The sequence below is a fragment of the Perna viridis genome, chromosome 11 (genome assembly GCF_037379345.1).
Source record: "Perna viridis isolate PV_CMFRI_1.1 ecotype Kerala chromosome 11, ASM3737934v1, whole genome shotgun sequence".
NCBI classification, from domain to species: Eukaryota; Metazoa; Mollusca; class Bivalvia; order Mytilida; family Mytilidae; genus Perna; species Perna viridis.
In genome coordinates, this window is record NC_142455.1 from 38695694 (window position 1) to 38767782 (window position 72089).

General features: G+C 32.8%; 3 long non-coding RNA genes across 8 annotated transcripts in view; 2 read left to right on the plus strand and 1 right to left on the minus strand.

The window, feature by feature from the left end:
* Positions 1–2962: 2962 nt before the first annotated feature.
* Positions 2963–11278, plus strand: LOC148604002 (uncharacterized). Of its 2 annotated transcripts, XR_015916438.1 has the most exons (3): positions 3306–5876; positions 6512–6641; positions 7342–11278. It is a non-coding gene; the product is annotated as an uncharacterized LOC148604002 (long non-coding RNA). The 2 variants fall into 2 exon arrangements; XR_015916437.1 differs by having other exon boundaries at positions 2963–5876; positions 6512–11278.
* A 2245-nt stretch (positions 11279–13523) lies between these two features.
* Positions 13524–22241, minus strand: LOC148604003 (uncharacterized). The gene is made up of 4 exons (XR_015916439.1): positions 22044–22241; positions 21057–21186; positions 17426–18753; positions 13524–15390 (listed from the first exon to the last, which is right to left on the minus strand). It is a non-coding gene; the product is annotated as an uncharacterized LOC148604003 (long non-coding RNA).
* A 31802-nt stretch (positions 22242–54043) lies between these two features.
* The window catches only part of LOC148604004 (uncharacterized), a 20077-nt gene continuing 2031 nt past the window's right edge, over positions 54044–72089 (plus strand). The window contains exons 1-4 of one of the 5 annotated variants that reach the window (XR_015916925.1): positions 54044–54755; positions 63126–63321; positions 64275–67172; positions 67814–69875. This is a non-coding gene — a long non-coding RNA (uncharacterized LOC148604004). The other 4 variants (XR_015916926.1, XR_015916927.1, XR_015916928.1 and 1 more) reach the window with 4 other exon arrangements.

A 72089-nucleotide genomic window follows, 5' to 3' on the forward strand; every position in this document is an offset into this window, starting at 1 on the left:
GTTGACCATTGATGACGCATTTATTTTTGCTCGAACGAAATATAACATGTAGTGGCTTGAAGTTCATTTATCAGTATAAATGATTTATCATGTACATTAATTGTCTATACAAGTTTAATTACAAGTTTGTAGGCAAGTCGATGTGGCGGAAATATTTTTCTTAAATTATTTGAAGATTCATTGAACTAGGACCTATTTGAAACATTTGAAGTGCTAACAAATCAGGAACATTTTTTGTTGAAGTATTGTGAGAAGGGTTCGGGAGGGACCAAGGACTCATTTAAACATTTAAATACTTTGAACAATTTTTAATTGATTATGACAAATTGTAACAAGTCCTCGAAAGAAATGAATCCAAAAGTTAAAATTGGGAAAAAAAAAAAAAAAAAAAAATAATAATAATAATAATAATAATAATAAATACAAATAAGCCATACTGTTAGTCACGCATAGTATTTTCAGAGGCTATGCCATTTAACAAAGAAGGGTGGTGCATGGTTAGCTAAACAAATGACTACATACATGCAAAGGGAAATGACATTAAATGTTGAAAAATGAAATGAAAGTTAAAACGAGATCTTAGACAATTTTCAATTATGTACGACTAAACTGTTAAATACAAAAATGAATGTTGTAAAAGGAAATGAATGTTGAAATAAGATCTTTTACCCCTCACTTGTCATTCCCAACTCTATCCGACCGTATTAGGCGAATAAGAATATGAATGTTGAAAAAAGAAATGAATAATATATTTGACCCCTCTCGAGTCCATTGCGATCATTTCAACTCTGTCCCACATAATATGGCGAAGAAAGGAAATGAATGTTAACATGATATCTCCTACTCCTCAGAAGTCGATTGCGACCATTTCCAACTATGTCGACCAAGAAGGGCAAACAAGAAAAAAAGGAAATGAATGTTGAAAAAAGAAATTAATGTTAAAATTAGAGTCTGCCCCTCCCGAATCGATTGCGATCATTTCCAAATCTGTGCGACCTAAAATGGCGAAAAAGGAAATGAATGTTGAAATATGATCTCTGACCCCTCTCAAGTCGAGTGCGACCATATCCAACTTCATTGGCGAATAATGAAATTAATGTTGAAATGAGTTATTGGTCCTTCCCGAACCCCCCTCACAATCCTTCCTCGAAAGATTCTTAATGATTTGTTAGAACTTTAAAATACTTCATTTGTAAAAAAAAACACCATTAGGATGTTTCTATGATAATTTCCAATTCTGTATTCGAATGTTGAAAAAAAGGAAAATGAGAAAACTTGAACTCTGGCTTTGTTATAGAGTTATTTCTGTTTTGCTAACAACCACAATATTGCCTGATGGGCTGTGTTTCATACATTAAGAATAACTGGTTTATTTCATTGTCCAGAAAAAAAATACAAATATAAAGATATCAGTGACATGATAACATGGCAAACATCAAAATTATAGTTTGAAATACATCTTAGTCGTTGGGCTGGAATAATGTAATTAAATGATAAAATCAGAAAAAAAAATCACTCTGCACTTTCTATATTTACCCCCCTCCCCACAAAATCGTATCAATGAAGTTAAAAATCATATATGCACAAATCAAAAACAAAAATACATGTGTTTCTTTTCACTCAAAGTCTATGGGCATTTAGTTTACGGGTTTTATTTCTGTATGTGTTTAATGGATTTTCCCATAAAGGCAAAAGTAAGGAAATGCTTATATTACAGCAAAATATATTTTTACTTCACTTCGTGTTGAGGTTTTCTCAATGTTTGGATTAGCAAAGTTCCAGAAAAATTTCTCTATGTTTATGCACTATCTGCACAAAAAAATATTTATTTAACGTAAACTGTATTTCCCTATAAAAGCAAGTTTAGGAGGGCTGCCTCCGCCAGACAGAAGAGGAACAGTTTACAAACAATTTATAGTGAAATAAATTATTTTTCTTTGTTTGTGTACTGATTCTAATTCTACATTCTAAAGCCTCATATCTTGACCTACACTTAGAAATTGATGGTAAAGGAAAACTATTGACCAAACTTTACGACAAACGTGATGACTTTTCATTCAGAATTGTCAACTTTCCTTGCATCTGTGGCAACTTCCTTTCAGCTCCTGCGTATGGAGTGTTCATATCACAACTCATACGTTATGCCAGAGCTTGTCGAAACTACGCAGACGTTTTGTATCGCACTATAACTTTAATAAATAGTCTTCTTGAACATTGTTATGTTGCTACAAGATTGTAAACATCTTCCTCTGTATATTTGGAAGACGATTTTGAATTATTTCTTACAAAGTATGAGGAATCTCTACCAAGAACTATATATTTGTATCTAGGTGTACCATATTTTTTTGAAAAACAAGGATATATAATGTTTTAAAGTCGGGATTTTAACTGAGTATGGGGAATAGAAGTATACAGTGTTGAAAAATCATAGGTTTTAATGTTATTTTATTCAGATAATAGTCTTGAACTGATTGTCTCTAAAAGATCTTTTGAATTTTGAAGGATCCACATTGAATTAATACCACTACGGGAGTAACAAGTGTTGTGGTAGGACTGTAAACCCTCTTTGACAGTTGTGAGTATAGAAGTTAAAAGTTTTGAAAGAGGTTTGGTGGTACATTTTGCAGATCCAGCTATGAAACGTTGTGTGTATGGATTCTTGTGAAGTTTAGGAATCCAGTACATAGACGGTAAATCACAATCATCGTCCTTGGTAGAGAGGCCAAACGAGGATTGCACATATTGATGGTTTTCCACAATCTCTTCTTTGAAGAGAGTGGTAGCAGTGTAGGTCTTATCACTGCTATTATGTTCTACGTCTACCTCTGATAATAAACATTGGCTATAAAACGTTTTTATAACGTATCTCTTTATCATTATTTCTGAGTCTATCTGATGGTGGGTGCATTTAAAATAACTATTAATTTTTTTCGTCCTGTGTTTTTTTTTGTTTTTATTTTTTTTTATAATTATTATTAAAGAATGCAGTATATTTGATAGTTAATTTAGAAATGTAAATGTGAATGCTGAAGTATAGACTTCCAAATATTTTGTTTTACATGTTTCATATTGAAAACATATGAAGCAAATCGTGTGAACACTGTTCAATTAGGTGCCTTTTAAAAGAAAAATATATAAATGATCGGTTATCTATCGACGTAGTTAATGTACTTAATCAATACCGATGTGGAGTGAAATATTTTTGGATTGTTTGCAATGTAAATTTAATAACAAGAAAAAAAAACGTATTTACACTATGAATAACTTTTATTTGTAGATTGGTTGGTTGAGGAACAGGAAATTTGGAACTTATTAAAGCTAAGTTATTGCTTATTAAACAGTTTTATTACAGTTGTTATTGCACTCATACACAATCGTCATATATAGTACCAAGACCGATCTATGCAACTAAGTTTACGATCATTTATTAATAAGTTAATAGTTTCAGATCATTTGTTCAACTGTCAAACAGTTTCTGTAAATAAATAGCGGCGGCATTCTGCAAACGAAATCTGGCACTAGTTTTTGATCTATCACAGATCAGTCAATATCATCCATTAACAAGAGAAATCGTTTCGCTGATAAGTTCAGAGTCATATATAAACATATTATTAATAATTATAAGCTTATTCGGCTGTTAAAGGTAAACCGTGATTGACAAATATACAGTAGCGATCCCTTCTATCTACTCTTGAAATCCGTCAGAATCTGTCAGACAAAAAAAAGAGGTCCATGACAGAAAATAGAACAAAATTCCTTACAGAGTCTGACTGATCCTGACAGAAACTGTCCTGGGTCACGACAAAGAAAAACGAAAAGCTGTTCTAAACTGTCATACCACTGGACAGGTATTGATACTAGTTCAGTCTATGTTAGAACAGGAAGTCTGGTTAAAAAATAGTGGACACAGTACTAAATGGTTGAATTTTTCTGTCTGATGTAATTTGGACTATTTTAATACTTAAAAGCAATAAATCATTAAAATTGATATTGAATTAATTCGACCTGTTGTCTGATGGTTTGATATAGCTATCATGTGGGTGACTATGACATATATATTCTAGTCAAAATACTTTAGATATGACATTTTCTTGTAAAATGTATGGGTGTGAGCACTTTTCAATTTCCAAAAGGTTATTATCTCATTGTAAAAGTGTTCAATGTAAGTATCATGCTGGTAATTGGGACATATTTGTGACAGTCAAAATTCTAAAAATACATATGTTTGCAAAATGTATGTGTATGAGCACTTTTAATTTTCATAAGGGTCTACAATTATTTAATAAAGTGTTACTTTGTTTTAAGTTTAACTAATATGTGGGTGACTACAACACACATATTTCAGTCACAACTCTATAAGAATGATATTTCTTGTAAAATGCATGAATGCAAGCACTTATAATTTCCATTACGTCTAAAAGAATTGAATATAATGGTTTATTTTTTTTTTTTATTTCACTATCATGTGGGTGCTCATGACTGCGACACATACATTTCAGTCATAATTCTTTACAAATTACAGTTTGTTTCTTGCAAATTGTACGAGTATGAACACTTTTATTCCCGATAAAGCTCTTACATATATAAAATATATGAGGCTAACCACTTTAAATTTTAATAAGAGTATACAATTATTGTATGAAATGTCAATCTAATTTTCATTTGGTTGCGTGTGACACATATACTTCAGTCCAAATTGCTATACATTCGACATTTTCATGCAAAGCATTTGTAATTTCGATAAGTCGAAGCTCATTGGATATGTGTTTGCAGAATCTTTGAGTGCGAGCACTTATGATTTCAATAAGGATCTTAAATTGTTGTATACAATGTATTTGTTTTAAATCTTACTATCATTTGGATGACTGTGACAAATATATTTCAGTCAGAATTATTTTAATTTGACATGTTTTTGCAAATATATGAGTGCGAACACTTTCAAGTGACGTAGCGCCTGGTACGGTAGATATGGCAAGGGTCGTACCAATATTGTCTGTTGGTACTGGATGTTGTACATTAATTGAAAAATAGGGTATCAGCTTGATAGAATAAGTTAAAATATAACAAAGCTTCCTTCTCACCATACCCTTTGAAAATATGTCAGAAACTATTCTAATCAACACAATTTAGAAGTTGAATATTTCTGGCTAGGTGATGTTATACAGATTGACAGATTGATGTCAAACATAACAGTTTCTAATAAGAGAGTTTCAAGACCCATGATAGATTACGACATAGTTTATTTAAACCCCCGACAGATTCTGGCAAGGTGTGTCGCAATTTAGAACAGTTTCTGACTGTTTAGAACTCTTCAATGAGAGCAAACTCTAACAGAATCGAAGAGTGGTGAGAAATGTGCCAACTGTATATAGTATGTACGAAATTAGTCTATGTTATGGAGTTCTTTGCTCTTATTCGATTTCGAATATGTCATAAATTTATCTTTATTGCAGATTTGTCATTTATTAGGGAAAACAAAGATGACAAGAAGACACGCGACCAAAAATAACGACAGCGCTGTTAATAGTAAAAGTGTAGATTAAAACAAAATCCACAAAAATGAAAAAAAAAATGTTATTGTGTTCAAATCGGGTTTAGTAATTCCTTCTACATCGTGATCGGCCTAAATGAATACGCATTCATGAAATTCCTTACGGAGGTGAAGCCAGAAATCGCAATAATGAATGTCTGGACAAGAAATTTAATTTAGTAATTCATCAATTGAGAAAGATTTAATGTGCGTGCCTCGAAGCTGTCCAGCAGAAACTATCGTATATCGCATTTTTGTTTTGCATGTGTCAAGTGTTGTTACTCGATCAATATCACAATGAAGATGATAGAGAAATATAAATGTTTACCATCTTAACAATGCTAAGGTAAGCCTTACAAAAAATAATCATATTTGTTCTTTATTTTTGTACTAACATCATGCGGCTATTATTGCATCATATATTTCTGAATATTTATTTAATTCTTGGCAACAATTTAAGACAAGGTTGGAGACAAATTTCTATTTAAACTAAGAGCTTACAGTTAAAAGTTCGCAATTTCATAAGCCTTTTCTTTAACTTATCCTTTGTCGATATCAACTTGTTTTGTTTCGGGAGATATTTATTTGATTTGATGTAATATTAAGCAATTTGCTTTATATTGTATTGTAAGATTGTAAAAAAAACACATAAAACCCTATCACTATCTAATTTACGTTTAAAACTTTGTATGGCGTAAAATTTAGGACCTGGATGTAATTACATGGTAACTTTCTGTATAACAACTCGGTTTAAGTTTGACCTTTTACCTTTTCAACTTTTTGCGGATATATCAACCACATGGGCTTTGTCTAATTTGCACTTTTTTTAAGAATTTCATATCTTAAAATATAATTTTAGATCTGGATGACACCATGATCATCATTTTGTAAATATGTTGACATTTAATAAGTGTATCCATCTACACCACGAACAATGAATTATTCAACTTACAGTTTTCCTTCTTCTTTTGTCTACTGTAGACTTGACTTTTTATGAGCAATTCGGTGGGTGTTACTAAAAAGCAGAGGACGCTTACAATACCGGTGGACCTGGTGCATGCTTCCAGTTTTTATGTATGAAGTCCGAGTTGCCATTTATTTTTGTTACTTTGTATGTATTATTTTCGTTATATAATGTTTTCGTTGTGTCTGTCTGTTTTCCATGTCTGGTCTTTGTCCCTAGATTACATTCATTTTATTTACGCCAGACTCTTGATTAATATCTCATGGACATTTTTACATTTAAGAAGAGACTTAATTCTTTTTAAATAATAAGATAATTATATTTTATCATTCGTAGTATTTTAAGACCAAGACAACACGAACATCATGTTTGATGTCTTTGTTTAGATGGTATACATACATTACATCGCCATATTTCCTTTGAATTTTTTTGTTTGTTCATTGTCGTTGTTCGTTATTTGTAAACGTTGCGTTATTCTTTCCAGTAAATCGCCTAAATATTTCTTTAAGATATAATAAACGTTGAAACGAAATTTTGTTGTATATTTTTTATCGAGTTTATATGTATCATACCAAAAAAAAAAAATCTAAATATTCCCACAACCGTCTTGAAAGTTGTCTCAAATATATTACGATATGAGTACATTGCGTAGAAGATACAAGTGTTAAGAAGTTGGTATTGTAACTTTGATTATTTTCCACCTTATTTGTTTAAATAAAAGTACTGATAATACAAGCAATTTTTAAATGCATGCATATTTTTACTAATTGCAATTACCTGTATATGTTTGAACCAATTATTAAATGGATTTCATATCTTAAGTGTTTTTTTTTTTTTTTATTTGCAGATATAAAGACGACATTTCTAGATGTTTAGCAGTCATCGGAATAATGCATCTTTTTATGAATAAAGTCAAACAATGTTTTTTTTTTTCTAAGCAGAAATCGGGGAAACCACGATTACTAACTTCATTGTTCCATGGTTTTACTATTGGTTCTTCCCCTCAGTTAGGCTTATTTTAGTTAATACTTATATTTTTCTGGATATTTATTTTTCCAGTTGCAAAGAGCTAAATGTAATTGTAGAATATCACGTTAAAGTCATTAATGCGTGAAATGGAGAGGATTGTGATCATGCTAAAGTACTTTAAGCCCGCCGCATTTATTGACCCTGCCCCAAGTCAGGAATTTCAGGGCCACTGTACATATTGCTTCGTTTTCACTGTCAGTTTACTTTTTATGTTGCTGGAGTCGATAGGGGCAACCGTTTGCTCTACCCATGTATATTGTTGTTTTGGGCTAGCTGCAATATAACCCATGGTTTGAAAGTTTGCTCCTCATTCACTAAAGACGAATAGGTGGCTTTGAACTGATATGTATCCCTCCCCATGGAGTTGTTCTCTCTGTTATGCATTCACTGCATCCTGCGTTTTCAGACTAAAAACTGAGAATAATATACACAGAATATCTTAAGTTAAACAAACTCAACAAAACCATTACAGAACAAAAAATAAACCTTAAACTAACAAATCAAAAACCACAGAAATAACAAACAAATTATCAATAACAAAAAATAAAACCGGCAAAACCAAACAACATAAAACAACCTAGACCGTATAAAAAAGTGGGGACAATCCTCAGATTTGGTCAGTTATACGGAGGTATGGAACAGTCTTTAAAACCGACACAATAGTTCCATAATAATTTTATATAAAGAGTTTGATCACAATGAAAAATGATTTTATAAGTTTTGTGTGTCCTTCAATGTATTTATTGTATCAAGTTTCACAAACAAATACTGAAATTGAAGGAGTATCGCCATAGGTTATTGTGTATATGTAGAAAGACGGTTGATACAATCGATTTGCCATTCTCTAATGATTACATCCAGTTTTTCCTTTTGCCAGGAATTTTCATCTGTCTGATGGTACACGAATGTGATGGGCTACACTAAACATCTAAAAATCAGGCTTACCGAATCTCGTGAATATCACTTCTTTACAACATTTATAGCCGACCCAATAATTTTACGACATTTGAAGTGTGGCTTTTTCCACTACAGGAACAAATTAAAGTAATGTGTCAAGGTCGCCCTGAACATGAACTACTCTTTAAAAACGCTCCCATTGTGTTCCAATATTATTGTAAACGGGACAGAAAATCCTCATTCAATTTAGAGTGATGTCTGCACGTTGCAGTATATTACTTCCTATATTTATTTCTCATTATTTGTCTCTTGACTTTTAAATCATTTGTTCTGCTTTGGACTGTTAAGATAGACCTTTATGCTTACCAATCGTTTACCTACATTTATGGCGATAAACTGACGATTTAAAAATCTTTGAGGCTCTGATCTAAAGCGTTTAGTGCGAGAGTTATTGTACATGTAATGTACCGTTTTTGTGTTGGTTAAAATGTCATATAGATGAACGTCCGGGTGTATCAATGTGATTAGTACTTAAATGACTTACATTACACATAGAAAAAAAAAGATGAATAAATGAACATTCAATCAATGTTAAGGGCATTATGAAACATTAACAAATACGTCAAAGACCGAACGTTTTCATATATAAGTTGAACTGAAACAATTGAATTGAATTGAAAAGACGTGGATAATCTATAAAGTGTTATTTGCACTTTGACCAACGAAATATTATCTTTTCAATAAATTTAAATATTTGCATTGATGAAGAATTATTCCTTCTGAATTGTTATTATATTAAGATAAAAAAAAAACACTGTCTCCTTAAACACGCTTGGTTAGAGACTCACATATTTCCAAATCTTCAGTTGAAATACAATGAAGAATATCCGAAATGTAAGCAATGAAATGCTACGGATAAAGGATCAAATGTAACTTTAATCAAAACGGGATCAATTTTAAAGTCAAGATACTAAGATGAAATAAAAAACATGGCGAAATACATAACTAACAACAAACTGGAAAGTAAAATGAATGAGTAACCTCTATTCCATTAATGAATATGCATTTGGGCCTAAAGCTTTGTAGGATATAAACCTTATTTATCTTTAGGAGTTAATAATGTCAAAGAAGGCCATGACAAATCACATGCATTTGTTCATATGTCATTGTTTGTAAAGAATTTGTAAAGTATTGATATTCTCGCAATTAAGTTAAATGCAGCACAAACATTAGTGTGATATTAACACAATGGAAACTCCATGCTCGGGATCAGATTGAAAATAACTATCGGTGAATGGGGAATCAATGCTTTTGATAGCATTTTCTTTCACGGAAAACCACAACCAATGTTTTTATTTGTGGTTGTCTACTAGACATATTGGTCAAACTCGGTATCAAAGAATAATATAGGGAACCAAGGTTATAGCGGTAATCCGGTAATCAAAAGAATGCAACCCAGGGACAAAGACCAGACATGGGAAACAGACATACACAAAGTAACTAAAATCATATATACAAAGTAACAAAAGCAAATGAGCAACTCGGACTCAAACCTGAGAGCATTGATCAGGTGCAACGGTGTGGGTAAGCGTCTTCTGATTTTCTAGAAACACCTACCCAGTTGCTCATAAAAAGTCAAGTCCTGGGTAGTCGAAAGAGAAAAGGGAAACCATGAAACGTTGAACAAATCAGTTTTCAAGGCGCAGATGAATACACCTAACGGTCAACGAGTTCACGATGACGACCATAAAACGTCCGTTGTAATGAGTTCAATCTTGTAGCAATAAAGCCCTGTCATGAAGCTTATGTATTAGAATTTTAACGCGATTAAAAAAATCTGCATGGTTACGGCAAGCTCTGAGATAACCTAAAAGTTTTGATATGCTCCATACGCAGGTGCTGACGGGATGTTGCCACATATGAAAGAAAAGTTGACAATTCTGAAATGAAAGTCACGATTGTCGTAAAGTGTACGTCAAGATATAAGGCTGTAGTATCTTATATATCAAGCTCTTTGGGGTAGATGCAATATATCAAATCCCCGAATTTAGGATTGTTTAACGATAATACTTCACCTATATAACGCAAACTCATGTTCAAGGATCTAGTTAAACTATATTGTTTCTTCAAATCAGATCAGCTATAAAGTCAGCTCCATGAGACTGAAGGAATATGTCAAATCATCATAGAAGTTACGTGTATTTTTCGTATCGATTTTGATAAAGGGTCTCTTACTCTATAACGGTCTGCAAATGAATAAACAAAAAACAGACAAGATATATGTCAATCACCTGTCAGATATAAAGTTGATGGTTTGAACGAATTAAAAAGAATGTGATAAGAGTAAATCGCATTCAGAAAAATATTTTAACGCACGAAGAACAAGTACAAAGGTGTTTGCAGGCCGAACCAAAACGTTATGTATACGAACCGCTAACGATCTAGCCGTATTGACAACTGATAGGAAACAAATTGAACGATTTCATAGCGAATACACAACGAATCTTACTAAATAATATATGAATTTATTACTTTTTTATGAATAAGTGAACAAATTAAAGAAAATTGCAGGTCTTACTGTTTTACTGTTGTTCAATGTTGATATTTCTTCTTTAATTAGAGCTAATCCGAAAACAAAAAAATGTACTACAAGAAGATAGTTTAACGGGACTGTATTATTGATATTACTTAATTAACAACCTATATTGCTACATGTGTGGTTAATTCTTCAATACTTAGTGTAATGAATTAATTACGGGAGTTTTCTAAATGATATTTGGGGTAAAAATGTTTCAAACTTTTCAAAAAAAAAAAAAAAAAAACTCTTAAAAATATCTACATCAATGTTAAAAACAAATCAGTATATATCATATCTACAGTTGATAAGATCATAGTGTGTCAGCAAAACCCACCCGTGCACTGAATACGTAGAAAAAATATATCAAAACTACCCAACTGAGATGAAAAATGTCAGTTCAAGGCCACTTATGGGTCTTCAATGAACGAAGAGGTCTATTTACCAAAAAAACAAAAAAAAAAAAAAAAAAAGAAAAAAACGTAATTGTTAAATAATTGACTATTGAATATCAATTATGTATAAAATATAAGTTTTCGTACATGTAATGTACTGTTTTATGATTAAAAAGTCATATTGCTGAACACCCGGTAATATCAATGTGATTAGTACTTGAATGATGCTCTTCAATGATGTACTTTTTTTTTAATTGTTATACAATCACAATAAATAACCAGATAACGATATATTAGTATGAACATATTTGCTATAAATTTAATATTATTAAACCGAAAATGTCCTGCTGTTTTTCAACTATTAGTTAAATCTTACCAAAATATTATACTCCAGTGCATATTGACCTTTTTCACAATAGTTAGGTTTCGTCCAATCACCAAAACTATCGATACCATTCGTTACAACTATAAAAATAACTAGTTGCCCTATAAAGAATGCATATCGGGTTTATTCATAGAATCGAATGTATGTTAAATTTGTCTATATCAGAAAATTTCATTTAAAGATAAAATATAAAGAAAAGAATGTTAAACCTATATTTTTCGATTCTGAACTCGTCATCTCAAACATACATGATCTATGCCAATCTAGAACTTATAAGCGTGTGTCAAAACACTTCCATTGATCAGCCGGTTTAGGAAAGAGTAAACAAGGGAACCAAGGTTACAGCGGTAATCAAAAGAATGTAATACAGGGACAAAGACCCGACATGGAAAACAGACATACACAACAAAGAACATAAAGTAAGTAATTAAAATCATACATACAATGTAACAAAAGTAAATAAGCAACTCGGATTCCACTAAAACTGGAAGCATGGACCAGGTGCACCAGTAGGGTAAGCGTCCTACCGTAAAAAATCCAATAAATACTGTTTTAAGTCCCCAGAGTGTGAGAAAAACTGTTTCTGAATGTGTTTTCTCATTTTTTGTCCATTTATACATCATTTTTTCATTATATGAATGTATGGAGCTGAACACAAGGCAGAATTATCCCCAATCTGGGGAAGTAGACCAATTATTAGATCGGCTACAGAATCCATATAGGAAAAAGATGAATCGGCTATGAGACAAGTCGGCCAAACATTGCTAACCCATAGATAGCAGAATATAATTATCCATCACAGTTGATATTGAGCATTACAATCTGTTAACACATAGAAAACGGCCCGTGGACCCATAGATAACAGTGTTATCACATAGATAGAGACGATTGATTTGTATATCAAAGTGCTTATTTTCAGCAGTGTGAAGTTGGTTACTTATTCGACATTCGTTTGATATTCAATTTGCATTCGTTTGATATTCATTTGATTTTTATTTCACATTCGATTGACATTAATTTCATTTTCATCAATTTCCAATTTAAATATAATTTGTATTTTTATATTCAAAATAAAAAAAAAATCTAAAAGATTACAGATCAATACTCGGATATCGATCCACAGAGCTCCAAAATTATCGGTTTTCACATCAGACCTGTATATTTAGCGACTTTTTCCCCCGTTAACCGGAAGGTTTCAAGCAGCCACTATATAATATACAACATTAAATGTTGATAATGTAAACAAAAAATACCACTACGTGCAAAAGTATAAAGAAGGTCTTTCAACATAAAATTGGGGTCTTAGTTCATATTGGTTACGCCACGCTAGACAGTAGTAGAATTTTTACCTCTGAAAATACAAGTGAGGGCCACAGGTGTTTCTGTCTACCTTGGAGCAGGTGGCGCACAGTGGTCTAATGACAACAACTGGAACAATTAAAACAAAAAAGATCAATTTGAAGACAGAAGCTTTCGGTTAACATGTAACTGCCCAACTTGTTAGAATTTTATATCCCTTTTTAGGTATGTCCTGTAATCTGTAAACATTACTGTATCGAAGTTGAGGGCCTCCTAACGGTGATTGCTTAAGAAATCTTTGCATTTGCACGGAAGTCTATATTTTCCTTAATAATTACTTCCGACAATAAAGAAAAATGTTGAGTACGAGTAAATAAATCTGTAAATTTGAGAAATGCTTTGGACTAATCATTACAAGTTAAGAACAATGAAAACAAAATGTGTCTTAACCGTTATAAAGACATTCCAAAAAACATCCCTTATACAATAATACAAATACAATCATTTAAATATATATAAATTGTCCATATTGCGTATGATTTCAAACAGACGGACGAACAACAACAACAACAACAAAAACTCTGAGTGGCAAACGAGAAATCACTTCATTACAAACCTACTGACATAACCCCTAATTAGTAATTAGTAAATATCATTATGGCCGAAGTTTTACAGTCGCCATGAGATTTTGATAACCGATTTAAAGTTTCTGAATAGGACATTCCAGATAGACATTGTGTGATGTTAGTATATGTAATAAACAAATATTTTCTTTCACAATGGGGCAGATTTTAGTGGTTAAGTGTGGTTACCATTCTTTTGCCAAGAAAGAAAAATCAAAGAAAAAGAAATAAAAGAACTAGGTTTCAAAAATTTCTCAAGTCCTACTGGCATTTTGCTTCATCATTTGTTTTTTTTTTTCGTATCCATCTGCGCCATGAAACTGATTTACTCAACGTGTCATAGTTTTCCTCTCCTCTTTCGAGCAACTCCGCGGGTGTTTCTAGAAAAGTAGAGGACGCTTACCCTTTTGGTGGACCTGGTCCATGCTGCTAATTTTTATTGGCGTCTGAGTTGCTCATTTGCTTTTGTTACTTTGTATGTATAATTTTAGTCACTTCATGTTCTTTGTTGTGTATGTCTGTTTTCCATGTCTCTGGATTACATTCTTTTGATTACCGCTATAACATTGGTTTCCTTGAGTATTCTTTCAAAGTAAGAACTTTTTTAATTCATTGTACACACAAGTATATTACAGAAACATGATCAATCAAAAAAAAAAAAAAAAAAAAAAAAAAAAAAAAAAAAATGCTATGAAATCGATCGGTAATAGGTTGTGTACAGAACACAGTTTTTGTGATCACCACAAATTCAGATGAGATTTGTTAAGATTCGTAAAACCAACATCTTAGCCTGTTGACACCTGGATATGGGAAAATTCGTTCCTGGTTCAACTTTAAAAAGTGAGATTCTGTATCATTATTCTATCTTTATTTATCTATGGGATGTCGTAAAAGGAGTCAACAGGAATAAGGTAAACGGTTACTCCCTTCACTCATCATTATTCAAAAAAAAATACTCTAACAGAAAAACTCACTTAATTAAATGTTTCTTTATATATGGATAGACAGCCAGTTAATCACTCCAAATATTTTCTGCTGACAAAATGTTTTGTCAGACATCATTCTAATTCGTATTTTTTTTTGTAAGAAACATTTTTTGTGATTGTAAAGAAAACCTGAAATAGGGAAGATGCACTTCCTTTGCTCCTGGTCCATACTTATATGTTTTGAATTTGAGCCGGGTCGATCCTTTACTTGTAGTGTGCTTGCGTCACGTTTCAGTTTATTCTTTGATCTTACTGTCTCAATTTTTGGCTCAATATTTTCCCTTTACTTTCAAACCTTAATTTTGTCTTGGCTTGAATTTGATCTTACATCCATTCCATTCTAACGCCTATGAGATTTTTTTTTGGAGCATTGGCAAAATCTGTGCAGTTCTGGCATCAAATAACTGTACAATCATTTGATAGGTATTTTGATTTTTTCTTCATTAAGAATGTTCTATCCGTCGGTATGCCAACCAATCTCAATACTTCGCTCACGTCTAACCAGTCGCCTAAGACACCACTCGCTTACTTTAATATATTTGTTTTTTTTATCTTTTAGCAGGACAGGATGATACATATGTTGTTGCAAAGGGTTTCATTTAGTCCTCTCCATTGAATAAATTTTTATTCATGCCTATTTTCTATGCAGAATATAAATTATTGAACATTCAATCACTAGTCCTATTAAAACCATGTATTAATCCAAACTGAAAAAAAAAGGTATATCACAAGTTACACGTGTTTACTAGAAGAGTAGTCAGGGGAACCAAGATTCTAGAGGAAATCAAAAGAATAAAATATAGGGGCAAAGACCGGACATGGAAAACATTGAGAACCGTTCGGAGTCCACTAAAAATATTAATTTTGCTTTTATCAATGCTTATTACTATATCATGCTATTCAGAATATTGCCCTAAGTATAGTTACGATCTCATTTGCTTGTTTAAGACAGTTCATTAAAGGCCCCCCACAAATGAATGTACGTTTACTAACAATATACTTATTACAAAGATATCGGTATTATACAAAATTATACCGTACGAAATGATTTCATAACGTAAAACGATAAAGTGTAAAGGCATACACATATTTTCAATTCATGTGTAATCTTTCTAACATTTGTAGAATATGTATATTTGTGTCTAAAAAGATGAAGTAATCGTCCTCTTATATTATGATAGCCTATATGAAAGGCTTTTATGTCAATCACATGTTTTTTTTCGTGTTTTTGACTCAATTGCTCGACGGTCTAAGTTTTTCTGGTACAGCATATGTGAAGAACCATAATTAACATAAATAACATTATGCAACTCGATGTCTCATCTTTACAATTGTATCCAGAAAGATGCAGTAACCCTTACGATTTGAAAAAAAAAGAATGCTTTATTTATTTTTTGGCAACAAAAAGGTTCGTAAATGGGTGACATAAGGACAGCAAAAAATCATATTTTAGTCGATGAGTGAGGGTTGGGGATAGCTCGAGGTCGCAAGGTGGGTTATTAAAGCCAACGTACTACATGAAAGACTGAACCGCCTAAATTAGACTGAACAAAGCTTAAATGGTCACGCACAGCAGGTATCTTACATGTAGATACAGAACGACTGAATTAATATAAAACATAAAACATATTTTGCGCAGACCGAAATGGCCTTTTAAGACTTTAACCAAAGTACTTGTGGAGGTAATGCCTAAATGTCCTTCGGAACACCAAAATAATGCTTGAAACTGGCACTTGTTTTGCACCTAAAATAATTGTTTTGGGTAAATGAGAATGTTTTATTTTATTCATCTTTATGTCAACCATTTCAAGGATTTTGAAGTCTCTAATGCACTTCACTCTGAGAAATTAATTTAACAGATATATTTGCACGAATTTAGTGTGTGGCCAGTACTACTTTTTTGTATGTTGTCTGACACAAATCAAAGTTCATTATATTCAATAGACTATTTTCTCTAGCTCACCTTAAGTACATGCATACTTCATGATACGTATTCGCATTATTTTCTTTATTTTCCTAAAAATGCTGAAGTAACGTCATTTGTAAGGCTAATCCTTATACTTGTCGTTCGAGGTCTATTTAATCAAATGTTTCAAAGTATTTCGAGATCGATGTGCTTAAAATGCTATACTACTTTTCCCAGACAGACAGGAATAAACAAAAGAAAGCAAAATAAATAAATATAATTGAACTAACGGGTGAAATTGTTTGATAGCATAAGGATTTCATAATTACTGCCTTAAGACTCTGATGAACCAAAACTATAATAATTGAAGTTCATCAAGGTGTTTGAAAAAAAAAATGTTCAAAACGGTTTTAGTAGGATTATCATAGGATTTCAATATTTTTCTTTCATTATTTGAAGATGGTATAATATGATGACTATTTACATAGTCAAATAACACAGATAATTACAGAGACTATAGGAAATGTCTTCTGTCACCAAGAGTATTTTAATTCTTTGTATTAATAATTTGGAACTCAGGTAATTGAAGATCCTTAAACATCTTAAAAAAGCTGTAATAAGTTTCAGATTGCTTTGATAACCTCCGGGAGAGAGACATAATTTGATTGCTTGGTTAAACAAATCAAAAGATAAAAAAGACAATACTGATCCGTAAAAGTGAACATTGATTAAAAGATATACCAAGTTTATATCATGTGGAAAACGATATAATCTCTAAAAGCTCCTGTCACAGAGTGTATCCGTTGTTTGATTATAAAATACCCCTATAACGTTACCTCAGGAGATATCTGTAGTTCTGAACACTGACACTGAATTTTATCTGATATGTTCCACCCTTTAAAATATGATAGTTCTTCTTTGTTGTTGTCATCGTGTGTTTCTTTTATTCGTTTGTCCAAAGTCTGATTATATCATGTTCCTTTAACTTTATTACGATCTGTTAAATATCTGGTTTAGAATTGTGGATTTTATTTGAAGTATTCTTTATAAGTTGATGGGGTGAATTGAAATGTATCCAATGCACTTAAGTACCACCTCGTTTGTCATGTTGGTGGCAAATACATATAAATATTATATGAAACATATTTAAAAGAACAAATTTACATCCAATTTTCTGTATACAATATACGTCACTAATGAATCCATTGTTATTTTATTTCTTAATGGCTGAATTTACAACAATAGTGTTTATATATCTTTCTACAGTCAATGAAAATATTGATATAACCGCAAGTATGTATTTCCTTGTTACCATAAACGGGTAGTTTTCGATGGGTTCTTAATTTGGCGCTTTTTAGCAGACTGTTTAAACTATATTTACTCAGAGCCTAAACACTTAGAACACCACTTTACATCTGCAAAATTAAATATCCGCAAAATTTGTTGCATACTTTTTTCGGTTTAATATCGTTGAAATTTACACCACGCCAAAATATGATATATTTTTTACAATAAGAACTTAGCCCCAAATATAAAGAAATAAATTTTAATAATTAATTTAATAATCGCTCTTATAATCTTAAGTCACCATTTGGTATTCGAAACGTTTCCGATTGAGTTATGCACTGATATTAGCCTAGTGGTATGAATTTTAGGAACAAAGTTATCGATTCACATTATTGTATTACCGTATACCTTATTCTTTATTTGTCAATAAGATATGAATAATTTGTACATCAAAGTGTTTGTCTTCAAGAGAATGGGGACAAAAAAAAAAAAAAAAAAAAAAATTTTAACCTTTTAAGTGAGTGGATACAGGCCTTGAGAGCTTTAGTTTTGAAATGTAGGTCAATGACTGTCAATGTCAGTTTTCAATGTGCTCGATGTAGAAAAAAACTTTGTCCACTAAACAGGACAAACATATTATCGTACCAGCATACAAAGTCCAATACAACATTGTCTTTGTTTGGAAAACGTATTTCATCCAATGTTTATTATTAGAGATAGACGTGGAAATCAATAGCGGCTATAAGACATATACTGCTGCTACCACATTCTCCGTATTCCTTAACTCCACAGGAATCCACACAAACAACGCTACATGGCTGGATCTGCAAAATGTACCACCAAACCTCTTTCAAAAGTTCTAACTTTATATTCACATCTGTAAAAGAAGGTATACATTCCTATCACGCCACGTGTTGCTCCCGTAGTGGTATTAATTCAATGTGGGAACCCCCAATACAAGATTGTTATCGGTATGCAGTACACCTAGGTACATGTTCTTGTCAGAGATTCCTCATAGTTTGTAGAAAAAAAATCAAATCATCTTCCGTATAAACCGAAGATGTTTTCATAATGGTGGAATTTCAATGGGATAATATTACGCTCCTCCACAGTTGCGATCAGTTCTAACTTCCCTGCGATCCTGTCAGGATTCGCTGCCATAAAACAGTTCTAAACTGCCTGAAACTGTTCTGAACCGCGACACACCTTCTCTATCAGGGCTTTGGACAAGCTTGTCATAATCTTAATGAGTCCTAACACCCTCCTCTCAGGAACTGGTCTAGGTTGAACAGATACACTACTAAGTTATATAAGTTTGAACAGGGTACATTTTTGTTCTAAATTGTTCTAACTCCATCTTAATTTTTCTAAATATGTCTGAAAAATACTTGGATTTTCTCGACTGAATCTCACCATATCCAATCAAATCTCAAAAAGTCTTGACTGTGTCTCGACTTGTTTTGACTCAGTCTCGACTTGTCTTATCTTGTCTTGACCAGTCTCGACCAAGTTTTCACAAATCTCAACCTGTCTAGAAGAGTCTTGAACAGTCTTACAAGACTTGAATAGTCTGAAAGAAATCTTGAACTGTCTTAAATGAATCTCAAACTGTGTCGATAACATACATTTAACAATTTAGGACTGAAAACAGTCCTAATATAAAAATTCAAAGATAAAACTACTGTATCTCTTTTATGCAAAATTTATGCAGATTATAATTGGAAAACCCGTTCGTGGTAACCTCTGAAGCACGTCTTTTTTTTAAATACTCCTGTTCAGCTCCGAAGTTATTTTTAAAAAGAATATGAATCACTTTTGGGTGTATATTAACACCGCTCAGGTGTCCTGGGTACACACAGCACCAGATAGAAATTCTAAATACCTGTATGTGACGTTCATCATTATACTAGAGAAAATTGTATACTAGTATTTATGCTATTCAGCAAATATACAATATACCATGCAACCGGTCCTGGCGAGTGGCATTTATTACGATCCTCGAAATCACAATACACATATTACTTTCATAAATTTTGAATAAAATGTGCAGATTATAGCTTGAAAACATGTTCGTAGTGACCTCTGAAGCCAACCTATTTTAAACACTCCTGTTCAGCCCGAAGATATTTTTAAAAAGAATCTCAATCACTATTCGGTGCATCTTAACATGGCTCAGGAGTCCTTGGTACACACAGGACCAGATGAAAACACTAGATACATATATGGGACGTTCATCATTATACCAGAGAAAATTGTATACGAGTATTTACGCTATTCAGATAATATACAATATACCGTACAATCGGCCGGCACGTGGCATTCATTACGATCCTCGAAATCACAATACCTACATGAACTACTTGAATTACATAAACGATAAACATGGTACCGTATAAAATGATAATCTTGTATCATTATTTTACGGACTTATGTTGTTATATAATATTCGTGTGATAGATTAATTAAAAAAAATAGAAAAAAAAATAGAAAAAAAAAATAATAAAACTTTTCTTTTCTTTTCTTTTTTTTTTTTTTTTTTTTGGTTTTTTGTATGTTGTGTGTGCGGTTTTTTTTATGAAATAAAAATTATAGTTTATAAAAAGAGTTTATGTATATAGAGAAGAAAATGAGTTTAAATCATGCCAGTCAATAATAGTATTATCTTTTTAGATTAATTTGCAATCTATATCTTAAGTATATCTATATATAGTCGGAAGAGAAACACAGATATGTTTTTAGCATTTTAAAAATAATTGAATATATGAGAGATGCGAGATGCATCCCGTATATAGCATAAGAAATGAAGTTTGTGTGGACTGACGGAAGTAAGGACACCCTACACCTTTACATATCCTCATTTTGCAAGTTTAGGTATAACGATATCCAGATGCCTGACCATTTAATTATATGGTTTTTCGTCTTTTTGCAGAAAGAACGGGAACGACTTTACCAGTCGTATAGACCCTCCTTTAAACTAGTCGTACTGCCAAATAAAAGAAATTCCACTCTCTTTTTCACCGAAAACAATGTGTCTGGCTATCTGTTGTTAAGATGTAACTTGTATAAGTATTGAGAGATATGTATTCAAAGTCTGTAGCGGATGTTCTGCGTTAATGTTGTAGATGAATGATTTTGCATGATAACGCAAAATTCTTTCCTATACATACCACATATACATACCACATGCACACGTTTATTAGTCTAAATTCCCAGCTGCCTATATCACATGTTTGTTCGTAAATAATACAAGATAAAATATTTGTTTTCACACCTCTATATTTCTTGATGCTAAGGGTCTGCATACAAGTAACTAAATAAAAAAAAATGCGCGTAATTTTAGCACGCTAATTTCCGTTAGAATACTAGTATTTAAGTCTAAAATAAAATTATGAATATATATATCCATGCAGATTAAAGTTTCGAAACATATAACGCACAACCGCTGGTAAAATATTCAATATAACATTCTCGTATACATGTATTTATAGACGTGCCAAGAAACTGATTACATGATGAAAACAATAATGCAGCACCGAAAACAAATAACAGATCCAATGACCCAGCATTGAGGTATAAACCCTTAGTTATACATGCGATTATGCTGTTCATTATATTATAGGATATTATACCGATATGACCTTGGTTCACTTGATTACTCTTTCAATTGAAGAGGCACTTAATTGTACACTAGTGTGCTATGTCAGTAATAATACAAAACCCACCTATTTAGGCATGATGTAACAAGTACGAATCAAGTTGTGGATAATGATCAAACAACTACTGGATATATAGTGCATGCTAATTAATATAGAGCGTTTCTTCATTTTACAAGAATCCCCCGCTCGATTCCCTCGTCTTTGGCTCATCGCGCAGTTAGCATTGTCACCTTATGAAAAACAAAACAAATCCCCAAAGCTGATAGGTCGTCCCTTTGCATAGTAAGGGTAAAATAATGCTTAATGTGCTGGTATATTAAAAGATGTTTCAGGTGAAATTATGTGTTTTTTTAAATGATGGGAGCAGCATTTATGACATATACTTTATTTAGACGTGATTCTTATTATAATAACTTATGCTCGACAAACTAATATGTTTATTCCTTTAAGCATTTGCCATGTGTCGCGGAACTGCATTATTGTTGCTTGATTAGTACCGGATTATACTCACTAGCAAATCATTCTGGATGCCCCTTTTTATAGTGCTTCAGTTTGTCGGTTTTTATATGTCATCTTTTTATTCGGTTGCTACATCGTGAATGTAGATCTTCTCTGTTTTAGGTGTTCACGTTCAGGCTATGTTTTTGAATTTTTACGTAATTGAATCATCACACTGTTGACATTTTTTTTGTCTATATTTTTTTATGCTAATATTTTTCAATGATGCGTTATATTACCTGGAGGGTTATACCTTAAATATTGAAATTAGGTTACCAAATAAAATATCCATATCCACACATAAATACTAAGTTTAAAACGAATGCAGTACAAAATAAAAACAAAATATTGCACATGATGATTTTAATACGCTCCAGAAGGGAGCGTAAATGACTGTATTATCAACTGGGTCATGTATACTTATGGGCAGAAAATGCATCAATATCCGGTTTGTGCATGTAAATTCAGGAACTTAAAAACTGTATAATGAATAGCAGCTTAATCTTCGTACACTTCGAAAAATGTGACTGAGAACAGAACCAGTCTCAGTAGCGTTTTTGATTAAGTTCAAAACATATCATATTATTTCAAAGATATGGATTGTCAAAACAGTCAACAGAAGGCGCTCCAACGTTTACGGAAATACCATTACCCATAATTTCGTACTATTGCCAAAACGACATTAAGACATTTCGAACCAATAACCGTGACTTACGCAATAAAGTATATCCGTTTTTGAGTTCGTTTAATGACATGGTGTTTGTGCTTAAGGAATAACTGCGAGGTTACCTACAAAAATAATACAAACAAATAAAATCATTAAAGAAATAAAATTAAAACACCTGCTTATGGTTTTAACATCGGGGAATGTGTACGAGCTCTACAAAAGCCAATGCGCATTCTCAATTGTTTAAGTCGTCTGCCCTCGCTAAAACTGTTTGAAATATGTGGCTGTATATTTTGGTAAGAGCAATTTGTTAAGTTTGAAATTAGCTTTTGTGTGTCATCAGAAGTTCCGTCGAGCTTTAATTCACCCTCTAAAAACATGGAGATCCCGTTAAAGCCAAAATCTGATGCTGATATAGTAAGAAATTTGGCTGATCATACTTATTTGTTCAAGAAATCCTAAAGAAAATGGTCGAAATTTAAATATTACTGCCAATACATTTCTAGTTGACCATGATTACATTCATTGTGATATAGAATTCCCCAGTGTCAATCTCCCAGGTTGTAAATGAAAGTACATTGTCAAAATTTGACTATGGTCAATATACTTCAGAACCTATAATATCTCCTTATACTTTTCACCAAGATTGAAATGTAGAGAATCCTCCTTCCTCTTTGCACATTTCTCATAACATCACTGACCCAAACAAGAAATCAACCAGGAATATGAGCTCTGAAAATGTAAACAAACTAGTATTAGAAAGGCCAGAAAGGTTCTTTGAAGTAATGTTTCTTAAGGGGGGGGGTTAAAAGATTTCACCTTCCTCATATGATCTCTTCAATTCAATTTACGATTTAAGTACTAGTCCATATACAACTTAGACTCTGTAAATGGTAAAGTGATGCATGGTGTAAAAAAAACCAAAAGAAACAAACGATGTTTTTTTTTTTTTTTCAGTCTACATATCCTATAGTTTTACACAACGGTAATCATTTCTGCATTCAGATATGCACGTTTTAGAAAATTATATATTTGTTCCACTCTATAATCAGCCATATGAAACTAAAGCAAGAACGATAACTTTTGCAGAATGCCAAATTCATGTACAAGGATGACATTCCTGGGTTATTACTGCTGGTGGATTTTGAGTAGGTTTTTGATACTGTTGAACGGTCTTTTATTGAAAAGACTTTGGAATGCTATGGTTTTGGTCAGACTTTCAATAAGTGTATCAAAACATGTTATTTAGACATTTATAGTACATTTCTGAATAATGGACACATGTCAGAATTCTTTACTTTAGAAAGTGTGTGCGCCAGGGTGACCAGTTGTCACCTTACCTGTTTATTATGGTTTTAGAGTTGCTGAGGGCTACGATTAAAATGATCAAAATGTGTCCGATAGAGGACTCTGAGATCTTACTAAGTCAAAATGCGGACAACTCCTCGTTAATTCTGGATGACAGTGAACTTTCATTAGAAAATTCTTTATATTTCTTTGACAAATTCTCAGAGTGTGCTGGTTTGACAATATCTTGTCTGATATTGACAAGACAGAAGCAATATGGATTGGTTAAAGAAAGGGGTGTGGGGAGGAAATTTTTCCTCACAAAGATTTAAAATGGAATAACGTGGGAAGGTTTAAATTACTGGGTATATGGTTTGAATTTTCAAAGGTTGACAAAACCATTTTTATGATAAAATTCAGAGCATCAAGTCTCTACCTAACACATGGACCTATAGAAAACTGACATATATCAGAAGGATAACTGTTATCAAGATCTAAGCTCTTCCTATTTTAGTTCAGGTGTTTACAGTGCTTCCAAATCCCCCTGATACAATCCTAAGGGAGATTCAAAATATTTTCTTTAATTTTCTTTGGAATGAAAACCGAGACAAGATAAAGAGATCTGTCATTATTAATGATTTTGAGGAAGGAAGTCTTAAAATTCCAGATATTGTATCATTCTGTTACAGCCTTCAGTAAAGTTGGCTTTATAAACAATTAAATCCTCAAAATCAATCCCCTTGGAAATTTCTCTTGATAGATTATATACACAGATGGGGGATGATAAGATATTGTATGTCAGCTCTGAGGGTCTGTATCTTGTGGCATAAAAAAATAATAATTTGTTTTGGAGATATGTATTTATCATTTTTTTATTCTATTTTGAAAGACACAACAGATCGAAATGATATGGAAGTTGATTCCATTCTAAAACAATCCTTATGGCTTAACCCATTTATGACAATAGGGGGAAAACTGTGCATTAAACCTAAGTTCTCACAGCATGGCATAATTTTCATAAATGATCTTATATCTAAACCGAATAGTTTTTTATTCTGATGGTGAATTTAAAAGGGAATACAATGTAAATGTTAGCTTTTTAGAATATTATGGAATTATCGATGCCATACCAGGCAGATGGATAACATTAATTGGTAATTGTAATAAAGTACCTAAGATTGAAGATAAAGTGATAGATTTCATCAAGACAAATGCCAAAATATGTAGATATATTTATAAGATATATTCAGATAGAAAACAGGACGATACAATTAATTCCCAGCAAAAAATGGGAACATGATTTGAATTCTGAATTCCATGGCCTTTTTAGTCACAACAAAATCCTTTTTTACACAATTCCCAGTTCAAATCACTACCCGAACTTTAAATTCTGTTGTGTATAATTCATAATTATGATGATTGTCATTTCATGAACTGAACTTCTTTCTTGTTGTACAAGTTTGTGTGTTGTGTTTGTCTTACGTGTTTCCCCTTTCAAAATAAAAAGAAATACAAAGAAAAAATAAATAAATAAATAAAAAATATATAAATATATCAATAAAAACATATATAAATATATAAATATATAAAATAAAAAATAATAAAATAAAATGAACTTCATTTTTTATCTCAAAAGTGCAACGACAAAATGAAGAACTAAGACTGGTTATGTGATTAGTACCTGTTTCTGAACAAGAAATAATACTAAATTCGTTGAGTTTTTGACATGCACGAATCACTTCGTATCTGACTTAAGACAGACTGCTAATTAAATCACAAAATGTAGTCAAATAAGATGAGAATATGTTTCTATCACATACAATGTAATGAGTTACCAAGTCCCTAATAAGACAAGAATAATCCATTATATAAAAATGCGTTTAATTTGGTTGAAATGTGCTAAGAATCAAATGTTTCATGTTTCATCAGCCTGTAAAAGCGTAAAACATTTTCAATGAAGCGTGCAAGTGCTTCGTGTACAAAATGTGCGTCCAACCGACGCTTTCGTTTACACGTTCATCGCTCATGAAACAAAAAAAAAAATGAAATATTCCATATGCTTCTGTTATTTCATATCTTTAATAAATTATATATACAGTGATCATGGAAAGTCCACTTAATTGAGGCCGTGACCTATTTGAATAGTTCAAAGTTATGTTTTATTGACTTAAAAAAAAACATCACGCGTATAGCCGATTATTCAATACTTGGCAAAGGAGTATTTAGATAAGCTGCTTGTTATCACTTTAAACTGTTAATCTGTTCATTTGTACAATTTTAAATATAAGTTGGCATATTCATACTCCCTCTCCAAAAGAAAGGAGAATACTGTTTTACTTGTACTTATTCCCGTGTGTCCATGTGTTGGTAACATTTATTTCTCACTTTTCTCAGCAGCTACTCACATCAGCTTGGAGTCAGTAGGACAGCAGGAAGCGCAGGGGTAAGGACATATCTAATCACAGGTGGCTGCTGAGGAAGCCAATATGACGGCGTTTTTTTTTTTTTTTTAACAATGTTTTGCGAATTCCAATTCTGATACTGCTGAGATAACGAGTGAGGTCACAACGTAAGAAATCAGAGAACTGCAATAAGGTTAGTATGAACTTTGCAGTATATGAATAATCTTCCAATTTCTGGCGAAATTTCCTTGCCCGAAATTTGTATTTTCTTTTGTTATTAGGCAATAAACGAAGCGACAGAAATTCGTTATTCATATAAGGAGTGTCTATTCCAAATTATAAGATTCTAAAGTTTCTAATGAGCCCAAATTCTCTTTAATCCGCGAGGGAACATTTTTTTATTCCTAATTTGAAATCTCATTAAAAAAAATGGTAACAACAAAGTTACCAAACACCAATCCGATTCATGATCAAGTCAAGTCCAAAAAAAAAATCTAGTAGATATTACAAAACCAGAGCAGCTGATACTGCATTGATCCTGACTTGGTACAGGCATTTCAAACGAAATGATGACTTTAATCTAGGTTTTACAACTTCCCATCAGTTTTGTCATTTTGTCATTGAATGTCGGCATCCAGCTCATGGAGCAAAATAGCTCGATCATAGCAAGGCAAATAATTTAACTATTTCTGTTTTGTAACCCACTTTCCATCAATACATCAGCCAATTTGCACTTTCATAGGCATATTTTAAATTAAGATTACACGTGTAGTATACATCCCACAAATTAGTTTAGATAATTATGATGTTCGCTGAGGCGTTTTTAATCTGGCGTTTGTATCCCTAGTGGCGATAAGCAAAATAAAAATTAGCCTCACAAGACGACATAATTATTCAGAATACATATAAATATACACTAGTAGAAAAAAATGCAAAGTTCGTCAAGGGAGGATAAATTTAAATTATTTGCTTAGTAAAATTTCTATTAAATGCATTGAGAAAATTTTAACACAGTGATAAAGTTCATACTTGCTTCCCCTAATACCTTCATTGGAAGACTGATACATTTGTTAACTGATTGTTTTGAATTCAAAATCATTCATATTTTTTAGTTAGTACAGTCTTAAAATGCCAGTCATCATAGCTAAAATAGTTAAACATCTGTCAATCCTTTATTTTGAATACTTTTGAATTGCAGTGTAGATGCTGTTTCAAGTATTAAATTCAAAGCACATGGAATGTAATCAAAGACCAATTATATTTTGTTTGTTTTTTGTTTTGCGTTTGTGTAATGTTTAATCTAATTTTTCACTTAATACTAACTTTTTAAATCATTTTTTTACCCTCGGAGTCTGAAAGAAACAAAGAATATGGCGGTATCTAAAGTTTTTTTTGTTGGTGTGTGGGTTGTCATCGTTAAAGAGGAATCAAGGGAACCAAGGTTATAGCGGTAATCAAAATAATGCAATTTAGGGACAAAGATCAGACATGGAAAACAGACATACACAACAAAGAACATAAAGTAACTAAAATCATACACACATAGTAACAACAGTAAATGAGCAACTCGGACTCCACTAAAAACTGGGAGCATGGACCAGGTGCACTGGTAGGGTAAGCGTCCTCTGCTTTTCTAGAATAACCCGCCGAGTTGCTCATAAAAAGTCAAGTCCGTGGTAGACAAACGAGGGAAGGAAAAATATGACCAGTTGAATAAATCAGTTTTCATGGTGCTGATGGATACACCATAATGCTCCACGGGTTAATGATAACGGCCATAAAACTTCTGTAGTGATGACTTCAATCTTGTAGCAACATAAATCTGTTCCAGATGCCTATTTGTAAGAGTTCTATCGCGATGCAAAAAGTCTGCGTAGTTTCGGCAAGCTCTGGCATAACGTATGAGTTGTGATATGAACACTCCATACGCGGAGCCGAAGGAATGTTGCCACTGATGAATGAAAAGTTGACAATTCTGAATGAAAAGTCATCACGTTTGCCGTAAAGTTTGGTTAATAGTTTTCCTTTACCATCGATTTCTAAGTGTAGGTCAAGATATGAGGCTGACTTAACAGTGTCTGTAGTATCCTTTATCTCAATTTCTTTTGGGTAGATGCGATGTATCAAATCCCCGAAATTAGGATTGTTTAAAGATAATACGTCATCTATATAGCGGAAACTGAGATTGAAGGATCTAGCCAAATGATATTCTTTCTTTCTGATCAGATCAGCTATAAAGTCAGCCTCATAAGAGTGAAGGAATAGGTCAGCAAGTAAAGGAGCACATTTTGTTCCCATTGGAATGCCGACCGTTTGTTGAAAAACACGTCCACCACACTGGACAAATATGTTGTCAATTAAAAATTTCAGCATTTTGTAAGCATCTTCCTCTGTATATTTGGAAGATGATTTGGAATTATTTCTTACAAAGTATGAGGAATCTCTACCAAGAACTATGTAATTGTATCTAGGTATACCATCTTTTTTGGAAAAAACAACGATGTATAATGCTTTTAAGTCGGGATTTTAGCTCCGTATGGGGAATAGAAGTTTTCGAAAACCGGAAGTAAAGTAATTTTAAAACAAAATATTCGGTCAAATTTACGAAAATATCCGGAAACCCGCGGAAATAAATACTGACGTATGAATAATAATCAGTTGAAAACAGTTTACATTAGATACGAAAATGACGACGAAATGAGGTAGACAAAAACACCATTCTTAAGTGTTTTCAGAAATGTTGGTTTTTCTCTGAAACTGAAACTGAAGAAAGCTTAAGCGATGATGAACAGGATGATAATATTCCGTTAGCAGCACTAAAGATGTCACGTGAAATATTCGGTCGTGAATTTAACGAACTTTTAGGTATTGACAGGACCGTATGTACTTGTGATACAAATGAAAAAAAAAAGGGAAATGTCAGGAAATGATCTGCTAGACCACTTCAAATCACAGGACAGCGACAGTGGTAGTGATGACAACGACGACAATACGAGTGATGCAGCGGCCCCAATATCTAAAATCGAGGCCAGTGACTTGTTAACCAAGCTTTAGCTCTTTGGAAAACACTTAGGCTCTTCAATGTTTTTAGAGAGCATCTGTAAAGCTGAAGATGAACTAAATATACTTTGTGCAAATCAATGTAAACAAACTAACATAACATATTTTTTTTTGCAGCTGAGAGAAACTAAAAAAAAAACTTCATCATGTTAATAATGTTTTTTAGTTTTTAAATTTTTTTTAGATTAGATTGACTTTTTACTTAGAACTTCCTAAAATTGTTTTTTTTTTTTTGTTTATTTTTTATTTAAAATGTTTTTATTTGTTTTTAATTTAAGTGACAAACGTTTGTCTTTAAAGTGTTTTTAAAAAATCCTAGATGTCAAACCTGTATTAAGTGACCACCTGTCTTATGTGACTTTTTTTACCTACTCCCTTGAAGGGTCACATAGGACAGGTTTGACTGTATACAGTGTTGAAAAAATCATAGGTTTGAATGCTATTATATTCAGATAATAGTCTTGAACTGATTGTCTCCAAAAGATCTTTCGAATTGTTCAGGATTTATACCACTACGGGAGTAACAAGTGTTGAGATAGGTCTGTAGACCCTCTTTGACAGTTGTGAGTATAGAAGTTAAAAGATTTGAAAGAGGATTGGTGGTACATATTGCAGATCCAGATATGAAACGTTGTTTGTATGGATTCTTGTGAAGTTTAGGAATCCAGTACATAGACGGTAAATCACAATCATCGTCCTTGGTAGAGAGACCAAAAGAGGATAGCACAGATTTATGGTTTTCTACAAGTTCTTCTTTTGAGAGAGTGGTAGCAGTATAGGTCTTATCACTGCTATTACATGTATTTTCTACGTCTACCTCTGATAATAAACATTGGACATAAAACGTTTTGCAGACAAAAACAATGTTGTTTTGGGCTTTGTCTGCTGGTACGACAACATATTTGTCATGTATAGTAGACAATGTTTTTGCTACATCGGGGTCTTTGAAGACTGATGTAGCCTTGGCATTAATACAATTACATGAACCGTATTTGAAAACTGCTGTTTATCATTAAAATACAAGATGTTATAACAATGAGAAATACCTGTAAACTAAAATCCCATGTTACTCATAAAAAAACTGCATACAGATTTAATGTATGCAAATTTTATTATATCCAACTTACAATAATCGTCAATAACTTGCTTAAACTATAAAGATAAAAAATTATATATGTAAAATGTACCTGAAAAACCAGGGTAAAATTTAAACTAAACATGTACATGTAATAATATATTTGAACTTTTTCTTCTAAACATGTTGTTCTTGACATATAAACAAATTGCTACAAACAATTGTAAAAACGACACTAAAAACTAGATGCAGCTGAAAGATAAAAAAAAATCGAATATGCACATGTTTACAAAGGCACTACACAATTGGCACCATGTACCAATTAAAAAAAGGTACCATGTACCAGGATGTCTGTCAAATATGATATAAAGTACCATGTACATATGAGATATCATGTGCCACAAGAAAAAAAAAAGACATCAAAATAAATGAAATGCGAATATATATATAAATATGATACAAAAGTTATATCAAAATAGATATTACCGAGAGAGATGTATCTACTCGAGAAAAAAAGTTCACCAAGTTGAATGAACACGGTGTATGGTGGAGATGAATAATTGTACAGGTCTGGTCGCTTATGAATTAACTGTGGCACAGTAAGGCCTGCTTGGGAACCAAAGTGAATATCGAATGCAGAATGATAAAGTCTTAAATTAGAATGTTATGTGGTAAAACGACCAAAAGTTTTTTTCCGGAAGAAATGTATTTCGCACACATGCAGCCTAAATATAACTTCACATGAAACAAAGCACATATTAGATAACAGTCATAGAGTATGTCTCGTGCTACAACATCACTAATACAAATAAAATTATGAAAACAATGGCACTATATACCGAAGCCACACATGTATCGTAAAATTTCACAAAAAAGTACATATAAATTTGATATATGTTTCGCTTACAAACAGCGGCATCAAAGTCCAAAGGTCACGATGAAGACAAACGAAAGACAATTAAAGTCTGAAGAATCCGGCACAAAAATAAAGCCACATGTACGCTAAAAAGTATTTCTTGATCCACATTATCAGATACAATTCTCATACATAGAAACAAAATGATAAGCAACACAAAAAATTGTTAAATATTCATGAGTGATAAAATCAGACTTCCACGTGATGGAGATAAATTGTTACTTGTCTAACAGTCTTATTGGTCGCCCACAGAATGAACAATTACCTCAGTCATGAGGTCACCATAGGGGAAACCTTGGTCATATAAATCATTTCATTTTCAACTGTAAACTATCATACTGAACAAACTCTATTTTTCTATTGAACAAACGTAATTTTCAATCACTGGAAATTACTTTACAGCCACTGAACGCACTGAATTGACTTTAGAGTGGAAAACTGACCATACTTAACGCTTTACTGATAAAAAATGGACAACATTTGAGTAAAACGCACTTAGTTTGCACTGAATCAGTAGATAACTCTGAACATATTTTTGTTATTAAAATTAGTGTATATTCAGAGCATTTTTGCCGTTTTTTTTTTAAATTTTGGATTACGCAGTGTTGCTCATAAAAAGTCATGCCCATTACAGACGGAAGACGAAAGGAAAACAATGGCACGTTGAACACACCCGTTTGCATGGTGCTTATGGATACACCGTAACGCTCCGTGAGTTCACCATATTTTTTTCTATAGTGATTATTTCAAACTTGTAGTAATATAACCTTGTTACAGAAGCCTAAATGTAAGAAGCCTCCTAAAAATTTGACAATCACTTAAGATCGGAATATACAGGTTTTTGAACATTTGTTTGCCGGATAACAAAAATGTATATGTATGCTAGAGTGATTGCAAAGTATCCACAAGTTTATTCGAAAAGTTCTTATGAAAATTTTAACAGAATGATACATCAACTCGTGATTTCCGAATATATTTATGTCAAAAATTTCAACGATTCCATGTATTTTGAAAAAAAATATAGAAAATAAATCAACGGAAAATAACACACGATCATACTTCTTTTGAATAGAAAATAATTTAGACAATATAACTAAGGCTTATTCGAAAAGAATAAAATTGTGACCGTTTTCCTTTACTATTTTGTCTACCCCGGATTTGACTTTTGATGAGCAACTCGGCGGGTGTTCTAGAAAAGCAGAGGACGCTTACTCTACCGGCGCACCTGGTCCATGCTCCCAGTTTTTAGTGGTGTCCGAGTTGCTCATATGCATTTGTTACTTTGTAGGTATGATTTTATTTACTTTATATACTTTGTTGTGTATGTCTGTTTTCCATGTCTAGTCTTTGTCCCTGGATTACATTCTTTTGATTACCGCTATAACCTTGGTTCCCTTGATTACTCTTAAAGAAAATATGTTTCGTCTTAACTGGACTCCCTCTTAGGGTTTTTACATAGAAACAAGTACACAATATCTGTGTCCTTCTGGTATGATTAATGATGTACCGTGTTTTCCACCCGCATGGGAAGAATTGGGATTTATATTTCATACGATGACGACATAACATTTTGTAGGTTTAACCTGGTCTAGAACTGGTATGTCAGTTAACTGCTAGTAGTCCTTTGTTTATACATTTGTGTAACGTATAATCAGTTTCTTCTATTTCTGTTTTAACAAAGTACCCTTTCAACTGTATTTGTGTTGTGTTTACTTCTGTAACTTTTTTCCATAGTAGCCAGATTTAAATTGGAGAAGATTGTGGTTACTTTAAATTACTTTAAACCGGTTGCATTTATTGCGTCTGTCACAAGTCAGGAATTCTAGGCATCTGTATAAATTGTCTCTTATCACTTTCAGTTTACTACAATGTCGCTGGAGTATATAAGGGCAGTTATTTCGTTGTACCTGTGTTGTCTTTGTCCCTGGATTACGTTCTTTTGACTACCGCTATAACCTTGGTTCCCTTGAATACTCTTAACATATGTTTTTTTCCCTGTCTTTTCCACACAGATGATGATTAGTAAACTACACTAGTTTGTGATACTTCAGGTTAAATGGCAACTTATATAGAATATATAGACCGGTTGGTCTCAGTAATTCTTCAGTCTATATTATCTTTTTTTTCCGGGGGAGGGGGGGGGCGGCGACCAACAAGCCTATTTATTACTCTCATAATTAACTAAATAAGGGTACAACCCCTTCTTCAGGATTCTGCCAGTTTTTGTAGCGCTCACATAGTACAGTACATGAGAGCACCAGATGCAAAAAAAACTTTCTCAGATGTAGAATTGCACGCTGGACTCAGTCCAAAATTTATGCCGTACGCTAGACTCGGGGGTGGAATGGGTTGCACCCCCTAAATTTATACTAAAGGACAATAATTTTTAAAGTAGTCGAAACACACTTCTGTACATCTTTTTTACAACTGGCCTGATCAATATGAATGCATCACATCTGAAATGATGAACATTTTACATAATGGAGATAGCCGAGGGGCAATGGAAATAAAGACAATTAAGTAATTGGCTTGGGGAAAAATCATGACTTTTTTGTCGCTAAAAAAATAAATTTAGATAAGGAATATTTACAATAGAGACAGAGAGAATGGTGCTGGCTTGTAGCTAATTGCCATGGAAAGCACGAGATGGTTTTTTATACATTTACACTGGCTATACTTCTAACTTCCTTTCTTCCCAACAGTAAATTTAATGGTTTAATCATTCAAAAAAATATTATATAGAAAGATCGATATTTGTGTTAACAAATTATATACAGCGTCGCCAACGGACACGTACAGCAAACATAAAACTAATAGCACTTTTAGTCCTACCGAAATGTACGTAACACGTCATTTGATTGGTCAAATTGTTATCAATAAATTAATTCCGTTATCCATGATGTAACTTCCGTTTCCTATAGTTAGCACATGATAACCCATAGATAACGAAAATTTCGTTAAGGAATTGGTATATAACGGTCTTTTTAATGAATTAACTAGAATTATTTATCAATAGTAAACGGTAATGATAATTAATTTCCCGTTATCTATGGGTTAGCGAAAGTTATTTGTGGGGTAACGGGTTGCTTACCCATAGATAGCGGAATTTAATTATCGATCATAGGTGATATTGTGAGTTACGGTCCTTTAACCCACAGATAACGGACCGTGAACCCATAGATAACAGTGTTATCCAATAGATAACGGGGTTTGGTTAATTTTGCATGCCATAATGATTACTCACGTTTATATGACCGACAATTGAAATTTGGAAGATTGGGGTTACTCGTTTCATTGTCCTTTCCCTTTTATTTGTGAAAACAAGTATTTGGCGGGTGTAATATTTAATGATATTAAGCCGAAACAAATGTAATATCAATTCTGCGGATACATTATTTTGCGGATGCTTAGTGGTGCGAAAATGCTTCAGCTCAGAGACAGAACCACTAAAACACGCCAAAAATAAGACCAAGCGAAAAATATATGTCATTATGTAACATCTGTTTTAAGGGAAGAAATACTTGCTGTTAAATCATTATTTTCATTGACTCTACAGAGATGTATAAAAAATTAAGTGTTTGTTTCAAATTCATCTATAAAGAAATACAATAGTAATGAGAGTATTAGTAGTATATCTTGTATAAAGAAATGTGAATTTGTTCTTCTAAATATGATTTATATGACATTACGTGTATTAGATTTATGCCACCGACGTTAAAATCGCGGTGGTCCATTAGATAATTTATGTTTAACGCAATATAAAGTCAGTCAGGTAATATTCTAAATCAGATATTTAACATATCATAATAAAGTTAAAGAAACATACGATGATAACAACAAAGAGGAACATGCATATTTCAAATAATAAAGGGTGGAACATATCAGATACAACTCAGAGTGTCAGTGTTCAAATATACAGATACCACCAAAGGTAACGTTATAGGGGTATTTTATAATCAAACAACGAATACACTCTGTAACAGGAAGATTCAGACATTATATCGTTTTCCACATAATAAAGGCTGTTATTTTGGTATATCGTTTTATCGATTTTAGCTATATCGGATGCTAATTGTCTCTTTAATCTCTTGATTTCCTTTATCAAACAAACCAAATAATGTTTAAATAAAATACTCTGGGTGACACAACAAAGTTACTGTATACTCTGTAATTATTTATAGTATTAGAGTATTTAAATGATCGTTATATTTTTCCATCACCAAATATTAAAGTAAAAATATTTTTGAATTCTAATGATAGCCCTACATACATTCAGAACTGTACGCTTTTTTTTATGTTCTAGTTTTTGTTTTTTGTTTTGTTTTGTTTTGTTTTTTGTCTGTTTTGTTTTTGTTTTTGTTTTTTCTTCAAAAACCTTGATGAGTTTCAGGTTTTATAGTTGTGGTTCAACAGTCTTACACCATTAATGATATCGCTACTATCTATTGAACTCGGCAGACGAAATAAAATCGTCATTGACCAAACTTTATTTAAGGAATTGAACATATTGAAAATGAGTTTAAACTGGCAGTCTTTTGTATCTCCCAATGATTCTTTTTTTTTATATATCACATGGACATATTGCTTCTTTTCACTTGTTGGTGTAGTTATTGTTTCCTAGACGCACCCCAGTTTCCGTATTTTTGTATCAGTTTTATAATTAACCATATGTTTTTTTTGGTTTTTTTTTGTTTTGTTTTGTTTTTTTTTTTTTTTTAATTTTACTTTTGAATAAAAAATCCCGTTAATATGACATTTTTGTTCTCAACCGTTCCATTGAACGCTCTGCGATATTGATATTGTTGAATCAATTTTAACTACATGCACACAAGTAAATACAATTGTATCATCAATCTTCATCAAGTGAAACAGATCCAAACAAAAGTTATTCCCAACGGATGGACATGCCATGTTAAAAAGATGACACGGGTATGAAAATCAGAGTAAAAAAAAACATAACTTGAGTCAAGGAGTAATCAAGTGGACCAAGTGGACCAAGGTTATAGCGGTAATCAAAAGAATTAATCCAGGGACAAATACCAAAAGAAAACAGACATACACAACAAAGAACATAAAGTAACTAAAAGCATACATACAAAGTAATAAAAGCAAATGAGCAACTCAGACTCCACTAAAAACTGAGAGCATGCACCAGGTGCACCGGTAGGGTATGCGTCCTCTAATACCACTAGTGTCGTGGTAAGAATGTATACCTTCTTTTACAGATGTAAATATAGAAGTTAGATGTTTTGAAAGAGGTTTGATGGTACATTTTGGAGATTCAGTTACGTACAGTTGTTTGGGTGGATTCCTGCGGGCTTAAGGATGACAAAGAGTGTGGTAGCAGCAATATATGTCTTATAACCGCTATAAATTCCCACGTCTACATTTAATAATAAACATTGAATGTATTCGTTTTGCAAACAAAGACAATGTTGTATTGGGCTTTGTAAGCTGGTACGATAATATGTTTGTCCTGTTTAGTGGACAAAGTATTTTTTTCTACATCGGGCACATTGAAAACTAACATTGACAGTCATTGACCTACATTTCAAAATTAAAGACCTCACGACCTGTATCCACTCCGAAAAAGGTTAAAAGGTTTTTTTTCTCATTCTCTTAAATACAAATTAATCATCTCTTATTAACAAATTATAGAACACGGTAAACGAGAATACAATTTGAATAACACAATTAAAACGATAACTTTGGACTTAAAAATCATACCACTAGGCTAATATCAGGGCATAACACAGTCGGCAAACATTTCGAATACCAAATGATGACTTACGATTATGTGAGTGACTATTACAATTTGGAAGTTTGATTTACTAGTTGAATTGTTCTTTCTTTTTATTTGGGGGGTAAGTTCTTACTGTAAAAAGATACCATGTTTTGGCGTGGTGTAACTTTCAACGATATTTAACCGAAAAAGTATGCCACAAATTTTGCGGATTCTTAATTTGGCATATACAAAGTGGTGCACTAAGTGCTTAAGCTAAGAGTAAATATATGGCGAGTTTAAGCAGACCGCTAAAAAGCGCCAAATTAATAACCTATCGATAACTACCCGCTTTATGATAACAAGGAACGATATACTTGCGGTTATATCGATATTTTCATTGACTCTACAGGAATATATAAACAATTAAGGTTTTGTTTTAAATTCATCCATACAGAAATAAAATAGCAACGGATGCATTAGTGACATATATCGTATAAAGAAAATTGGATGTAAATTTGTTCTTTTAAATGTGTTTCATATGATATTATTATACATATGCCACCAACATGACAACCGGGGTTGTACTTGAGTGCATTGGATACATTTCAATTCACCTCAATACTTATAAAGAATATTTCGGATTCAATTCACAATTCTAAACCAGATATTTGAAGACCAAAATAAATTTAAAGGGACATGATATAATCAGACGTTGGACAAACGGATAAAAGAAACACACGATGACAACAACAAAGAAGAACTATCATATTTCAAATAATTAAGGGTGGAACATATCAGATAAAACTCAAAGTGTCAGTGTTCAGATCTACAGATACCACTTGAGGTAACGTTATAGGGGTATTTTGTAATCAAACAACGGATACACTCTGTGACAGAAGCAATAAGAGATTATATCGTTTTCCACATGATAAAAACTAGGTATATCTTTTAATCAATGATCACTTTAACGGATTCTTATTGTCGTTTTAATCCTTTGATTGTTTTACCAAGCACTCCAATTATGTCTCTCTCCCGCAATCTGAAACTTATTATAGCTTTTTGAGATGTTCAATGATCTTCAATTACCGGAGTACAAAATTATCAAAACAAAGAATTAAAAAACTCTTGGTGACACAAGAAATTTGCTGTAGTCACTGTAATTATCTGTGTTATCAGAGTATGTAAATGGTCACCATGTTATACCATCTCAAAATATTGAAGTAAAACTGCTATTGAAATCTTATGATAACCCTACCAAAAAATCATTCATATTCATTTATTTTGCTTTATCTTGTTTAATCCTGTCTGTTTACTGGGATCATGGACCAGGTGTAACGGTAGGGAAAAGTAGTATAGCTGTTTAAACACATCAACTTTGTCGGAAACGTTTCGAATATCACATGAGGACGATTATGTGAGCGACAACAATTTGGAAGTTTGGATTACTCGTTGAAATGTCCTTTTCCTTTTATTTGGGGCTAAGTCTTTTTTCCAGAAAGATACCATATTTTGGCGGGGTTTTACATTTAACGATATTAAACCAAAGAAAACAAGTCACAAATTTTGCGGACACTTAATTTAGCAGATGCAAAGAGGTGCACGAAAAGTACAGGTTTGAGATAACCCCCGTACACTCAACCCTCCCTCATCTCATCTTTCAAGTACCCTTATGCCTTCCATTCACGAATCTTTTTGTCGCAAAAAATAAACTAAAGTAGTTTTGTATTTTGTGGCTACTTTTTATATTTCGCTAACTAAACTGACATATGTATATATCATCATGTAGCCCAATGTCTCAGCGTTACAACAATACCAATAAAGCTGTGGTAACACGTCGAGTTTTGCGGTAAATTGAAAAAAAATGCTTTAATTGATATATTTTTCAATGTCAAACCCCTAGAGTGTTAATGTTTCAATAAAAAATGGCTTATTTGATATTTTCTGTTTATTATTATCAGAACTTATATTTCTATGATCTTTTGATGGATTTTGGCAACTTTCCAAGTTAGAATTTTATAAAAAAAAAAAACGCGAAAAATTGGATTTTTGATTTTTCTGTCAAAAGTCATAAAAATTCGACTCTACAAGTTATTGCTCTACAAAAACGTACACATGTACAACCTGGAAATTCCTGTTCCACTGCAGTAAAACAATTTCAGGTGTCTTTTTTTAATTAAATCACTGGAAACCAATAACAACAGTAATCAAGGGAACCAAGGTTATAGCGGTAATCATAAGAATGTAATCCAGGGACAAAGACCAGACATGGAAAACAGATACCCACAACAAAGAACATAAAGTAACTAAAATCATACATACAAAGTAAGAAAAGTAAATGAGCAACTCGGACTCCACTAAAAACCGGGAGCATGGACCAGGTGCGCCGGTAGGGTAAGCGTCCTCTGCTTTTCTAGAAACACCCGCCGAGTTGCTCATAAAAGTCAAGTCCGGAGTAGACAAACGAGGAAAGGCAAACTATGACACGTTGAATAAATCAGTTTTCATGGTGCTGATGGATACAACATAACGATCCACGAGTTCATGATAACGACCATGAAACCTCTGTAGTGATGACTTCAATCTTTGGCAAGCTCTGGCATAACGTATGAGTTGTGATATAAACACTCCATATGCAGGTGCCGAAGGAACGTTGACAATTCTGATTGAAAAGTCATCACGTTTGTCGTAAAGTTTGGTCAATAGTTTTCCTTTACCATCGATTTCTAAGTGTAGGTCAAAATATGAGGCTGACTTAACAGTGTCTGTAGTGTCCTTTATCTCAAGTTCTTTTGGGTAGATGCGATGTATCAAATCCCCGAAATTAGGATTGTTTAAAGATAATACGTCATCTATATAGCAGAAACTGAGATTGAAGGATCTAGCCAAACAATATTCTTTCTTTCTGATCGAATCAGCTATATAGTCAGCCTCAGAAGAGTGAAGAAATAGGTCAGCAAGTAAAGGAGCACAATTTGTTCCCATTGGAATGACGACGGTTTGTTGAAAAACACGTCCACCATACTGGTCAAATATGTTGTCGATTAAAAATTCCAGCATTTTGTAAACATCTTCCTCTGTATATTTGAACGATGATTTGGAATTATTTCTTACAAAGTATGAGGAATCTCTACCAAGAAAATATAAACGAAACATCATTTAACGAGAACAAATTGGTTTTCCTTTTTTATGTGATACATATTTTCATATATCTCTCTATGTTGCTTCATTTAGGATTCAATAATATCCTTATCATAATTTCGCATTAGTAATTGCCTTAGTTCTGTAATGTTCATTGGTTCATTTTTTAAGATAAACATGCAATATTTCTGATAAAATGCCGAGAGTTTTTTAGATTTAAAAAAAAATCTATAATAAAGTATCCTCGGTCAAGCTATTTTCCAAAGTATTGTTTTCGTTCTTTCTTTTAAAGACGTTTCAAGTGGTACTCTGACTAACAGCAGCTTTGATCGTTATAAAAATGTCAGCATGCGAATAGCTGTTGATACGGAATTCCGAAGAGATGACCTCGCTCTATAGCCAGGTCGTCACTTTGACTTTTTCTCGACTTCCGATCGGTATTTTCGTCATAATGTTATTTGCCGATGAAAAATCTAAAAGGTGTGTAGCCAATATTTTCTTATTCAGAAAAAAAAAAATCATACCTATTAGTCCATGGGCTGGGAGGGTAAAACGTGCACCCCCCTACTCATTAACCTCATGTTGATATTAGGTACATTTATTTTTACCTCCCATTACCGAATCAAAGTGTCGCCAAAGAATACTCTCAGATTCCTTTTCAAGTATAAGTCTTTATTTGTACCCCACTGGGTCAGAAAGCCAAGATTTGTGTAGCTCAATTGTTTAAATATTATTTTAGCTTCATAATGAGCCCAAGTAATATATATACTTTTCCATGCCTAGTTAGATGGAAAATTGCCTCCCCTACGAATGAAAAAAATACTTCAACATGACCTAAAATGTTATTTTTTGGCTTATAATCGATAAAAAAAAAAAAAAAAAAAAAATGGTACTAGTATTTGATTATCGATGTATATATTACACCTTCTCATTTCAGGTACGGATTTTTCAGTTTCAATGTGACAAGTTTTTTTTCATAAAAAAGGGGAATATCCGGAGTTACATATTTTCGTCAATTACACCTTTAATTGGCAATTAATAAAAATATCGTATTTCAAACAAGCTTTTTTATATTAAAACAAAATGTTATATAGTGTCTTAGCTTTCTAATGAACCCAAGTAATATTTCCAAAACCAAATAGGTGACAATAATAAGTTTTTCATAAAATTGATATTTTTTTTTATTTTATATTTTCTTTCATTTAAACTGTAAGGGACATTTTTTTGTCAACTACCTTACTTCAAACAAGCTTGTGTATATTCAATCACATTTGTGTAGCATCTTACCATTCTATTGAGTCAACGCAATGCACAATTGAACTTATTCTAGACCATTTGGGCAAATGGTACTCCCTACCCACTAAACTCTGCCCAAATATGAAAGAAAATGAGCGTTTATTGCATACACGAGCTGTACACAATGTCTATCTGGCATTTATTATTGAGATCTTTTTGTATCAACCATATTGACAAATATGCTTTTATTGTCCCGAAGACGACAAAATATTAAAAAAGGGAAATTTAAGAATAAAACAGCGTATCACGCATTTTTGAAATAAATTTTCATATTTTTGTGTTTAAAATATTAAACTTTTAACATGATTTGATTTTGTGTTATTTAGCATCATTTTTACATATGATGTTTCGAAGAATCAACTACAATGAATGATTGGCATACATGTATCCAGCACCATTTGAAAAGTGACCATGGGTATTTTAGTGGGTATGGGTACCATTATTTCGCCTTAATGGCCCGGAATACGTTAAAATATGCATTGCCTTGCTCAGAAAGCTTAGATGATGCATAGATTTGTTTGAATATGCAAAAGCTTGTTTGAAATAATGTATTTGAAAAAATGGATATTACAAATAAGACCAGACATAGAAAACAGACATACACAACAAAAAAAATATAAAGTAACTAAAATCATGAATACGAAGTAATGAAATAACATGAGGAACGCGGACTCCATTAAAAACGGGAGCATGGACCAGGTGCACCGGTATGGGGAGCGTCCTCTGCTTTTCCACAAACACCCGTCGAGTTGTTCATACAAAAGTCATATATTATAGTGTACATTTTCTATGATAAATTGTTCGTTTTTTTTCCTTAAATTTCAGTCAAGCATCGACTACTTTGTTCTCACCTATAATGATGCTGCTTGGTAGTAAAATCTAACCTTTAAATGGTTTACCCGCCCAACAGATGCAACGCACATGCATGTGCCATGTACAGTTATATTACAGAAAAATTGATATTGAAATCGCAAGCACTAGATGTACAGTTAAGAGCCAGTTCGTGATAAACAAACTGGCGAAGGAAGATTCGGAAACCCAACATAGATTTGCGGATACCTAGGTAGCACGAATCTTTTTCGACATATTTTATTTCGAGTTGAGTGGTAGTTTGCTAAAACATTATTAGCAGAACATTTTAAAATCTTTTTAAAACATTTTGATTTTTTTTTTCAAAATGTTTTGATAACGTTTTTGAAACATTTTACTGTTTAAGTTTGACAAAGGTTTTCAAAACTGTTTTTTAAAATGTTTTTGAAATGTTTAAATAACATACCACTGTAATGATTTTGGATCTATGTTTTTGAATATTACTTCGAACAAAATGTTATATGTTACGAAAAATATGTTCTGATAAACTATTTTAAATAACATATCAAAAATATTATCAGATATCGAATGTAGAATAAAAGATAAATAGGCCATGTTATTTAAATTCTGATAATATGGCACTATAAGTCAATAATTACTTTATTATATAAAAAAGATAACAAAAAATGACTTAACAAGGATACATGTATTTTACACATGCATTATACATGTACATGTAATACTAGTCTTCTTTATTTGTCGTGCATATTTGATTTTCAATTAATTCATCCGAGTTTAATGTTGCTTGTTTTTTTAATTGACCAACATCAATGATATATAGAAGATGGCATCTCCATAAAAATAAAAAGATAACAGTGTAAATGGACTGCCACATGCAGCGCTGCTATTGAATGAGTAATCAAGGGAACCAAGGTTATAGCGGTAATCAAAAGAATGTAATCCAGGGACAAAGACCAGACATGGAAAACAGACATACACAACAAAGAACTTAAAGTAAATAAAATCATACATACAAAGTAAGAAAAGTAAATGAGCAACTCGGACTCCACCAAAAATTGGGAACATGGATCAGGTGCACCGGTAGGAAAGTCGTCCTATGTTTTTCTAGAAACACCCACCGAGTTGCTAATAAAAAGTCAGATCCGGGGCAGACAAACGAGAAAAAGAAAGGAAAACTATGACCCGTTGAATAAATCAGTTTTCATGGTGCAGATGGCTACACCATAACGATCCACTAGTTCATGATGACGACCATAAAACTTCTGTAGTGATGACTTCAATCTTGTAGCAACATAACCCTGTTCCAGAAGAAGCATATTTGTTAGAGTGCTAGCGCGATACAAAAAGTAGTTTCGGCAAGCTCTGGCATAACGTATGAGTTGTAATATGAACACTCCATATGCAGGTGCTGAAGGGATGTTGCGACAGATGAAAATAAAGTTGACTATTTTGAATGAAAAGTCATCACGTTTGTCGTAAAGTTTGGTCAATAGTTTTTCTTTACCATCGATTTCTAAGTGTAGGTCAAGATATGAGGCTGACTTCACAGTTTCTGTAGTGTCCTTTATCTCAAGTTCTTTGGGGTAGATGCGATCCCCGAAATTAGGATTGTTTAAAGATAATGCTTCATCTATATAGCGGAAACTGACATTAAACGGTCTATCTAAACGATTTTATTTCTTTTGGATCAGATCAGCTATAAAGTCAGCCTCATAAGAGTGAAGAAGTAGGTCAGCAAGTAAAGGAGCACAATTACTTCCCATTTGAATGCCGACCGTTTGCTGAAAAACGCGTCCTCAACATTGGAAAAATATATTGTGGAGTAAAAATTCCAGCATTTTGTAAACGTCTTCTGTATATTTGGAAGACCTATTTGTTTATAACAACCTGAAAGTCCTTAGCAAACAAGTTTGTTCAATTTATTTACAAAATGCTACTTCTTTGGCTTATAATGAATAAGATGGATAAACCAACAAACTCTTTCTGTGTAAATAAGTATTGTTATGCAGAAAAGAAAGTCAAAAGAAACCTTCTTATACCTGGTCATAAGTTCTGGGAAACATCCATGATTTTCTTTAATTTCAGCCTCACATTCTAGTTTGTTTTTGGTATGAAGGCCAATGATGTGATACAAAAATCTAATCAGTACTGTTTGAAGTCCCCAAAGTGTGAGAAAACCTGTCCCTGAATGTGTTTTCTATTTTTTTCCATATATACGGCCTTTTTCATTATATGAATGTATGGAGCTGAACACAAGGCAGAATTATCCCCAATCTGGGGAAGCAGACCAATTATTATATCGGCTCCAGAATCCATATCCTTTCCTCAATTTTAATAAATATGGTAGTAGTTAATTCCATATGAAAGACATACACAACTTAAAAAGTCTACTTCTCCTTTAGTGTGCACTACAAACTTATATTTAGGCGCACTAATTCGCACAATAAGTTGATCGGGTAAGATTGTCTAACACTTATAATTAAAATTTGGTGGATGTACTGTTTAAATGTAGCTAAGCATTTATACATACTTGAATTAATGGTAAACCGGTGTAATTTGAAGGAAGAATGGTATCCGGAAGGTTTCAGTCCCTTGTCGTATTAGATTCTCTCCGAAACATCAGGTTGCTTATTTTTATAACATCCATTTTTCGCACGAACTTTTGGAACAAAATACGTTAGAATATGAATCGAAAATGGTGTTTTTACCATTTTTTCACCTATGTGCTTTTTTACAATAAAACACTTTAAATTGCTATGAGGACTGCTTCAAAACAGCTTTATTTCAACAAAATGAGACCAAAGCTTCAGGATTGACCTTACTGTATAACCGTACTGCCTTACACAAAATAAAGAGGTAACAAATGAACTCCTGCAATAATATCGGGAGTCGGCTCAAGTACTTCGAAAGTGTAAGCATACCAGCGGATGTTTTCATATTGAAAGTGGGTGTTATCTAGTATCCGACAGCAAGTCCATATATTCATTAATGGATTATAATTGGCGCCATAGATAGTCTATGATTAAAAAAAATTATAGGCAAAAAAAGAAGCGTCCAATTTGGAGCAATTTAAATTAGTTTGTTCTACTCCATCGGTAGCAACCGTCATATTGCAAGTGAGAATAATCTAGAAAATAACCTAACAACAGTAATGAAGCTCCCGACACGAGTTATAGAGTGGTGCAGTCAAATACTTACTTGGACGATATTATTCAATTTAACAAAACATCATGATTTAAAGTAAATGATGTCTGAATGGAGAGATATTCATAATTAACATAATACGATGAAGGTGAAACCTTTTAACGGTCTCGATGAAATATTAATTAAAATAACTTTGATCATTTTTGTCAGCTCTGAGTTGATATATTATTCATGTAACCTTCAAATACGGTACATTTTGTAATTATATGTATGCCCAAAAGCATTATACTAATTGTCACGATCTGATATGTCTATTGGCCGAAATGTCCGGCATTCATAAGGAATTATTGGTTGTCATGGTCTGAAATGTCTTTGGTTCGAATTATCTGGCAGTGGTACACATTATGGTTCTTATAATTAGCAAAACGTCTGAAAATATTTCGTTTATCTAATTTAATTTTTCTTCATTCTGTTTCGCTTGGTACCGTTTTTATAATGTTTTTATTACAATTTGATTTATTTTGTCGAATTGTTTTGATTTAATTCTTTCTTTTATCAGTCATTTCCGATTCGTTTTGTTTCGTTTTCGTTTTGCAATTTTTATGACTCGAGAATTATAGGTAATATTGATCACTTTATGTTCGTAAATATCTGGGCGCCATTTTGCAGATTATTACGACCAACACTATCTTGGAAAAGCTATGATTCAATTTGTGTTTAATTATCGAAACTAAGGAATATTTTCCGAGACTTGTTTGGCTCTCAATCGCACATATATAAGTATTCGCAAATGAAGCTGCCATTATGCTGTTTTTCAGCTGCTGAAAAGGAAGGCAAAAACCGGATATTGATACTTTGTCTTGCCATAAGTATACAAAACCAAGTTGATAATACAACCATAAACGCTCATGAAAGGAAAGTATTAGATTTAGATAATAAAACATACACAATAAAACGTAGAGTATAATAAGCGATATGTATGAAAACACATGAATTTGGTCATGGTAATAAATAAAAACATGCCAAAAATGAAAGGTGTCTCTGTGTAATTTTTGCGCTCTCATCCGATGGTATTCTGATTAAACTCTGTAATAATAGAGCAAAATAAATGGAGATTTTTCAAGAATGCAGAGGACGCTTACCGGTGTACCTGGGTCACATGCTTCCATTTTTTTGTGGAGTTGCTCATATACTTTTGTTCCTTCGTATGCATTATTTTGGTTTATTCATTTTCTTTTTTGTGTGTGTGTGGGTTTTCCCTTCCTGGTATCATTCCCTGAATAACATTCTCTTGATTTCCGCTAGAATTTTGATGCCCTTGTTTACTCTTTCATGAAACCATGGTTCATACGATTATCGAATTGGATTGGAGAATCAAATTAAATGGGCTACCCAGATTCAAATCACTAACAGAAGCATCAAATTTAGAATTTGCAGTGGCGTTCTTAATGTTGGAATATACAGAATTATTCGTAATTGCATTACATGTTGAACCAACCCATTATATAACAAATGTCGAAATATTGGGCGATTTTCTCATCAATATTATCTAACATGTTGAATGTATAAACAATAAACAAGAATACGTTGTGATAGAAGCTACAGACTTTTCATCGTTCATGAGATAAACTAGTGCGAAATAGTTGAGAAGCTGATGATATTTAAAGGGATATTATTCCAATAACGTTTGATAACAAACAACCGGTTTATATAACAAGAATGAAAATGATGAACATGTCAAAGAAACAACACCACTTGTATGAACAATGTCAGCTCAGGGCCCCTTTGGTTCTTCAATGAACGCCGAAAAACCCTCATATCATAGGACAGGCTACAACCTGGTCCCCAAAACATATATTATACGCAGGTATAACGAAATAGCAGCCCTTATATACTCCAGCAACATTTAAGTAAATTGAAAGTGAAAACAGACAATTATACAGATACCTGAAATTCCTGACTTGTGACAGGCGCAATAAATGCGACAGGTTTAAAGAAATATAAAGTAACCACAATCTTTTCCAATTTAAATCTGGCTACTATGGAAAAAAAATACAATACTTTACACAAAACAAATACAGTTTAAAAATAGTTAACAAATGTCTGTTTTGTTTGTTTGTTTGTTGGGGTTTAATGTCCGAGCAGCAATATTTCAGCTATATTAAGACAATGAACATAAAATGGATGATTAAATGAACATGAAATGAAAAAAAAGGATGGGTCACAAGGATAATAGGGTCGACAAATTTTGATTGCCACTGGAAAAAGGGGGATGGGTAAGGTCTGGCAATTCAGCCTCCTGTGGCGGAGCGCAAAGGTTCCTACTCCTATCGAATACCACAGCAGGGTTCTTTAGCGTGCGAGGAACGTGGCATCTTTCCCAACACGGTGCACCACTACGGTTTGCGGTCAGGTTTTCCGTATTATAGCCTGACAACCCCAGCATGTAACACGCCAGGGGTACCCCGTTCCACCACCTTGGGCACACATCCCAGTTGCTCTGTGGGCAGAGCGCCTAGCCCCCGGCTAGGTTTCTGAGCACTATTTAGTCGCCTTTTACGACAAGCTTAGCGCTGCTGCAGGCCTATTCTTTTAACACCCGGACCTGCACGGGGCTAAAAATGTCTGAGTACTTTGTTAAAACAGAAATAGAAGAAACTTATTATACGTTACACAAATTTACAAACAAAGGACTACTAGCAGTTAACTGACATAGGAGTTCTCGACCAGGTTAAACCTACAATAAGTTATGTCTTCATCGTATAAAATATAAATCCAAATTTTTCCCATGCGGGTTGAAAACAAGGTATATCATAAATCATACCAGAAGGACAGAGATACTGTGTACTTGTTTCTATGTAAGACCCCTAAGAAAACCAAGGCCATAGCGATAATCAAAATAATGTAATCCAGGGATAAAGACCAGACATGGAAAACAGAAATACACAATAAAGAACATAAAGTAACTAAAATCAAACACAAAGTACAAAAGCAACTGAGCAACTCGGACTCCACTAAAAACTGAGAGCATGGACCAGGTGCACCGGTAGGGTAAGCGTCCTCTGCTTTCCTAGGAATACCCGCCGAGTTGCTCATAAAAAGTCAAGTCCGGGGTAGACAAAAGAGGAAAGGAAAACGGTCATAATTTTATCCTTTTCGAATAAGCCTTAGTTACTGCCTAAATTATTTTCTATTACATGTTTTTCTATTCAAATGCAGTATGATCGTGTGTTATTGTGCGTTTATTTATATTTTGATATTGATTTTTTTCTTCAAAATACAGGGAATCGTTGAAACTTTTGACATAAATATATTGTGATATCACGTGTATCATTCTGTCGAACTTTTCATACGAACTTTTCGAATAAACTTCTGGATAATTTGCAATCACTCTAGCATACAGTTACATTTTTGTTATCAGGCAAACAAATGTTCAAGAATTCTGTATATTGCGACCTTAAGTGATTGTCAAATTTTGAGGAGGCTTCTTACATTTAGGGCTCGGTAAGAGGGTTATGTTTCTACAAGATTGAATAATCTCTATAGAAAATTTATGGTTGTCATCGTGAACTCGAGGAGCGTTACGGTGTATCCATTAGCACCATGCAAACTGATTTGTTCATCTTGTCATTGTTTTCCTTTCGTCTTTTGTCTGTAATGGGCATGACTTGCAACAACTCTGCATAAGCCAACATTTTACAGAAACGCCAAAAATGCTCTGAATATATACTAATTTTATGAACAAAAATATGTTCCGTGTTATCTAGTGAATCAGTGCAAATTCAGTGCGTTTTATTCAAATGTTGTTCATTGTTATCAGTAAAGCGTTTAGTATGTTCAGTTTACCACTTGAAAGTCAAAACAGTGCGTTCAGTAGCTGTAAAGTAATTTTCAGTGATTGACAATTATGTGTGTTAAGTAGAAAAAATATAGGTTGTTCAGTATGATACAGTTTACAGTTGAAAATTAAATAATTTATCTGGCCAAGGTTTCCCCTATGGTAACCCCATGACTGAGATAGTTGGTCATTTTGTTGGTTGACCAATAAGAAAAGTTACAATTTATCTCCATCAAGTGGAAGTCTGATTTAATTACACGTGAATTTTTAACATGTTTTGTGTTGCTTATCATTTTGTTTCTATGTATGAAAATTGTATCTGACAATGTGACTCAAGAAACATATTTGAGCGTACGTGTGGCTTCATTTTCGTGCCGGATTCTTCAAACTTTAATTGTCTTCCATTTGTCTTCATCGTGACCCGTGGACTTGGATGACGCTGTTTGTAAACATATGTCAAATTACATGTACTATGTTGTGAAATTTGTCGATAGATGCATGGGTTCGGTATACAGTGCCATTTTTTCATGATTTTATTTGTATTAGTGATGTTGTAGCACGAGAAATACGTTATGCCTGTTATCTAATAGTTGCTGTCGCTTCATGTGAAGAAGTTATATTTAGACTGCATGTGTGCGAAATATATCTCTTCCGGAAATATGCATTAGGAACTTGGTTTATCAAGTTGCAATTATAGGACATAACAACATACGTAGATTGGGAAATTTTGGTCGTTACTCCACTTATCATTCTAATTTAAGACTTTATCATACTGCATTCGATATTCACTTTGGTTGCCAAGGAGGCCTTACTTGTTAATTAACAAGCGACCAGGTCTGTAGAATTATTCATCTCCACCATATATCCTGTTCATTCAAATTGGTGACAACGATCTCTCGTTTAATCCAGTAAATGAGGTGGTCAACAGTTTCATTGCTTTTGCTTTTTCTAACTATTCACACTTCTGATTGGGTTTAACATAGTAATTATTGGTGAACTTTTCCCTCGAGTTGATGGACCTCGTGTTGTAGTTTATTATAACCAGAGTGTAATATAAGCCAGTATTGGATCCAGGATTCAAGCTTGGGGCGGGGGTGAGGGGATGGAGGCGTTAATTGAATCAAATACCGTGCAAAGCAAGACAAACAATATTAAAGGGTGAAACTTTTCTACAAATTTGGGGGGCGTACGCCCGACTCGCCAGTCCTTGGATCCGCGTCTGTAAACAAATATTTGCCTTGAAGCTATCATTGTTACCGAGAACCTAGACCTATAGAATGAGTGTGGTGATTTTATTTATTTATCTTCACTTGATAATGACTCTTGGGCAGTAACAGTGACACTAGGTCAATTTTCTGTACAAAATCGTTTGAATTAATTTAAGTCAAAAGAATCGCTGTCCTTCTTGGATTGGACTGAGGCCTTTTACATTTATTTTTGTTTATCTTTATGGCATATATTTAAAAAAAAACATTTCCAATGGAAGCCTAAAATTAACTCAAGTATCATTCGGAAAATAATTGAGTCACGCTAAAACGACGCTTTCCATTATTATGATGAGTCCTTCCGAGACTTGCGAAATGAACATCAACAACCATGGCAAAAAGTAGTAAATGAAATATACAAGAAGGCTATGTATATGAAGTCTTCCGAAGCCCCTTCAAAACAGGGAAACCAATCCATATCCCAGAAAAATCAGCCCTTTCTTGGTATCTCAAGACATGGGGCATGCCATGTTTACAACACATATGGGATTTGTGTCAAAAAAACCCAAAAAAAAAACTGCAATTACGCCCATAGAGGACCACGTCTTGCCTCAAAATGCAGCAGAGTTGTTCGATCAGAGATCAAGGACAAAGATTGACAACTCTTCTCAAGTATTGATTTGCAAGGATATGTTGTATTGATAACAACATTAGGAATTGTGGATGATCAAGAAAAGCAAAAAAAAAAATAAAAACATATTGTTTATGAAAAATAGCTAAAAATCTTTGAAAAAGAGTATTGTGGGCCCTTTCTTAAACCCCTTCCCACACACAGGGAGTGTTCCTTGACAATTTCAGCTTATTCGTGATCTTTCCTTTCCCAGAGATAGTTCAGTATACTCCTTAATTCACAGAGAGAACTGTACAGTTCAATATGACAGTGTTGATGTAGTTGTCAATCTTGTACAACATCATGGCCGCTTTGAGTAAACTCGCAAAATGTGATATAGAAGATGTTTTTCGCATAATCCCAGCCAATTATCATTTACTTGGAATAATTTCAATAAATGCTTGCCAATGGGGCAAAAAGTAGCTGCCAAAATATTAATATTATTCATGTGCGTAACAGTTGGTTGTGGAGACAAAATATTATGCTGCTGGAGTGTCACATTTCATCACTAGTAGCATGTCCTACTTAACATCTACTGAAAACTCTTAACAATACGTTAAAAAGTTTCGATATTTTCAGTAGCCATTCAGTGCATATTAAATATCTGTCGTTAAGAGTTGTCAAGAGTAATTTCAGTAAATCCATTAGCGTCACTCAAATCAATTTAGTAGTGTTAAGAGTGCGCTTAGAGTGTTCAGCATTTCCTGTCAAGGGAAAACACGTGCATATCTAGTATTGTTAGGTAAACAAGTTACCTCCTGTCAATTAGATTTATTTTTAAGTGCAAATTTAAAGTGTAGTTACTAAGATTTTTTAACAAGCTTGACTACCACTTTCATGTATCGTACGGCCAGTCCAGTTGTGTGGGCTTAAACAATTATTTTTCTTGCCTTTATATTAAGAGAAAAAAAATAAAGAAACTGATAATTAAATACATAAAGGAGCATTTCTTATTATTAATGAGTAATGCAATGTTAAACATTTTGGCCAATAACTCATACAGCGTTGAGCACACTGAATGAAGCCCTTACTTTTCTTGTAGAGTTCCTTGTCCTAAACAACTTTACATTACCCCTCTATCTCTTATGGTTTTGGCTCTGTATTTGTAAAAGTTTTACTCAAAAATCAATTTATGGGCAATAAATCACTTATAGTTGGTCGGAGGGTTTTGTGATCATAGAATTTATGTAGAACTTGACAAGACGAGTATTTTTCCCATATCATGTTTGCTTCTATCTATTACGGCTTTTAAGGAGAATCCATAACTAGACTCAAGGTCGCCGTATGTCATCGAGTGATACATTTTTCGAAACTCCATATGTGACCTAGGATGAATGGTGGAAGTCTTATGTTTCTAAGCCTTACGGTTTTCAAAATAAAACAAAAATTACGGAAATTTGATTTCGGTTAGAATTAAATAGCTCATACAAGGAATAGTTTGAAAAGCTTTGACCAACAGGACAATTTTGTTGGCCAAGTACCATACAAACATTAGGCATTTTTCACTTTTTCTTTATCTATATATATTTATATCTATATTTGTCCTGGGAATCAACAATGAAAATTACTTTCTCAACATGTAAAGTAATGTAAACGCTAGAAGTGTTCAGTGAGACCTAAATTTATATTTCCCAGCAACTCCGTTACGCATAGTTCTAGTCTAAAGTGTCGTAATAATGTGTCGCATACTCTTTCTACCAAATCCACTTTAAGAAGTTACGAAAGAAATAATAATAATAATCAAAGGAATTACAGTACCTGAACCGATCCGTGCAACAAAAATTTCAATCGGTCATCCATCAGTTTACGGTTAGTCATCGATCCGTCAAACCGATCCATTAAACCGCTGATCTCATCACGTGACCATGGAGCAGTCACTGTATTTTACGGTTTGTATTGTTTTCTTTGTCAATTTTACGCATATTTACATAATGTAATAGATTCAAACATCAATTTTTATTTTTATTTTACATTTATTTCAACAAAACTGCGATCAGATCGGTCACCGGTCATTGATCCGTCAACGATCAATCAGTCAACCGTGGTCATCGATCCGTTAAATTGTTGCGCGGATCGGTTCAAGGACTGTACAGTAAGGTACATGGGCTGGGTTTCGAGGCGGTGTTGCCATAGATGTCACAGTGGTACGAGTTCAAGTCCCGCGGAAGGAATGATCACATTGATACAGAAAAAAAATAATAGAAACTTATAGAATGGTCTGTAAAATTTCCAACGATTTTAGAACTGTCAAATTTGCGAAGTAAATTGTTGGTCGTTCCCTCCGCGAGACTCGAACCGCTGTGACATCTTTGGCAACACCGTCTGCACTAAGTCCAGCACCCTAGACCACTCGGCCAGCCAGGCTATATAAAACTACAGCTTTCGCGGGCCGGGTCGTTCCTCCTCGTATGATTAATCTAGGGTTGTAACTTTGTAACGATATATGGTAGTACGGGACAGTCTATTCATGTGTTATTATGTAGGATAGAGGATGAATACAGGAAAGATCATATAAGTATAGAAGGATCTAAAAAAGTTCCCAATGATGTTAGAACATAATAACACTTAGATGAACTGTCCCCTACTACCATACATTGTGTCCTATTAAACAGTAGTTCTATAGAAATAATAAAAATAACTAAAGGTCAATTTAATTAAACAGATATTATATTGATATATAACTTCAAAGTTTAAACTATAGATTAATATATTTTGACAAGATTGTCACCATGGTCATAAGTTTTGTTTATATGTAATGTATATTCCATTGTAATGTTTTTTGTTCATGCCTTAAATGTGTTTGAGGAAATAAAATTGTCTATTTTCTATAAAAATATTTCTAAGATGTTTGAAGACATGATACAGGGCCGCAATGACAGAGAATCGACTGTGTGGCTAAGCTATGCTCAATGTTCACCGAAATGACAACCTCGGACAGGTACTTACAGGCTGTGGCAGTGCTAAAAAGATGGGATATGACCAAATACCTCTTAGGCCTGAGTAGTACTGGATAACACTAAATTCCAATCGATGGTTGGATTTCGTGCAAGAACATCGGTTACATTAATTACTCACTGCAAAGTGCCGTAGAGACTTTAAAATCTTTGGATTGCTTGACAATACAATGGATAAAATAAAAAAAATATAGACAAACATTTTTTTAGATGCAAACCAAGGGCCAGTTTTAAGGCTTATATTGGTGTTCCGGAGGACATTTAGGCATTACATCGGGCTTTGGGGATAAGTGGAAAAATATCGTCCCCCGATATTTCAATTGGTATTTCCTAGGTCTGTACTGGTCGAATTGAGTGGTCTTTTATATCCAAATGTATGATGTGGTCCAAGCTACAGCCAAACACATCAGTGCAAACATGTATGGAACACTGTGGAATCAATAAAGCTCAATAGCCATAAGGGCGGTAGTAGGACAACCACCTTTCATTCGGAGCAAAATATAACAATTAAAGTAAAGTATGAATATTTTTGTTATTTTTCAAATATATCAGATTATTAAAATTGCGTGTATTTTGTAAAGGACACTCTGGTCAATAATGCAAAAAATTAGAATAGAGAAAGAAAATGTGGAATAGTGTCATACATATATTAAATTTAAAAAAAAAAATCATACAGTTTTGTAATTTATCTTTCAAGATATTTACATTCTTGGATTACATTGTTTGATTACCGCTCTAACCTTGGATCCCTTGATTACTCTTACATCAATTCAAGAATTTTATGCCATAGCAATAATAAAACATCGGATGAGGAGGGAAATTGGCGCCTCCTCTAACTTAAGCCCTTAGTAACGGCCATGCAATCAATCTTCAAAAAGGGAGGACAGTCTTCAACTTGGACAATGATAAAATTATGAAAAAGAAATCCTGCCATTATTTTCATAGAAATTATAAAACATGAATTTATATTTATTATGATTAATTTGAAACCAAGTAATTTGAACGTTTTTACATTCTAAGTAAGTTATTTATTTAGAAATTACCATATGAATGTCTCACAAATATTGGCATAATACAATTTGGTTTAAGATGGTATTACAAGATTTTTTTTCACTATCTATGAATGTTTTAAGACAAACTTTATGACATAAGGTACGATGATACATTTTAGGGAAAATTACTCCTCTTTAATTTCATATACTACATTTTCCAAAATGATAAACTAATACTGAAGGACTCAAGATATACATGTAGAAGACAAGAATCTTTATTGATATATTTTAATGCACTCGATAGTTGGTGCTGTCTTTGCTAACACTGTTGTATTGTTAAATTAATATTCTTCCTATACCACTATGGTAGAGTCACCAATTTCTACTTAAATCTCACAAACTATTGGAAAATTATTTGGGCTTTCGTTTTTCAATTTGAAGATCTCTACATTGGATCAAAGCTGACCAATGACTTCTTATTATAGTTAATGCCCTGTAAGGTGAACAATAACGTTTTTTTATTAAGGTTCTTGTTTTTTGTTTTTGTTTTCTGTTTTCAGTCAATATTCTGAAAGAGTAATAAGGGGAACCAAGGTTATAGGTAATCAAAAGAATGCAATCCAGGGACAAGGACCAGGCATGGAAAACAGACATACACACAAATACAATAAAGTAACTAAAATCATACATACGAAGTAACATAAGCAAATGACCAAATCGGCCTCCACTAAAAACTGGGAGCATGGACCAGGTGCACCGGTAGGGCAAGGTCCTCTGCTTTTCTAGAAACACCTGACGAGTTATTCACAAAAAATCAAGTCTGGGTAGACAAACCAGAAACCGGATACTACAGACACTATGAAGTCAGCCTCATATCTTGACTTACACATCGAAATCGATGGTAAAGGAAAACCATTGACCAAACTTTACGAAAATCGTGATGACTTTTCATTCAGAATTGTCAAATTTCCTTTCATCTGTGGCAACATCCCTTCGGCTCCTGCGTATGGAGTGTTCATATCAAAACTCATAAGTTATGCTAGAGCTTGCCAAACTACGCAGACTTTTTGTCTCGCGCTAGAACTCTTACAACAGGGTTATGTTGCTATAATATTGAAGTCATCACTACATACGTTTTATGGTCGTCATCATGAACTCGTGGATCGTTATGGTGTATCAATCAGCACCATGAAAACTGATTTATTAAACGGGTCATAGTTTTCCTTTCCTCGTTTGTCTACCCCGGACTTGACTTTTTATGAGCAGCTCGGCGGATGTTTCTAGAAAAGCAGAGGACGCTTACCCTACTGGTGCACCTTGTCCATGCTCCCAGTTTTGAGTGGAGTCCGAGATGCTCATTTACTTTTGATACTTTGTACGTATGATTTTAGTTACTTTATGTTCTTTGTTGTGTATGTCTGTTTTCCATGTCTGGTCTTTATGAAATTATGAAATAATTGGTATGGATTTGTCTTTGAAATATGAGGGAATTTGTTTGTGATGTCTTTGTGATGGAGGATGTTATCCAAATCAATTGCATCTATACCTTTGTTGACAAACGGTAGTGGAAGAAATGATCGTTTTTCTTCATCCTGATTTTTCACACAAACTGGTTTAAAGTGTCTGTAGAAACAAATATCCAAAATGATGGCAACAGGTCTGTATAATGATGAGGTGTGGTCAGAAACAGGAGTGTCAAGACTTGTTTTGTCAAAGGAGTGTATTAGAGTGAAAGGCATAGAATAAAGTTTGGTTCTAACGTGATAAAGTCCAAGAGGTTTTTGTATGAAAGGAAGGAGACCATCCATGGAGACACCGTGTAACTTAGGTGACGTATAGTGGCGATGACCAAGACTCCTTTCCTGTCTTGGATTTTTGTCAAATAAATTCATCACATTTATGTTATTTTTATATTGGCTGGAAAGGTTTCCTATTCTTTTGACGTTGTCATTGCGTCTGTAAGGTATTGCAGTACCTAGTCTGCTTATCCAGTATTCCTCTCTTTCCTTACGATAGTTTTTACTTAGAACGGGACTGTTTGTAAGATGGTATTTTTTTTCTAAAATACGAACTTTCATAGAGAGGATTGAATGATCTTGTTGATTAAAGTGTTGATAAACTGTCTGGAATTTGGTGGTGTTAATTCACGAACGATGATCGCACATTCTTTTGTTTAATCGTTCTTGCGTTTCTCCGACATATACTAAACCACTATAGTTGCATTCTAATCTATTTAAGAAAAAACATTAAGTTATTAGACATTTTGTAACTTTAAGTGTTCATATTACATTAAATATCAAAAATATTGTATTGAAATTTTATTGGTCATTTAAAAAAAAATGCCATGGTTACTATTTCAAAGTATATTTTTCTTAATTTCAGGAATATACTATTTGTATTTTTTTAAATTATAGATTAAATTTTGATGTATATGGTCCATATTTTGAAATAAACCAAAAACAGATCAAATTTTCACTTTGTTACAAACATTAAAAATGTCTATCCAGAGCTTGCCGAAACTACGCAAATTATTTTGTATCTCGCTAGAATTCTATCATAAGGACTTCTGGAACATAGTTATGTTGCTACAAGATTGAAGTCATCATGAACTCGTGGATCGCAACGATGTATCAATCTACGCCATGAAAACTGATTTGTTGAATGCATCGTAGTTTTCCCTTCCTCTTTCGTCTGCCCCGGACTTTATTTATTATGAACAACTCGGCAGGAAAAGCAAAGGACGCCTACCCTATCGGTGCACCTGGTCCATGCTCCCAGGTTTTAGTGTAGTCCGAGATGCTCATTTGCTTTTGTTAATTTGTATGCATGATTTTAGTTACTTTATGTTCTTTGTTGTGTATGTCTGTTTTCCATGTCTGGTCTTTGTCCCTGGATTCCGTTCTTTTTAGTACCGCTATATCCTTGGTTCCTCTGATTACTCTTTCTAGTATCTTATAATCCCTTATTTAAGAATACGACACACACATTTAATCTTGTTTAGTCTTACAAAAAAGAAGTACTATGCTAACTTTTACAAAACCTGAGAACAGCAAATGAATCAACTTAGATGTTTTATGAGAACAAGTTCCTGCATCTGGTACAGTTACCACTGATAAACACTTTAGCAAATAAATCTAAGTTCAACGGTTTACATAGCAACCGAATAAATGCCAAGAAAATTCATATCATTTTTTTTTAATTGAGCAATATTATTGGCTCATATACCAAATTTGGTGAAAATCTGACACCTTTGATTTCCAAGCCTTTCCTTTTTCGTCTTCCACTTTTGATGAACAACTCAGTTAATGTTTCTAGAAAGACAGAGGATAATTATCTTTCCCACGCACCTGGTCCATGCTACCGAAAAACTCATTTTCTGTTGTTACCTGTATGTATTATTTTAGTTACTTTATATACTTTGTTGGATCCAGCAGCAGATATTGTTTATCCAAGTGGTTTTTGTTTTCTTATATTTTTTTTTAGTTTGATTCTGAAGAATTATCATCGTTAATGATTTTTTTTTTATACTTTTTATACTGCTGTTTATACCTGGTATATGCTCCCAGTGTTTCGTGGAATCCGATTAGTTCATTTGTTTTTGTTTTTGTTTTGTACGTATTATTTTGGTTATTTTATGGTTCTTGTTGTGTGTGTCTGTTTTGAATGCCTGATATGTGTCCCTATAAAACGTGTTTCTGGTTTTATTGGTTCCTTTTATTACTTTTTAACGAATTTGTCCCCGAAATATAACGTTTCCATGACCTTATTTATTGTTTTTTTACCAGAAAGCAAAAAGTGATAGTGAGCTTAAATTGTAATTTTCGGAGGTATGACCAGTCATTTTTTAGATGTTATTCAAACACAAACTTGATAATATTCAGTATAAAAGTAATATAACATATATTGTCTGCAGCTAATGGTGGTATTTTCAAGAAGTAAATCACGGAAACTCCAGTTTATCATAAATTACCACGGGTTGACCATTGATGTCGCATTTATTTTTGCTCGAACTAAATATAACATGTAGTGGCTTGAAGTTCATTCATCAGTATAAATGATTTATCATGTACATTAATTGTCTATACAAGTTTAATTACAAGTTTGTAGGCAAGTCGATGTGGCGGAAATATCTTTCTTAAATTAATGAAATTATTTAAAGATTCATTGAACTAGGACCTATTTTAAACATTTGAAGTGCTAACAAATCATGAACATTTTTGTTGAAGGATTGTGAGAAGGGTTCGGGAGGGACCAAGGACTCATTTAAACATTTAAAGACTTTGAACAATTTTTAATTGATTATGACAACTTGTAACAAGTCCTCGAAAGAAATGACTCCAAAAGTAAAAATTGTGAAAAAAAAAAAAAAAAAAAAAAAAATAATAATAATAATAATAATAATAATAATAATAAATACAAATAAGCCATACTGTTAGTCACGCATAGTATTTTCAGAGGTTATGGCATTTAACAAGGAAGGGTAGTGCATGGTTAGCTAAACCCAATGACTACATACATGCAAAGGGAAATGACATTAAATGTTGAAAAATGAAATGAAATCTTAGACAATTTTTTATTATGTACGACTAAACTGTTGAATACAGAAATGAATGTTGTAAAAGGAAATGAATGTTGAAATGAGATCTTTTACCCCTCCCGTGTCACTCCCAACTCTATCCGACCGTATTAGGCGAATAAGAAAACGAATGTTGAAAAAAGAAATGAATAATATATCTGACCCCTTTCGAGTACATTGCGATCATTTCAACTCTGTCTGACATAATATGGCGAAAAAAGGAAATGAATGTTAACATAATATCTTCGACTCCTCAGAAGTCGATTGCGACCTTTCCCAACTATGTCGACCAAGAAGGGCAAAAAAAAACAGGAAATGAATATTGAAAAAAAGAAATTAATGTTAAAATTAGAGTCTGACTTCTCCCGAATCGATTGCGATCATTTCCAACTCTGTGCGACCTAAAATGGCGAATAAGGAAATTAATGTTGAAATACGATCTCTGACCCCTCTCGAGTCGATTGCGACCATTTCCAACTCCATTGGAGAATAGAGAAATTAATGTTGAAATGAGTTCTTGGTCCTTCCCGAACCCCCCTCACAATCCTTCCTCGAAAGATGCTTAATGATTTGTTAGAACTTTAAAATACTTCATTTGTAAAAAACACCATTTGGATGTTTTCTATGATAATTTCCAATTCTATATTCGAATGTTGAAAAAAGGAAAAGGAGAAAACTTGAACTCTGGCTTTTTTTATAGAGTTATTTCTGTTTTGCTAATAACCACAATATTGGCTGATGGGCTGTGTTTCATACATTAAGAATATCTGGTTTATTTCGTTGTCCAGAAAAAAAAAAATACAAATATAAAGATATCAGTGACATGATGACGTGGCAAACATCAAAATTTGCTGGAATAATATAATTAAATGATAAAATCAGAAAAAAATCACTCTGCACTTTCTATATTTACCCACACCGCCCCCTCCCCTCAAAATCGTATCAATGAAGTTAAAAATCATATATGCACAAATCAAAAACAAAAATACATTTGTTCCTTGTCACTCAAAGTCTATGGGCATTTAGTTTAAGGGTTTTATTTCTATATGTGATTAATGGATTTTCCCATAAAGGCAAAAGTAAGGAAATGCTTATATCAGAGCAAAATATATTTTTACTTCACTTCGTGTTGAGGTTTTCTCAATGTTTGGATTAGCAAAGTTCCCGAAACATTTCTCTATGTTTATGCAATATCTGCACAAAAATATCTATCTAAAGTAAACTGTATTTCCGTATAAAAGCAAGTTTGGGAGGGCTGCCTCCACCAGACAGAAGAGGAACAGTCTACAAACAATTTATAGTAAAATGAATTATTTTTCTTTGTTTGTGTATTGATTCTAATTCTAAATTCTAAAGCCTCATATCTTGACCTACACTTAGAAATTGATGGTAAAGGAAAACTATTGACCAAACTTTACGACAAACGTGATGACTTTTCATTCAGAATTGTCAACTTTCCTTGCATCTGTGGCAACATCCCTTCAGCTCCTGCGTATGGAGTGTTCATATCACAACTCATACGTTATGCCAGAGTTGGTCGAAGCTACGCAGACGTTTTGTATCGCTAAAACTCTAATAAATTGTCTTCTGGAACATTGTTATGTTGCTACCAGATTGTAAACATCTTTCTCTGTATATTTGGAAGACGATTTGGAATTATTTCTTACAAAATATGAGGAATCTCTACCAAGAACTATATATTTGTATCTAGGTGTACCATCTTTTTTTAAAAACAAAAAAAAAACAAAAAAAAAAAGGATATATAATGTGTTTAAGTCGGGATTTTAACTGAGTATGGGGAATAGAAGTATACAGTTTTGAAAAATCATAGGTTTTAATGCTATTTTATTCAGATAATAGTCTTAAACTGATTGTCTCCAAAAGATCGTCTGAATTTTTCAGGATCCACATTGAATTAATACCACTACGGGAGTAACAAGTGTTGTGGTAGGACTGTAGACCCTCTTAGACAGTTGTGAGTATAGAAGTTAAAAGTTTTGAAAGAGGTTTGGTGGTACATTTTGCAGATCCAGCTATGAAACGTTGTGTGTATGGATTCTTGTGAAGTTTAGGAATCCAGTACATAGACGGTAAATCACAATCATCGTCCTTGGTAGAGAGACCAAAAGAGGATAGCACATATTTATGGTTTTCCACAATCTCTTCTTTGGAAAGAGTGACAGCAGTGTAGGTCTTATCACTGCTATTGTTTTCTACGTCTACCTCTGATAATAAACATTGGCTATCAAACGTTTTTTATAACGTATCTCTTTATCATTACTTCTGAGTCTATCTGATGGTGGATTTGTTCTAAACTGTCGTTTAGCGTCTGCTTATACATTATCTCTCTAGCGTGTCTTAAGCTTGTTTCTGTATTATTTAATCTAACAGTCTGAAATATATCTAACATATACCGCGATTGTAACGTGGGTGGCACAAATTTCATCATTTCATTTAAAACGTACTCAAAAGAACATATTTATGTCTATTTGGTATAAAATATGTTATCAGTAATGTTCTGGTTATATTATTTCAAATGAGTGTCACAAACTATAACTTGTTTACATATATATTAACTATCAATAATGTAATTAACAACTACAGTACGTAATGTAATTCTTCTTAAAACGAATTACGTGACACAACAAAGTTCCACTTTGAGAATACTGCCTTCAATATGATAAGTTTTTATATTGTTTTTGAAAGGTTTTAGACTGCACTGCACCTTGGCTTTGAGTCATGGTTTAAAAACAACCAATATCTTGCTATATGTTTAAATTTCTTACCTTGTATGTAATAATTAGTTACCAAGAGATGATTAGTGGTTATTTCCAATGAAAAACACTTTTTTATTGAAAAGAATAGTAATTTATTTATCAAATATAATCTATAAGTATATTTAGCATCATGAACGTTTTACACAACTATTGTGATATAAAGTCTAGCTATAAATTGAAAAAAACATTTATAAACAAAATCATGTTCACAGTATTGCAATTTAGTCTGTATTATTAACATTTCAAACAACACGTTATTTAGATTAACTGTTGAATAATCAATAGATGAACAATGGAATTCCATGCAAACAGAAAATAAAACGCAGACGTAAAGTAACACTTTGTAAGCTGTGTCTGAGGAAACAATTATTAACTTTTTACGGGAAACTTTATTATATCAGTGTGATTTGTATTAAATGCATGGCTGATAATACACATTACAAACATATTTAAATGTGTAGTATAGTTAGGTCCTGTGTTTGAAACAATATACAGGACCATTTAACGACAAAATGCTCATTTCATTTTTTTTTTACTTTTAGATCAAAGAAATGAACTTTAATCGGTCGTTACTTGGTAGAGGTTATGTAGGCGTGGCAACAGTATGATTGGTCAAGGAAAAATCCAATACGCCTAACTAACAGAGGTTCAATCTTAAAAGGACCATATTCAATTAAGCGGATAACAGGAAAATATTACTAGACCTACACTTACCATCATAACTTCCACGCTGATGTAGTAAGTATACTATTTGATTAACATATTTTATTACACGACTGGATGTTGAAGTTATCTGTTTTATTATATAGGTTGTTGTGATTTGCAGAATGTTCCTAGTGAAAAACAAAATCTAAAATTCACACTGTGTAATTAATTCGTTAATTTTATACTCGCACTTTCTCACGTCAACATGTCACAAATATCAATCTGCCGCTCACCCAATTTTAAATTCATGTTGAAAATAGCAACGATTAATATGATAATAATTGGTTATCGTTAATTACCAGAATATGATCATTCGTGCCAACAACGAATTAAGATTTAACTAGTGCACAGAGAAATTTCCGCACATTCGTTACATCTAGGCCTTCTTCGGCATTCCTGATATTTTGGTTATTAAAGAATCAAACATATTTAAAACAAAACTGTTGCAATACCTGGTTATCGATCTTTTTGAAAATTGTAGAGCTGTTAATAATTAAATTCATGCAAGGAGATCAAAGATAATCCTATCAAAAACATTAAAGAATTAGTCATTTGAAGTATTTTTAATGCGCCAATACTGTAAACTGTAAACAATATCGATTGTGAACAGTATGTTTCAAAAGAAAATGAGCATATTGCATATTGTTAAGAAAATAGAAGTATTTAAAATAACTATTAATTGTTTTCGTCATGTGTGTTTTTTTTAATTATTATTAAAGAATGCAGTATATTTGATAGTTAATTTAGAAATGTAAATGTGAATGCTGAAGTATAGACTTCCAAATATGTTTTACATGTTTCATATTAAAAAACATATTTGAACACTGTTCAACTAGGTGCCTTTTAAAGGAAAAATATATAAATGATCGGTTATCTATCGAAGTAGTTAAAGTACTTAATCAATACCGTTGTGGAGTGAAATATTTTTTAAGAATATTCTAAGAAACAAAAAACGTATTTACACTGTGAATAACTTTTATTTTTAGATTGGTTGGTTGAGGAACAGGAAATTTGGAACTTATTAAAGATAAGTTATTGCTAATTAAACAGTTTTATTACAGTTGTTAATGCACTCATACACAATCGTCATATATAGTACCAAGACCGATCTATGCAACTAAGTTTACGATCAATTATTTATAAGTTAATAGTTTCAGATCATTTGTTCAATTGTCAAACAGTTTCTGTAAAAATAGCGGCGGCATATATGAAATGCATTGAAAACTAAGAAAATATTAAATGGTGGGAAACTCAAACAGAAATTTATTCATCCCAATGTAGTTGAAAGGCCGGCTTGGATTGGATAAACACTTTTGTAGTATAATTTATTCTATTTGAAATTGAAGAACGAGTTTTTAGAATTTATAATTCCTTCTTTTCATTCGTCTCAAAGAAATTTAAAATAAAAAAAAAGAGTTACCGACATTCTGCAAACGAAATCTGGCACTAGTTTTTGATCTATCACAGATCAGTCAATAATCACCCATTAACCAGAGAAATTGTTTCTCTGATAGGTTTAGAGTCATATATAAACATATTATTAATAATTATAAGTTATTCGGCTGTTAAAGATAAATCATGATTGACAAATATACAATAGCGATCCCTTCTACCTACTCTTGAAATCTGTCACAATCTGTCAGACAAAAAAAAAAAGGTTCATGACAGCAAATAGAACAAAATTCCTTACAGAGTCTGACCGATCCTGACAGAAACTCTCCTGGGTCACGACAAAGAAAAACGAAAAGCTGTTCTAAACTGTCATACCACTGGACAGTTATTGATACTAGTTCAGTCTATGTTAGAACAGGAAGTCTGGTTAACAAATTGTGGACACAGTACTAAATAGTTGAATTTTTCTGTCTGATGTAATTTGGACTATTTTAATACTTAAAAGCAATAAATCATTAAAATTAATATTGAATTATTTCGACCTGTTGTCTGATGGTTTGATATAGCTATCATGTGGGTGACTATGACATATATATTCTAGTCAAAATACTTTAGATATGACATTTTCTTGCAAAATGTATGGGTGTGAGCACTTTTCAATTTTCAAAAGGGTCTTATCTCATTGTAAAAGTGTTCAATGTAAGTATCATGCTGATAATTGGAACATATTTGTGACAGTCAAAATTCTAAAAATACATATGTTTGCAAAATGTATGTGTACGAGCACTTTTAATTTTCATAAGGGTCTACAATTATTTAATAAAATGTTACTTTGTTTTAAGTTTAACTAATATGTGGGTGACTACAACACATATATTTCAGTGAAAACTCTATAAGAATGGCATTTTCTTGTAAAATGCATGAGTGCAAGCACTTACAATTTCCATTACGTCTAAAAGAATTGAATATAATGTTTTTTTTTTTTGTATTTCACTATCATGTGGGTGCTCATGACTGCGACACATACATTTCAGTCATAATTCTTTACAAATTACACTTTTTTCTTGCAAATTGTACGAGTTTGAACACTTTTATTCCCGATAAAGCTCTTACATATATAAAACATATGAGGCTAAACACTTTAAATTTTAATAAGAGTATACAATTATTGTATGAAATGTCAATCTTATTTTCATTTGGTTGCGTGTGACACATATACTTCAGTCCAAATTACTATACATTCGACATTTTCATGCAAAACATTTGTAATTTCCATAAGTCGAAGCTCATTGGATAAAATGTCAATGTTTTATTGTACCTTTTGTATAGGTGACTGACACTTATATACTGCAATAACAATTATAATAATTGACATGTTTTTGCAGAATCTTTGAGTGCGAGCACTTATGATTTCAATAAGGATCTTAAATTGTTGTATACAATGTATTTGTTTTAAATATCACTATCATTTGGATGACTGTGACAAATATATATTCCAGTCAGAATTATTTTAATTTGACATTTTTTTTGCAAATATATGAGTGCAAACACTTTCAAGTGACATAGCGCCTGGTACGGTAGATATGGCAAGGGTCGTACCAATATTGTCTGTTAGTACTGGATGTTGTACATTAATTGAAAAATAGGGTATCAGCTAACTAGAATAAGTTAAAATATAACAAAGCTTCCTTCTCACCATACCCTTTGAAAATATGTCAGAAACTATTCTAATCAACGCAATTTAGAAGTTGAATATTACTGGCTAGGTGATGTTATACAGATTGACAGATTGATGTCAAACATAACAGTTTCTAATTAGAGAGTTCCAAGACCCATGACAGATTACGACATAGTTTATTTAAACCCCCGACATATTCTGGCAAGGTGTGTCGCGATGTAAAACAGTTTCTGACTGTTTAGAACTTTTCAATGAGAGCAAACTCTCACAGAATCGAAGAGTGGTAAGAAATGTGCCAACTGTATATAGTATGTACGAAATTAGTCTATGTTATGGAGTGCTTTGCTCTTATTCGATTTCGAATATGTCATAAATATATCTTTATTGCAGATTTGTCATTTATTAGGGAAAACAAATATGACAAGAAGACACGCGACCGAAAATAACGACAGCGCTGTTAATAGTAAAAGTGTAGAATAAAACAAAATCCACAAAAATGAAAAAAAAAAGTGTTATTGTGTTCGAAGCGGGTTTAGTAATTCCTTCTACATCGTGATGGGCCTAAATGAATACGCATTCATGAAATCCCTTACGGAGGTGAAGCCAGAAAGCGCAATGTTGAATGTGTGGACAAGAAGTTTAATTTAGTAATTCATCAATTGAGAAAGATTTAATGTGTGTGCCTCGAAGCTGTCCAGCAGAAACTATCGTATACTGCATTTTTGTTTTGCATGTGTCACGTGTTATTACTCGATCAATATCACAATGAAGATGGTAGAGAAATATAAATGTTTACCATCTTAACAATGCTAAGGTAAGCCTTACAAAAAAGTATCATATTCGTTCTTTATTTTTGTACTAACAACATGCGGCTATTATTGCAACATATATTTCTGAATATTTATTTAATTCTTGGCAACAATTTAAGACATGGTTGGAGACAAATTTCTATTTAAACTAAGAGCTTACAGTTAAAAGTTCGCAATTTCATAAGCCTTTTCTTTAACTTATCCTTTGTCGATATCAACTTGTTTTGTTTCGGGAGATATTTATTTGATTTGATGTAATATTAGGCAACTTGCTTTATATTGGATTGTAAGATTGTAAAAAAAAAGCACATAAAACCCTATCATTATCTAATTTACGTTTAAAACTTTGTATGGCGTAAAATTTAGGACCTGGATGTAATTACATGGTAACTTTCTGTATAACAACTCGGTTTAAGTTTGACCTTTTACCTTTTAAACTTTTTGCGGATATATCAACCACGTGGGCTTTATCTATTTTGCACTTTTTTATTTGAATTTCATATCTTAAAATATAATTTTAGATCTGGATGACACCATGATCATCATTTTGTAAATATGTTGACATTTAATAAGTGTATCCATCTACACCACGAACAATGATTTATTCAACTTGTTACAGTTTTGCTTCCTCTTTTGTCTACTGTAGACTTGACTTTTTATGAGCGGTGGGTGTTACTAAAAAGCAGAGGACGCTTACCATACCGGTGCACCTGGTGCATGCTTCCAGTTTTTATGTATGAAGTCCGAGTTGCCCATTTACTTTTGTTACTTTGTATGTATTATTTTCGTTATATAATGTTTTCGTTGTGTCTGTCTGTTTTCCATGTCTGGTCTTTGTCCCTAGATTACAATCATTTTATTTACGCCAGACTATTGATTAATATCTCATGTACATTTTTACAGTTAAGATGAGACTTATTGTTTTTAAATATTAAGATAATTATATTTTATCATTCGTAGTATTTTAAGACCAAGACAATACGATCTTTATGTTTGATGTTTTTGTTTAGATAGTAACCATACATAACATCGCAATATTTCATTTGGAATGTTTTGTTTGTTCATTGTCGTTGTCCGTTATATGTAAACTTTGCGTTACTCCTTCCAGTAAATGGTCTTAATATTTCTTTTCTTTAGAATCTTTCTACCGGTTTACGGAATCGATATCTTACAACCTGAACAACGTCAAATTTCTGTTTGATGCCATAGTTTCATTGTTTACGTTGCTCATTATTGTTAAATATTCCATCGCAAAATATATGTTAGAAGCATTTTTAGACAGAGTGACCCCAGCCCTTATTTGACAAAGCTGTATATTTTGATTTCAGCTTAAAAAATTGTTATTGGCTGAATAAAGTATAAGAAAGTTTAAGATTTATGCCATATTGTTTGATACGATTTAAACTCAACTTCATTTTAGGCAGTTTGTTTCTTGTACTTGATGTTTTATTAATGTGTTTGTCCCATGCATTATAGGAAAGTAGAACAGTCAATTTCTCTGCGTCGTTTGTTTAGACCTTAACTTCAAATTTGACGACAGTTAACATTTCAGTTCTAAAATATATGACACAAGAGACGATTTTGATATCTTTTTTATTTGCAGTGATATACCCTGAATTTGGTGTTGTTAAAATATACCAGAAATAGAAGCAACTATTCTTTTTATTTAGCTATTGTTTGCTTGAGGGTCAGGCATTTAAAAAAGTTTATAGAAATAAAATACAACTCACACATTTCCTGAAAAAAAGTTATATTTCTCTGATTTCAAAATCTTATTGTGAAATATTCTTACCTGACAAGGAGATATATGTATTCATATTAGCAATATCATCAATATATCTTCCGTGCTGATTCCATTGCTGAATTTACCAAATTTGCCATGGCAATTTGCCATTTTGTATTGCAATTTACAAGGAAACAACTTAGTGGGGAGGTTAAGCCCGCAACACATATGGTTCAGCCCACGATTTTAATCAGAAATGACTGTACCAAATCAGGGCAATTGAAGTTTTTTCTTAGATATTGCCATATGTTAAACATATATCCGTTTGCCTAGAATTGATCAGTTGAGCAATTTTGTTCTTACCCTTTTTCTCACAAGTGCTGAAAAGTTATTTAAGTGTATAATCTCTAGAAGTGATGTACTTGTGAATGAACAATTACCTCAAATTTGAATTAAAAGTTTCAACCATATATCAGTTGCAAACATTGAAGTTATGCATGCAAGTTATATGACGGATTTCACACACTGATGACAGTTATTTCTGCTGAATTAAATTAATAAAATGATAATACGTAACTTCACCCTAATCAAAGAAACTGCAAAATATTTCCAGAAAGGTGACTTCACACTTCGAAATATACATGATTGTATGACATGAGTCTTTTAAGATATAATAAACGTTGAAATGACATTTTGATCGTATATTTGTATCGAGTTAATATGTATCATACCAAAAAAAAAGCTCTAAATATTCCCACAACCGTCTTGAAAGTTGTCTCAAATATATTACGATATGAGTACATCGCGTAGAAGAAATAATATTAAGAAGTTGGTATTGTAACTTTGATTATTTTCCACCTTCTTTGTTTAAATAAAAGAACTGATAATACAAGCAATTTTTAAATACATGCATATTTTTACCAATTACAATTACCTGTATATGTTTGAACCAATTATTAAATGGATTTCATATCTCAAGTGTTTTTGTTTTTTATTTGCAGATATAAAGACGACATTTCTAGATGTTTTGCAGTCATCGGAATAATGCAGCTTTTATGAATAAAGTCAAACAATGTTTTTTTTCTAAGCAGAAATCGGGGAAACCACGATTACTAACTTCAATGTTCCCATGGTTTTACTATTGGTTCTTCCCCTCAGTTAGGCTTATTTTAGTTAATACTTATTTTTTTTCTGGATATTTATTTTTCCCGTTGCAAAGAGCTAAATGTAATTGTAGAATATCACGTTAAAGTCATGAATGCGTGAAATTGGGAGGATTGTGATCATGCTTAAGTACTTTAAGCCCGCCGCATTTATTGAGCCTGCCCCAAGTCAGGAATTTCAGGGCCACTGTACATATTGCTTCGTTTTCACTGTCAGTTTACTTTTATGTTGCTGGAGTCGATAGGGGCAACCGTTTGCTCTACCCATGTATATTATTGTTTTGGGCTAGCTGCAATATAACCCATGGTTCGAAAGTTTGCTCCTCATTCACTAAAGACGAATAGATGGCTTTGAGCTGACATTTATCCCTCCCCATGGAGTTGTTCTCTCTTTTACGCATTCACTGTATTCTGCGTTTTCAGACTAAAAACTGAGAATAATATACACAGAATATCTTAAATTAAACAAACTCAACAAAACCATTACAGAACAAAAAAAAATAAACCTTAAACTAACAAACCAAAAACCACAGAAACAACAAACAAATTATCAATAACAAAAAATAAAACCGGCAAAACCAAACAACATAAAACAACCTAGACGATATAAAAAAGTGGGGGCAATCATCAGATTTGGTCAGTTATACGGAGGTAAGGAACAGTCTTTAAAACCGACACAACAGTTCCATAATAATTTTATATAAAGAGTTTGATCACAATGAGAAATGATTTTATAAGTTTAGTGTGTCCTTCGATGTATTTATTGTATCAATTGTCACAAACAAATACTGAAATTGACGGAGTATCGCCATAGGTTATTGTGTATATGTAGAAAGACGGTTGATACAATCGATTTACCATTCTCTAATGATTACATCCAGTTTGCCCTTTTGCCGGGAATTTTCATCTTTCTGATGGTACACGAATGTGATGGGCTACACTAAACATCTAAAAATCAGGCTTACGTAATCTCGTGAATATCACTTCTTTACAACATTTATAGCCGACCCAATAATTTTACGACAGTTGAAGTGTGGCTTTTTCCACTACAAGAACAAATTTAAGTAATTTGTCAAGGTCGCCCTGAACATGAACTACTCCTTAAAAACGCTCCCATTGTGTTCCAATATTATTGTAAACGGGGCAGAAAATCCTCATTCAATTTAGAGTGATGTCTGCACGTTGCAGTATATTACTTCCTATATGAATATCTCATTATTTGTCTCTTGACTTTTATATCATTTGTTCTGCTTTGGACTGTTAAGATAGACCTTTTATGCTTACCAATCGTTTACCTACATTTAGTGCAATAAACTGAAGATTTAAAAATCTTTGAGGCTCTGATCTAAAGCGTTTAGTGCCAGAGTTATTGTACATGTAATGTACCGTTTTTGTGTTGGTTAAAATGTCATATAGATGAACGTCCGGGAGTATCATTGTGATTTGTACTTAAATGACTTACATTACACATAGAAAAAAAAAAGATGAATAAATGAACATTCAATCAATGTTAAGGGCATTGTGAAACATTAACAAATGCAATGTGCAGACCGAACGTTTTCATATATAAGTTGAACTGAAACAATTGAATTGAATTGAAAGGACGTGGAGAATCTATAAAGTGTTATTTGCACTTTGACCAACGAAATATTATCTTTTCAATAAATTTAATTATTTGCATTGATGAAGAATTATTCCTTCTGAATTGTTATTATATTAAGATAAAAAAAAAACCGTCTCCTTAAACACCCTTGGTTAGAGACTCACATATTTCCAAATCTTCAGTTGAAATACAATGAAGAATATCCGAAATGTAAGCAATGAAATGCTAAGGATAAAGGATCAATTATAAATTTAATCAAAACGGGATCAATTTGAAAGTCAAGATACTAAGATGAAATAAAAAACATGGCGAAATGCATAACTAACAACAAACTGGAAAGTAAAAGGAATGAGTAACCTATATTCTATTAATAAATATGCATTTGGGCCTAAAGCTTTGTAGGATATAAACCTTATTTATCTTTAGGAGTTAT